Here is a 72,089-nt window from a genome sequence, read left to right on the forward strand (position 1 = left end):
TTTAGGTGGGGTTGGAGTAAGAGGGAAAGCAATAAAGTCTAAATTAGGGTTACTGTGCATGCGTGTGAATGCGTGGAGTGTGGCAAATAAGGATGGTGAGGTGTAGGTGCAGATAGCCACATGGAAATATGATGTTGTGGCTCAAAGAAGAATAGGACTGGGTGCTAAATATTCCTGGATACAAGGTGTTCAAGAAATATAGGAAAGGGAAGAAAGGGGGAGGGGTGGCAGTTTTGATTAAGGAGAACATTGAAGTGCTGGAGAGAGAGGATGTCCCAGAGGGGTGAAGGACAAAATCAATTTAGCGAGAGCTGAGGAACAAAACATGTGCAATTACATTGCTCAGTGTAGTCTATAGGCCATCAACTAGCAGGAAAGATGTAGAGGGACAAATTTGCAAAGAAATTACAGAGAGATGCAGGAATGATCTTCTTCTTCTTCTTTAGCCTCCTTGTCTCGAGAGACAATGGGTAAGCGCCTAGAGGTGGTCAGTGGTTTGTGAAGCAGCGCCTGGAGTGGCTATAAAGGCCAATTCTAGAGTGACAGACTCTTCCACAGGCGCTGAAGATAAAATTGGTTGTCGGGGCTGTTACACAGTTGGCTCTCTCCTTGCGCTTCTGTCAACAGCTAAGTCTCTTCGATTCGCCACTCTTTAGCCCCGCCTTTATGGCTGTTCGCCAGCTCTGGCGATCACTGGCAGCTGACTCCCATGACTTGTGATCAATGTCACAGGACTTCATGTCGCGTTTGCAGAAGCCTTTAAAGCGGAGACATGGACGGCCAGTGGGTCTGGTGCCAGTGACAAGTTCGGTGTACAATGTGTCCTTGGGGATCCTGCCATCTTCCATGCGGCTCACATGGCCAAGCCATCTCAAGCACCGCTGGCTCAGTAGGGTGTATAGTTGGAACCTGTCATAGCCGCTAAGTGCATTGCACTGTTGAACTATAAGAAAGCCTCCAGCGAGTTAACATCCGTAGCACTTAAAGTAGCCAGAAGCGCTGCACAAAGAACAGCCAGGCACTGTGCAAATGACTACTGGCAACACCTATGTAGTTGTATTCAGCTGGCCTCCGACACCGGAAACATCAGAGGAAGGTATGATGGCATTAAGAGAGCTTTTGCGCCAACCATCAAGAAGATCGCGTTCCCCCCTCAAGTCTAAATCAGGGGATACGATCACTGACCAACGCAAGCAAATGGACCGCTGGGTGGAGCACTACCTAGAACTGTACTCCAGGGAAAATGATGTCACTGAGACCGCCCTCAATGCAGCCTCTGACAGTCTCTGCCAGTCATGGATGAGCTGGACGAACAGCCAACAAAATCGGAACTCAGTGATGCCATTGCTTCTCTAGCCAGTGGAAAAGCCCCTGGGAAGGACTGCATTACGCCTGAAATAATCAAGAGTGCCAAGCCTGCTATACTCTCAGCACTCCATGAATTGCTTTGCCTGTGCTGGGATGAGGGAGCAGTACCACAGGACATGCGCGATGCCAATATCATCACCCTCTATAAGAACAAGGGTGACTGCAACAACTACCGTGGAATCTCCCTGCTCTGCATAGTGGGGAAAGTCTTCGCTCGAGTCGTTTTAAACAGGCTCCAGAAGCTGGCTGAGCGTGTCTATCCTGAGGCACAGTGTGGCTTTCGAGCAGAGAGATCCACCATTGACATGCTGTTCTCCCTTCGTCAGCTACAGGAGAAATGCCGTGAACAACAGATGCCCCTCTACGTTGCTTTCATAGTTCTCACCAAAGCCTTTGACCTCGTCAGCAGACGTAGTCTCTTCAGACTACTAGCAAAGATCGGATGGCCCCCAAAGCTACTAAGTATCATCACCTCATTCCATGACAATATGAAAGGCACAATTCAGCATAGCGGTGCCTCATCAGACCCCTTTCCTATCCTGAGTGGCGTGAAACAGAGCTGTGTTCTCGCACCTACACTGTTTGGGATTTTTTTCTCCCTGCAGGAATTATAGAGTGGTTATAATGGGGGATTTTAAATATCTGAATATAGACTGGGATAGTAATAGTGTAAAGGGCAGAGAGGGGCAAAAGTCCCTTGAGTGTGTTCAGGAAAATTTTCTACAGCAGTATGTTTCCAGTCCAGCAAGAAAGGAGGCACTGCTATCCTGGTTCTTAGGAATGAGGTGGGCCAAGTGGATCAAGTATCAAGTGGAGGAACAATTAGGGGACAGCAATCATTGTATAAATTTTAGGTTGGCTGTGGTAAACGGCAAGGAACAATCCAGAGTAAGAATAATTAACCGGGGGAAAGCCAACTTCAATAGGGTAAGAACAGATCTGGCCCAGATAAATTGGAATCAAAGGTTGGCAGGCAAAACGGTAACTGAACAATGGGCTGCCTTTAAAGAAGAGATAGTTTGGGGACAGTCAAGGTATATTCCCATGAAGGGGAAAGGTAGGGCAAACAAATCCAGAGCTCCCTGGATGACGAAAGAGATGCAGAGGCACAGTGGCGCGGTGGTTAGCACCGCAGCCTCACAGCTCCAGCGACCCGGGTTCAATTCTGGGTCCTGCCTGTGTGGAGTTTGCAAGTTCTCCCTGTGTCTGCGTGGGTTTTCTCCGGGTGCTCCGGTTTCCTCCCACAAGCCAAAAGACTTGCAGGTTGGTAGGTAAATTGGCCATTATAAAGTGCCCCTAGTATAGGTAGGTGGTAGGGAAATATAAAGACAGGTGGGGATATAGTAGGAATATGGGATTAGTGTAGGATTAGTATATATGGGTGGTTGATGGTCGGCACAGACTCGGTGGGCCGAAGGGCCTGTTTCGGTGCTGTATCTCTAAACTAAACTAAACTAAACATTAAGATGAAGAAGAAAAAGTGTGCTGATGACAGATGTCAGGTGGATATAAAAATGAGAACCAGGCTGAATATAGAAGGTTCAGAGGGGCAGTGAAAAGCAAATAAGAGAAGCAAAGAGAGAGTATGAAAAGAGACTGGCAGCTAACATAAAGGGGAATCCAAAAGTCTTCTATAGGCATATTAATAGTAAAAGGATGGTAAAAGGAGGAGTGAGGTTGATTAGGGACCAAAAAGGGGATTTATGTATGGAGGCAGGGGGCATGGCTGAGGTATTAAAGGAATACTTTGCTTCTGTCTTTACCAAGAAAGAGGATACTGTGCAGGTCATGGTGAAAGAGGAGGTAGTTGAGACACTTGAAGGGTTTAAGATTGATAAGGAGGATGTATTGGATAGGCTGTCTGTACTTAAAGTTGATAAGGCACCAGGACTGGATGAGATGCATCCAAGGATACTGAAGGAAGTGAGAGTGGAAATTGCGGAGGCACTGGCCATAATTTTCCAGTCTTAACTGCCTGGCTTAAATTTCAAACAAAGCTTGGCAGTTAACTGTCAGTCACCATAAACTGGTACGTTCTCTATGGCAATGCCTCTACCAATCAGAGTTCACTTGCCAACCAATCAGCACTGTTTTCTCATGCAGTATAAATTGTTGTTTTCCCTTACATTGGTCATTCTTGCAGATTATCCTGATGAGTGCAAGACGAAAAGCCTCGACAACATGTCTCTATTTTCATCAATTAAATAAAGGGTACAATTCCAAAGGGGTTCAGGAACAGAGAGACCTGGGGGTGACAAATCGTTGAAAGTGGCAGGGCAGTTTGAGAAAGTAGTTAAAAAGGCATATGAGATCTTTGGCTTTATACATCGAGGCATAAAGTACAAAAGCAAGGAAGTTATGATGAACCTATATAAAACACTGGTTGGGCTTTAACTGGAGTATTGAGTCCAATTCTGGGCTGCGCACTTTAAAAAGGATGTGAAGGCTTTGGAGAGTGTACCAAAAAGATTAACAAGACTGCTTCCAGGGATGAGGGATTTCATTTATGTGGATAGATTGGAGAAGCTGGGCTGTTCTACCTACAGAAGAGAAGGTTGAAAGGAGATTTGATAGAGGTGTTCGAAATCATGCGGGGTCTAAACAGAGTAGATAGGAAAAAACTGTTCCCATTGGTGGAAAGGTCAAGAATCAGAGGTCGCCGATGTAAGTTGATTGGCCAAAGAAACAACGGCGACATGAGGAAAAGCTTTTTTTGTTGCAGAAAGTGGTTAGGAAATGCACTGCCTGAGATTATGGTGGAGGCAGATTCAATTGTGCCTTTCAAAAGGGAATTGGATAAGCACCTGAAGGGAAAAAGGATTGCATGGTTACGGGGAAAGGACGGGGAAGTGGGACTAGCTAAGTTGCTCTTGCAGAGAGCTGGCATGGACATGATGGGCCAAATGGCCGCCTTCTGGCTGTAAACATTCTATGATTCTATTGCTGTGCGTCCCTCCAGTGAAAAGTGACAGGAAGTTTGAGGACAGCACAAATGTGATGGAGGTCTGATTTAATTGGGTCAGCTATGGCTCAGTGGTAGCACTCTTGCCTCTGAGCCAAAAGATTATGTTTCATGTCCCACAGCACAAAATGTAGGCTAACACTTCAGTGCAGTACTAAGGGAGTGCAGTGCTCCGTGAGAAGTGGGGTCTTTCAGATGAGCTATAAAATGGAGGTCGCGTCTGCCCTCCACCTGCTCAGGTGGACATAAAGGATCACTGGATTACACAGACGAGCAGGGGAATTCCTCTGGTGTCCTGGACAAAATCCCTCAACCAACATCATTAAAACAGATTATCTGGTCATTATCTCATTGCTGTTTGTGGAACCTTGCTGTATGCAATTTGGCTTCTGCACGTCCGACATTACAAATGTGACTAAACTTCAAAAGTGCTTCATTAGCTGTAAAACGCTCTGGATGTCCTGTTGTGGTGATAAACACTATCTTTCTTTCTCTGCTTGTTATTCTCTGCTTTGGATCACAAGGCAGAAAAAAACATCAGCCCTCATATGTTTCCTGCAGGGAAGGCACAAAATGAGGCTGGGAGGAGACAAGCAACCCCATTTCTCTGAACCGTAATTGTTTATTTTACCAAAGCAATTTATAAGATGCAAAGAGGGCAAAACTAATTTTCATTTTTATCATATCCTGCAAATGATTGCAGATGGGGTGTAATGGAATAGTAAATTGAGTAGAAGTCAGTTCTACTTGATTTCTGTCTATACGAGACGCAGTTTGATTTTCCAGTCGGTCTTGCAATGAGCAGTGTTAAGCCATGGCATGTTAAAGGGCTGCAGATGCAATGAAACAAGAGGCTTAGATTTACCACCACACCTTGAGCAGTAATCTGCTTGTGATTTGAAAAAAAAAACTTGTATTTATATGGGACCTTTAACTTTGTCAGGGCATTTGAAAGCACTTTTTAAATACATTTGTTTTTGGAATTTGGGCAATGCTGCACATATTGCCCATCCCTAGTTACACTCTGTAAGGAGTGGTAGGCTTTCTCCTTGAACTACTGCAGTTAACCTGTTTTGGTCATTTAATTGAGGGTTAAGTGTAGGCCAGGACATCAGGAGAACTTCTCAATGCTTCTTTCACTCATGCAATGAGATCCTTATGTCCACCTGAATATGCAGATAGGGGACTTGAGACAAAGATTAATCTTTAACTATTTTATTTATAAGATCACTGCCCCCTGTATGGGCATTGTTACATCAAGTTCCCTCTGGCTTGACATTCTAACCCAAGTAGTGGTAAGCCCTCTGTATTCCTCATCCACCATCAATGCACAACCATGCATACTGCTCCAAAAAGGGCACTGACACAGCAAATAAATGCCACACCGATATCCCTTGCAACTATGTCCGATTTATTGTGCTTCTTATGTTGCCTACTTTTTCTTTCCTTGGTGCTTCCCCTTGATGTTATTAGATAGATATTAACATTTTCCTTGAAGGTACCACTCATTTTTGGATAATAAATAGGTAGTCTGCTGAGTAAAATGGGGCAGAGAGATCTGAAACTCCACACCAAAAAATGACCACCAAGGTTCCACTTGTGACCCTGCAATAACCTTAAACCACCTGTCAAAGCCCCCCTGACATATGCAGATAAAGTTGGGGTACATTGTTCTATTCCAGAAAGCCAGTTGGTAAAGGATGGAACTGTAGACAATCTTTACACACTTTTTTCTTTTTTTAGAGGTACAGATCACAACCACACATTTCCTAACCCAGCCACCACAGTTTTGGTCTGTGTCTATTAATAGGGCTCAAGTAAATCTCCAGTTAATGCCCACCACTGAAAACAATTAAATACAATTAATATACAATTGACAGGTTTGGCTTACTGTGTTCAAGATTTCCCTGACCTACTGCTTATTTATAACTCCTTGTTACGAGCAGGAGAGAAAGAGGTCTAGGGTTTCCTTTCAGCCTTCACCTGGTCTTACTGTAACGGTTTAATTTTAAACACACCGTGTTTTTAGTTCCTCCTTGGTGAATCCTTGTTCACTGCTTTCCAATTATAAGGCAAAGAAACCAGCATAAACAGGCTTTCTTAAGTTCAAAGAAGAAAAGCTGAAATTTATTAAACTTAAACTCTAATTCAGTCAATGCCTATGGATACATGCCGCGCCCCATGCTAGCATGCATATGCGATACACACATGCAAATAGAGACAGAAAAGAGCAGAAGAAAAATAAAGTGTAAAAGTTTGAGGCAGTATCTGAAGAGTTGTTGTTACGGTTCTTCGAGCTCACTGTAGACCCCTTGATTGTAGGTAGATCTTGCTTTTCGTTGGGGCCCAGTATTCTTCTTAAACTTTGTTCGTTGTGGGAGACTTTTCTCTCTTGGGGTTCATGTGTCTTCAGTGGAGTCAGAGGCTTGTGAGAAAGAGATCGGAGCAGACAGGAGAGAGATCCTCTGAGCCCAGCAGCAAACACTCAGTTCAAACCGTTCAATTCAGAAACCCCCAGGTTGCCAAGCAGGTTAGTCATGTGACTAACTGGTCTGACCACGTCTTGTGTCTGTGTATTGTATCATCTTAGCAGGGAATGGAATACGCTTCCCTGCCTTCAATGTCTGTTAATATGTAAATATTTTTTCTTGCCAAGGTCTGGCAGTCCTTGTAAAGGCCTTCTTTTCTTCCCAGCAACAATTTGAAATTGAATGTCCATGTTGCAAAATTAATATGCCTCATTCTTGGCAGGTGGGGGCCTGCATGGCACTCCTACATATCATTGCAACTATAAAGGTGGCAACACGAGTCCTGAACTGTGTCTCCGAGCCGTGAAAGAATTGGAAACGTCACAGGTCACACATGATAATAATCCTGCAAGGGTCCTTTTTGCTAGAAATGACTTAAAAGCTTCAAAATCTCTGTATTTAAAGGTTATTTGCTGAATTTTCCTGAAGATCTAAAGATTTAGGGCAAGTATAGATTTAACTCTGGGGATTCCATTTACCTTAGTCTTTAAGAAGGAGGATTATGAGGACATGGGATGGAACAGTAGGGAAGTCATAGTGGTGTCGATTCATACACATAGGTAACACAACTCATATGTATCCATGTCACAGTATGCATACACCAATGACGTGCTATTCAGAATTTCTTACAGGCAATATTTGAGAGGATCTAAGAGGGCTATGGGTTTCCCTGGATACAGTAACTGAGATATGCCGGCTGTTGAAATCTGACCTGCAGTTGCTTTCATCTAGGGCACAGCCTTGCCACTTGCTGTAAAGATGACAACACCACTAATTTTTTATGCATCTTGTTGATTCTAAGTGGTCTCTGATGACATAAACCAACTGCCCATCAATGTATTACATAAGTGATGTGTGCCCTGTTCAAGGATGCCTCTGAGTTCATTAACATGCAGATAGGCCCAGGAAAAAAACGATGGACCGGTCAACTTCTTTGAAGTTAAAAACTGCTGGAACTACTCAGCGGGTCAGACAGCATCTGTGGAGAGAGAAGCAGAGTTAACATTTCTGGTCTGTGACCTTTCATCAGAACTGGCCAGTTGATGAAAGGTCACAGGCCTGAAATGCTAACTCTGCTTCTCTTTCCACAGATGCTGCCTGACCTGCTGAGTATTTCCAGCACTTTCTGTTTTATTTCAGATTTCCAGCATCTGCAGTATTTTGCTTTTAACTTCTTTGACATGTCTGGATTCCCCCAACTGCAGGGTGCTATTGATTGTGTTCATGTGGCAATGAAGATCCCACCTGAAAGCACCACCAATTTCATGAACAGCAAGAAATGCCATTAATTGAATGTGCAGATAGTGAGTGAAGCAAGCTACTTCATTCTGCATACTACTCTAAATGACAATGGGAGGGCATAGCATAGTGGAGCAGCTACATTCCCTCCAGTAATGCCCCAGCCTGCCTCCTGAGAGGAACACATCACTGAACGATTTATTGACTTCTGATTGTGATGGGGCAGAGGCACTGCAAACTCAATGCCACAAAGAACCAGAGGAAGCTGCAGATAAATTTTCTTTTATTCATTCGCGGGATGAATTCATTCATAGTTTCTCTTATTGGTGATAGTCATTATCTGGCACTTGTGTGGCATGAACGTTACTTGCCATTTACCAGCCAGAGTCTGTATGTTGTCCAGTTCTTGCTGTATGCGGGAATGGACTGCTTCACTATCTGAGGTTAAGTTAAAGTATTCAAGAGGTGTACTGCCTGTTATAGGCAGTATCCTAAAATTGGGTCCCGTGAATTTAGCACTGGGATAAACGCCTGTGCAGATTGATTAAATTGGTATGCTCTGTGGCCATTTTACACTCAAGAAACAGACACGGCACATGCAAATTTCTGCTTCATTACCACTTTCCATCAATGGATGGGGTGCCAATCAAATGGGCTGCTTTGTCCTGGATGGTGTCTGAGTGTTGTTGGAGCTGCACTCATCCAGGCAAGTGGAGAGTATTCCATCACACTCCTGACTTGTGCCTTCTAGATGGTGGGCAGGGTTTGGGGAGTCAGGAGGTGAGTTACTTGCCGCAGAATTCCCAGTCTCTGAACATGCACCTCTTCACAAGGTGTGAATGAAGACTGGGGAAAACTGTCCGGATACTGCTCCCCCTCCCTTATGTGTCAGAGTAACTCTAACTCATATTCCAGCTCAATGTCTCTGAATTGGAGAGATTCGATACAGAGGCATCTACTGCAGATGAGTTCATCCCGGGCAATACCGTGTCACAAATGATCACATTTTGCATACTGTAGATCTGAGGGTCCTTTAAATGAGCAAAGTTGATGTCATCATAAATCTGGTGCACTGAATATCTGCAATACAAAATGTCTAGTAATTTGTCTAATTCAATAATTTACTTGTTTTCTATGCATAGATACGCCATTTTTTTTGGATGAAAATAAATCTGAAGAATTTTTGTTATTGACATCTGGCAAGTTACTGTATGCTGTATCATGGGGAGTGGGTAAGGATGGCATTGCCCTTGCACCACCTGCACCAAAACCAAAAACCTATAAAGAAAGGTAAATGATTGTGACTGCTCTGTTTTTAATTTACAAGGACAACAATTCACCAGATTTGTAAGCATTACTGTTTCTATATCACTGGATCTGTTTTCAATTCTTTTTCCCGTTTTTGTAAATCTCTCCTTGTCTCTAACTCTACTCCTCCAGATGTTTTTCATGCAGTTTCTGTCTTTCATTCTTTATCTCTTGCTTGGTTTTTATGTTTGCTGCTCTGTCCGTTCCTCACATACTTCTCGCTCTTTATCTCTCTTCACTTAGCTCTGGTAAATGAAGTGTAACAACTAATTAATGTGTGATGTAGAGAACAGTTAGGAAATAGTGACCAAACATAGTTAGGCTCAATGCGAAAATAGAATAGTCAAAGTTAAGGGTTCTGAAATGGAAATGTAAAATTCAGTGGATAAAAGGGATCTATTGTAAATTAACTGAACTGGGTAGTTTACATTTAGGATAATGAATCAACAGTTGGGAATCTTTAGTTATGAAATGGATAGAGTACAAATTAGATTTATTTCTATAAGCCAAAAAGTGGGTGCATCAAAGGAGAGAGTTCCATGGATAAAATGTTTAAAATTAAACTGGAACTTAAAAGGCAAGTATTTAAAACTAATCTATCAATACTGTAGTAAATCATAAGGAATAGAGAAAGTATAGTGGTGAGGTGAAAAGGCAGATTAGAAGGGCTAAAATGAACATGAAAGCAAGCTAATAAATACCAAATGGAATTGGTACTATCAGATTATGTTTTTTGTAATAATATAGAAAGAGGCTGCATTCCTTGTCTATGTGCCAGGAATAAGGATTCTGGATGCAGGAGTCAAACACTTGCAGGTCGACTAAGGGCTAAATGAACATACATACTCACCAAGATTACAAGCAACTGTTACAGCCAGTTGAGTTCAACCTTCTGGATTTCTTTCTTCTACTTCATTTTCTAACCTCATGTTACAATTTCACCATGTGTATATATTTCTAATTACATTTTTTCACAAGATCTTGATACATTTTACACCACGCTATATGCAGGCATCTCAGTGCGACTTAACACTGAGTGCAACTTGAACAGAGTGCTGGGAGTTCGACGATTTGAGGGAGTTGGGGAAGGAGGTGCTTCTTTGCTTTTTCTAACTTTTTTCACCATGTAGGATTTGGTTCTTACTCTACTATATGGGAAGAAGCTAGTTTGGTGAGTATCTGGAAAGTGGTTAAGGTCTATTTTATTCCTAAGGCTTAAAATAGTACAGGAACTGGTGGTAAGCTTAATAAAATACATAAAAAAGGAAAATAAATAATTCAGTAAAATAATTAAATAGTTAATGAAAACACACTAAGGATAGCAGGACAGGTGATGTCATGTCTGCTGCATGTGGGAGCTCCTGTATGCCAGTATGATCCAGGGCAAACACGTCTGCAGTAAGCGTTTGCGGCTCGAAGAGCTTTGGCTAAGAGTCATTGAGCTGGAGGCCGAGCTGCAGACACTGCGACACATCAGGGAGGGGGTTGTTACCTGGACACTTTGTACCAGGAGGTGGCCACACCCCTTAGGATAGGGTCTTCTGATTTGGTCAGTGGTCAAGGACAGGAGAGTGTGGCTGCAGCTGAGACAGGTAAGGGGACCCAGAGGGCAGGAGTCTCAGCCTTTGCGATTGTCCGACAGGTTTGAGGTTCTTTCAGCCTGTTTGGATGACAGTGGAGGCTGCAGAGTGGACGAGCTAACTGATCATGGCACCGCGGTACAGCAAGCCATTCAAGTGGGATGGGCAAAAAGGAATGTAGGGGACAGTATAGTGAGGGTGATTGACACTGTTTTCTGCAGCAAAGAGCGAGAGTTCAGAAGGCTGTGTTGCCTGCCCGGTGCCAGGGTTTGGGACATCTGCTCAGGGCTGGAAAGGAACTTACAGTGGGAGGGGGAGGATCCAGTTATCGTAGTCTATGTAGGTACTAATGACATAGGCAGGACTAGGAAGGAGGTTCTGCATAGTCAGTATGAGGAGCTCGGCACCAAATTAAGAAGCAGAACCTCAAAGGTAATAATCTCTGGATTAGGGGATAGGTCAATAGAGATGCAGTGTCAGATTTTTAAGGGGATATTTCAGAATACACAGAATGGATACATTCCGACGAGAAAGAAAAATTCCAAGGGGAGGACCCAGTATCCATGGTTAAATAAAAATTTAAAGATAGTATCAAACTTAAAGAAAAAGCCTATAATCTCTGGATTATTATTTGGGCCACATGCAAATTGGCATCGGGCAAATAAGATTAGAGAAATGAATGTATGGCTCAAAGACTGGTTTGGTAGAAATGGGTTCCGGTTCATGGGGCACTAGCACCATGGGGAAAATGGGGGCTGTACCGTTTGGACGGTCTACACCTGAACCATGCTGGGGCTGGCGTTCTAGCGAGCCGCATAACTAGGGAAGTAGAGAGGGTTTTAAACTTCTTCTTTTTCTTTAGCCTCCTTGTCTCGCGAGACAATGGATAAGCGCCTGGAGGTGTTCAGTGGATTGTGAAGCAGCGCCTGGAGTGGCTATAAAGGCCAATTCTAGAGTGACAGACTCTACCACAGGTTCTGCAGATAAAATTGGTTGTTGGGGCTGTTACATAGTTGGCTCTCCCCTTGCGCTTCTGTCTTTTTTCCTGCCAACTGCTAAGTCTCTTCGCCACACTTTAGCCCCGCCTTTATGACTGCCCACCAGCTCTGGCGATCGCTGACTCAGTAGGTTGTGTATGCTGGGGATGTTGGCCGCCTCGAGGACTTCTCTGTTGGAGATACGGTCCTGCCACCTGATGCCAAGGATTCTCCGGAGGCAGCGAAGATGGAATGAATTGAGACGTCGCTCTTGGCTGACATATGTTGTCCAGGCCTCACTGCTGTAGAGCAAGGTACTGAGGATACAGGCTTGATACACTCGTACTTTTGTGTTCCTTGTCAGTGCGCCATTTTCCCACACACTCTTGGCCAGTCTGGACATAGTAGTGGAAGCCTTTCCCATGCGCTTGTTGATTTCTGCATCGAGAGACAGGTTACTGGTGATAGTTGAGGCTACGTGCATTCAGATACAGAGCCTTTAGTTTTGTTATTTTATTATTTTTGTAATGTCCAGCCTTGACTGCTGATTTACTCTTAGATTTGTAGTCTCTATCTCTTCCTGCCACAGTCTGTTTATCATTTCCCATATTAATACCTTTCTCTCTTGCCTTTGATTTACCACATCTTCCCAAATTTGATCCCTTTTCCCACTATTTAGTTTAAAACCATTGGATTTAAAACCAGGATTGCGGCTGCCTGCAACGAATTTGGCCTAACCATCAGCCTCAAGAATACGAACATCGTGGGACAGAGGCAAGAGAGAAAGGTATTAATATGGGAAATGATAAACAGACTGTGGCAGGAAGAGATAGAGAGTACAAATCTAAGAGTAAATCAGCAGTCAAGGCTGGACATTACAAAAATAATAAAATAACTCTTGAACCACTTCCAGAGCGTGGTCGCCGATATTGATGGATGGAGCATTTCTGACGTCCTGTCCCACGATGTTCGTATTCTTGAGGCTGATGGTTAGGCCAAATTCGTTGCAGGCAGCCGCAATCCTGGTTTTAAATCCAATGGTTTTAAACTAAATAGTGGGAAAAGGGATCAAATTTGGGAAGATGTGGTAAATCAAAGGCAAGAGAGAAAGGTATTAATATGGGAAATGATAAACAGACTGTGGCAGGAAGAGATAGAGACTACAAATCTAAGAGTAAATCAGCAGTCAAGGCTGGACATTACAAAAATAATAAAATAACAAAACTAAAGGCTCTGTATCTGAATGCACGTAGCATTTGAAACAAAACAGATAAACTGATAGCACAAATAGAAACAAATAAGTACGATCTGATAGCCATTACAGAGACATAGCTGCAGGATAACATACATTGCCAGGCAAAGGAAGCTAGGCAAAGGTGGAAGGGTGGTTCTGTTGATTAATGATGGTATTAGCATATTAGAGAGGGATGACCTAAGTTCAGGAAACCAGGATGTAGAAATAGTTTGGGTAGAAATGAGAAATGATAAAGGCAAGAAGTCACTCATGGAAGTGGTGTACAGGCCCCCTAACAATAACCACAAGGTAGGACAGAGTATAAAGGAAGAAATAATGGGAGCTTGTCAGAAAGGTATGGCGATAATCATGGGGGATTTTAATCTATATATAGACTGTAAAAATCAAATGGGCAAAGGTAGCCTAGATGAGGAGTTCATAGAATGTTTTCGGGATAGCTTCTTTGAACAACACGTTCTGGAGCCAACCAGAGAGCAGGCTGCACTAGACTTGGTATTGTGCAATGAGATAGGATTAATTGATGAAGGCGCCCCTAGGTAGCTGCGATAATAATATGATTGAATTTTACGTTCAGTTCGAGGGAGAGAAGAAAGGGTCCAAGACTCGTATTTTAAACTTAAATAATGAGGGCATGAAAGCAGAGCTAGCTGAAGTGAACTGGCAAATTAGGTTTAGGGATAGGTCAATAGAGATGCAGTTGCAGATTTTTAAGGGGATATTTCAGAATATACAGAATGGATACATTCTGACGAGAAAGAAAAATTCCAAGGGGAGGACCCAGTATCCATGGTTAAATAAAAATTTAAAGATAGTATCAAACTTAAAGAAAAGGCCTGTAATTGTGCAAAGATGGGCAGCAGTTCGGACAATTGGACAGAATATAAACAACAGCAAAGAATGATTAAAAGATTGATAAGGAGGGAAAAATTAGAGTATGAGAGAAGGCTAGCTAGAAATATAAGAACAGATAATAGTTTCTACAGATATTTTTTAAAAAAGTTAACAAAGTGAGTGTTGGTCCTCTAGAAAGTGAGTCTGGGGAATTAATAAGGGAAAAAAAAGAGATGGCAGATGAATTAAACAGATATTTTGCATTGGTCTTCACTATAGAGGATACAAGTAACATCCCAGCAATAGCTCTAAATCAGGAAATGGAAAGGAGGGATGAACTCAAGAAAATTATAATTGCTAGGGAAGTGGTACTGAGCAAATTGTTGGAGCTGCAGGCTGACAAGTCCCCGGGTTCTGATGCACTTCATCTGGGGTCTTAAAAGACGTGGCTAGTGAGATAGTTGATGCATTAGTTAAAATTTTCCAAAATTCCCTAGATTTAGGGGAAGTTCCACGAATTTGGAAAAGAGTGAATGTAACTCCTTTATTCAGAAAGGGAGGGAGACAAAAAGCAGGAAACTAAAGGCCAGTTAGCTCTCGATCTGTCTTAGGGAAAATGTTAGAAGCTGTTATTAAAGACGTTATAGCAGGGCACTTAGAGAAATTCGAGGTAATCAGGCAGAGTCAACATGGTTTTGTGAAAGGGAAATCATGTTTAACCAATTTATTGGAGTTCTTTGAAGAAGTAGCATGTGCTGTGGATAAAGGGGAACCGATGGATGTACTGTACTTAGATTTCCAGAAGGCATTTGATAAGGTGCCACATCAAAGGTTATTGCTAAAAATAAAAGCTCATGGTGTAGGGGGTAACGTATCAACATGGATAGAAGATTGGCTAGCTAACAGGAAACAGAGAGTAGACATTAATGGGTAATTTTCTGGTTGGCAAGATGTAACAAGTGGTGTGCCGCAGGGATCTGTGCTGGGGCCTCAACATTTTACAATTTATATAAATAACTTGGATGAAGGGACCGAAGGTATGGTTGCTAAATTTGCTGATGACACAAAGATATGTAGGAAAGTAAGTTGTGAAGAGGACATAAGGAGGCTACAAAGGGATATAGATAGGTTAAGTGAGTGGACAAAGATCTGGCAAATGGAGTATAATGTGGGAAAATGTGAAATTGTCCATTTTGGTAGGAAGAATAAAGAAGAACCATATTATCTAAATGGTGACAGATTGCAGAGCTCTGAGATGCAGAGGGATCTGAGTGTCCTAGTGCATGAATTGCAAAAGTTTAGTGTGCAGGTTCAGCAAGTAATTAGGAAAGCTAATACAATGTTATTATTTATTGCGAAGGTAATTGAAAACAAAAGTGGGGAGGTTATGCTTCAGTTATACAGGGCATTGGTGAGACCACATCTAGAGTACTGTGTACAGTATTGCTCTCCTTATTTAATGAAGGATGTAAATGCGTTGGAAGCAGTTCAGAAAAGGTTTACTAGACTAATACCTGGAATGGGCGGATTGTCTTATGAGAAAAGATTGGACAGGCTCGGCTTGTATCTGCTGGAGTTTAGAAGAGTAAGAGGTGACTTGATTGAAACATATAAGATCCTGAGGGGTCTTGACAGGGTGGATGTGGAAAGGATGTTTCCCTTTGTGGGATAATCTAGAACTAGGGGTCACTATTTAAAAATATGGGGTCGCCCATTTAAGATAGAGATGAGGAGAATTTTTTTCTCTCAGAGGATCGTGGGTCTTTGGAGCTGTCTAGCTTTTGAATATTTTTAAGGCGGAGGCAGATAAGATTCCTGATAAGCAAGGGGGTGATAGGTTATTGGGGTAGGCGGGAATGTGGATCAGCCATGATCTTAATGAATGGCGGAGCGGGCTCGAGGGACTGAGTGGCCTACTCCTGCTCCTAATTCATATGTTCGTGTGTAGTTCTCACAAGTCTTTATCAAGAGGTTCCAGGCTCTCTAAACATCTGTCACCCAATGCACTCTATCTGACATTTCATTGTTCCCGAAGCTGACTGGTGTCAGGCACCGAATATATTATATTGGTTAGTTACAGATAAGTTAATCTCTAAGGCCTGCATTTTAAGAGACCGCCATAGAAATAGGCGGCAGACGTAAAAAAATGCGCCCCACCCGCATAGGCAGCGCGTCACGGAGCCGCTGCGATTTCAAATGCGGTAGCTCATTTGCATGGCCGCAGCGCCGTCCCCTGTGGAGGGGGCGGGCAAGCCGTTGTCGACAACGGTGTCCAGCACCAATGTGTAGGCACCGGCGACATTTTTATAGGTCTTAGAGCCCTTAATGGAGATTTAAAAATTAAAGGGCCAGGTCAGTTGAATTACCAAAAAGCAGAAATAAATTACCTTTAAATTCATTTTTCCACCCCCCCCACAATGGCATTTCGAAACATTCCAGCCCTTTTATCCCCTGGAATTAAGTTTACTAAGAATTTGAACTTCCGCCCCAAAGTCCAGCACCTTTGCCCTTCACCCCTTCCCATCACTACCCCCCCCCAACCAATTCGCAGTGATGTTACTCCGCATTCCCCCCTCCTGCACCGAGAAAAAGTCCTCTTCCCCCTCCCCACAGGTGTTGCAAAATGTTTCCCTGAACGGGGATTAGGAGGTGCGGCATTGTCGGCTGCCCAAATGAAGACCGGTGCGGCGATTAAGGAGGCAACGGGACCCTCATTAAGTCAGGTATGTTAATTAGTTTACATATTGAAATGGGGGTCCGTCGCCAAGCGGTGGGGAGGCCACCACAAGGTCTCGCCGCCGCCTCCAAGATCGGCATGGGGCCTACTACCATTGGGGCCGGTGGCGGGCCTCCGCCGCACCGATCTTCATTACACCTCTGTCATGGTTCCCGACGATGGAGGGGCTTTAAAATCGAGCCCTAAATGTAAACAACATGTAACTTGACCTAAAAAACAGGTTACTTCTGACCTCACTAAAGTTTGCAGACTTTAATTCCAAGCTTTTAATTTTTAGACCTTGATATAAAATGGATCCTTTTACTTACAGTAGATTCCATTACTAGCTTTTGGCCTCAATCTTTAACAGTACAAGCATATTAAATGTAGAATAATCATTAAAAATGGAATAGAATGGCTCAAATGCAGGGTAGAATCTGCTTGTGTACAATGAAGGTATATAAATATCAAATATTCTTCAATTCTTACAAAGGATGGCAGAAGTGCAAATGTTACGTGTACTGGAATTAGTTTTGAAAAACATTAGCAAAACCCAAATCATGACATGCACTGTAGGGTGTTGAAGGAAGTCAAAGAGGTAGCAGAGGCATTGATCACAATTTTTCAGTCTTCCTTAATACAAATATTATGCTGGGGGCGTAGGCGGTAGCAAGGTCACAATTCTGTTAAAGAGGAAGAGAAGGTTAAATTGGGTAACTATAGATTGTAGACCAACATCCGTTGTGAGAAAACTCTGGGGGCTAAAGTTCTGACAACAGTGCTATTATGAAGACCCCACCTGCCAAGAATGAGGCATATTATTTTTTTCATATGAACATTAATTTTAAACTGTTGCTGGACTGACCAGATGACTTGTTTAAAGAGATAACAGTAGTGGATGGGATTCTAAGAGCCAGTTGCCTGGAGAGACAATGGAACTGCTCCCTGATCCAATGAAGCCAAATGGATTTTGATCACCAGACATTGAATGTGTAACAAGCCAGCATTCCATCCATGCATCCCACCCCCCCCCCCCCCCCACACTGAGGGTGTCTGCTAAGATGGAGAATCCACAAAAAATGGAGGAGAGTTTGTTGGAAAAAGCTTAGTCACATGACTAATCTGCTGGCCAACTTGGAGGTTTGAATTGTGCTCACAGGACAGTTTGAAGACAAGAGAGAAGGAAGGTCTCTCTCCTTGGCGCTCTCTCTCTCTCTCTCACACACGAATTTCCAGATCCACTGAAGCCACTTAAACCTCCAGAGAGAAGACTCCTGCATCAAAACAAGTTTGAAAGCATGCACTGGGCGCCAACAAAATGGCAAGATTTAACTGCAATCAAAGACTCTACATCGAACTCAAAAGATAGTAAATGAACTCCAGCTATTGCTTCAGACTTTTCCCCTTTATTCTTTCTCTTTTTCTGTCTCTATCTGCGTGTGTGTTTATCACATATGCATGCTAGCGTGGTTGTGTCATGTATTTGTCGTAGTTTTAACCAAATTAGAGTTTTAAGTTTAATAACCTTACACCCTTCTTGTTTAAATGTAAGAAAACCTGTCTGGTTGATTTCTGTGCCACTACAATTGGAGAGCAGTGAACAAGGATTCACTGAGGGGGAGCTAAAAACACGGTGTTTTAAAAATTAAACCCTGTTACGGTCATACCAGGTAAATGCGGAGAGGGAACCCCTAGACCTCGTTCGCACCTGGTCGTAACAAATGCTCTCACAGCAGAGGTTTGATGGAGTGGGCCTAAATTCATCAACTGAGAAACAATGAGTCTGTCCCACATTATGAGCATCATTAGCATGTTGAGGGTGATTTTACCGTGCCATGAATGGTATATCAATGGCACCCGACCCAACAGAGTCCAGGAGCAGGATTTTTAGGTCCAGCTGGGGCAGGACAGAGGGTGGCGGGCCAGTTTCCCATCACTGTTCCCGTGCCAGCGAGTTTCATCGGGTTGGGGAAAGGCCAGGCCTGAGAACGTACCCGATTCGCAAATAAGCCCAATTAAACTAGTTAACAAGCTCATTGAGAGCTTGTAGAGGGCCAGTTTTAGATTTTGCTGGGCGCAGAGGCTGCGTGCTGCGTCAGAGGCAGACCAGGTGCATGGAGGTAGCAACACAATAGGGAACCAGTCATGGCCGCCTCTAGAAATTTATGGGCTGCATGAAAGAATGGCTGAAACAGACACTCAGCCATTGGCATATAGGTGCCATCGGATCTGCACAGATTGCGGGAAGAGTGGTCACTAAAGCCTCCTTCGCTCCAGGGAAAACAGACCCAGCCTATCCAATCTCTCTTTATAACTCAAGTGGTCACTAAGGAAAATCAGGGAATGGACATTGGTCCCCGTCCCCCTCCTGGGGGCCGGGGGTGGAGGGGTGAAGCAATCACAGGCCCCAATTTTCATGGGCATGGCCTGTTAACTGGCTGGAGGGCGAATTGGGTGCCAATAAGCAGCCGCAGGGGCAGAAATGAAGGCAGGACTGAGCGAATGTGGGCCCAATTTAAACACACCACATTTCACTTATTGATTTACAGCAGCAGTCATGGGAGCAGAAAAGTTGGAACACGGGGCAGGGCTCCCCCTCACTTCACAGATGCAGACCTGGAGGGCCTCATTGACACAGTGAGAGAGAGAAGGGAGGCCCTTTTTCTGGAGGATGGCAGGAGAAGACTACCCTCCCAACTCAAGCAGGCATAGATAGAGGTGGTTGAGAATGTAAGCAGACAGAATGTGGTCGGGAGGAACTAGGTGCAGTGCAGGAAAAGGTTCAATGAACTTCTTCCCTCTTGCAAGGTGAGTGCAATGCCAGACCTTCAGCAGATCTCCAAACCTCCAGCAGATACTCCAGCTGAGGAGCCTGAGGGCACATGTTGCTCCTGAACATGGGAGGAATGTTCACACCACTTCGTCTCAGCTGAGGACGCTCAGTAAGTGCCTTACAGGAGTAGAGTAGCAGAACTCTTCATCACCCAAAAGAGTTATTGGGCCATCCATGCAAGATAATCAATTCCCTCTTAGGTTGATTAATTTTGTTTTTACAAGCATTATGGGGCATTTACTAGGTCTTACTCTGAAGAAGTACCCACTTCTGGGAGAAATTTGGGCCCAAATTAGATCCATAAATTGAGACTGAATCAATGCTAATTTGGAGACAAGTATGGATTTAATAAAGGTAATTCATGTTTTTGAAGAAGTGACTGCATAGACAAGAGGGATACAGTTGGTGTTGTGTATATGGATTGTCAGTAGGTATTATAGAGTCATAGAGTCGTACAGCACAGAAACAGGCCCTTCGGTCCACCATGCCGACCATAATGCCTATCTATATTAATCCCACCTGCCTGCATTAATTCCATATCCCTCTATGCCTTGCTCATTCAAGTACCTGTCCAGATGCCTCTTAAATGTTGCTATTGTTCCTGCCTTCACCACCTCTTCTGGCAGCTCATTCTAGATACCCACTATTCTTTGTGTGAAAAATTTACCCCTTTGATCCCCTTTAAACCTCCTCCCTCTCACCTTAAATCTATGCCCTCTAGTTTTAGTCACCCCTACCATGGGAAACAGACTCTGGCTATCTACCCTATCTATGCCTCTCATAATTTTATATACCTCTATCATGTCCCCTCTCGGCTTTCTTCGCTCCAGGGAAAACAGACCCAGCCTATCCAATCTCTCTTTATAACTCAAGCCCTCCAAACCAGGCAACATCCTTGTGAATCTTTTCTGCACCCTCTCTAGCTTAATCACATCTTTCCTGTAGTGCAGCGACCAGAACTGCACACAGTACTCCAAGTGTGGCCTGACCAACATTATGTACAACTGTATGTCCTAACTCTTGTACTCAGTGTCTCAGCCGATGAAGGCAAGCATGCCATACGCCTTCTTCACCACCCTGTCTACCTGTGTTGCCACTTACAAGAAACTATGTACTTGCACCCCAAGGTCTCTCTGCTCAATAACACTCCCAGGGCCCTGCCATTCACTGTATATGGCCTGCCCTGGTTTAACTTCCCAAAATGCATCACTTCACACTTGTCTGCATTAAATTCCATTTGCCAATCCCTTGCCCGCTTTCCCAGTTGATCTATATCCTGTTATAACCTTAGACAACCTTTTTCACTATCCACTATACCACCAATTTTGGTGTCATCTACAAACTTACTAATCATGCCCTCTACATTCTCATCCAAATCATTAATATATATGACAAACAACAGAGGGCCCAGCATCGATCCCTGCGGCACACCACTGGTCACCGGCCTCCAATCTGAAAAACAACCCTCCACTACCACCCTCTGCCTCCTATCACCAAGCCAATTTTGTATCCAATTGGCTAGCTCACTCTGGATCCCATGTGTTCGAACCTTCCGGACCAGCCTACCACACGGGACCTTGTCAAAGGCCTTGCTAAAGTCCATTTAAACAACGTCCACCACCCTGCCCTCATCAATCCTCTTGGTCACCTCCTCAAAAAACTCCTCAAATTTGTGAGACATGATTTCCCACACACAAAGCCATGCTGACTATCCCTAATCAGACCTTGCCTTTCCAAATGCATAATATTGATGCATAATATATGGACAGTATTTCACTGAAGATGTGTGAAAAAAATTAATACATCTGATTTCCCCCATCCCAGTCTCTAACCCCGCTCTATCTTCATCCCTACTCAACCCTCTGACGCTGTTCTAGCTTCATTCTCACCTTCAATTTCTCACCTTGCTCTACCTTCTCCCTTGTGTCTACTGAAATCCTCGGGGACTAAATTGAATAGCCCCCAAAATTGGGCAAGGGGATTGCAATGTGTGATTTCCCCACAACACACAAACTTTGTGATGCCTGCTCATTTGAATGAATGTGGCTGCATGCCTCAGCATGGGGCCCAAGTTCTTGTAAGGCTACCACCAACTAAAGCTTGTCTGCACTGCATAAAGCCAGCCTGCATCTCTGTAGCAGGGGCTGAAACTGCTTGGAGAAGATTTGAAGACCTGGAGGTTAAAACAGAAATGGCACAACAGGCCAGAGAACATGCCCCCAGGTTTTCAGATGCAGCACTGGAGTCCTTGGTGGAGCAGGCTGACATTTTTAGGCCACCAACTAGTAGCAAAGATTTAGAGGAACAAATTTGCAAGGAAATTGCAGACAGGTGCAAGAATTATAGAGTAGTTATAATGGGGGTTTTTAATTAGTCTAACATAGACTGGGATAGTAATAGTGTAAAGGTCAGAGAAGGGCAAGAGTTTCTCGAGCATGATCAGGAGAATTTTCTACATCATTCTGTTTCCGGTTCAATGAAGAAGGAGGCATTGCTGGATCTGGTTCTGGGGAATGAGGTGGGTCAAGTGGATCAAGTGTCAGTCAGGAAACATTTAGGGGACAGTGATCATAGTATCATAAGGTTTAGGTTGGCTATGGAAAAGGACAAGGAGCAATCCAGAGTAAAATAATTAATTGGAGGAAGGCCAACTTAAACGGGGTAATAACAGATCTGGCCCAAATAAATTGGAACGAAAGATTAGCAGGCAAAACTGTAATGGAACAATGGGCTGCCTTTAAAGAGGAAATAATCTGAGTACAGTCAAGGTACATTCCCACAATGGGGAAAGGTAGGGCAAACAAACCCAGAGGTGCATGGATGATGAAAGAGATGGAGAGTAAGATGAAGCAGAAGAGAGTACATATGATAGATGTCAGGTGGACAATACAATTGAGAACCAGGCTGAATATCGAAGGTTCAGAGGGGAAGTGAAAAAACAAATAAGAGAAGCAAAGAGAAAGTATGAGAAGAGACTGGCAGCTAACATAAAAGGGAATCCAAAATTCTTCTACAGGCAAATTAATAGTAAAAGGGTGGTAAAAAGAGAGGTAGGGCCAATTAGGAACCTAAAAGGGATTAACACATGGAGGCAGGGGACATGGCTGAGGTACTAAATGAGCACTTTGCATATGTCTTTAACAAGGAAGATGATGCTGCCAAAGTCATAGGAAAGAGGAGACTGATTGGGCTAAAACTGGATAAAGAGGAAGTATTAGATGGGCTGGCTGTACTTAAAATTAAGTCACCAGGACCAAATAAAAGGCCTCCAAGGATACTGAGGGAGGAAAGAATGGAAAATGCTGAGGCACTGGCCATAATCTTCCAATCCTCCTTAGATACAGGAGTGGTGTCACAGGACTGGAGAATTGCAAATGTTCAAATTGTTCAAAAAAGTGTGATAAGGATAAGTCCAGCAACTACAGACCAGGCAGTTTAACCTGGGTAGTGGGAAAGCTTTTAGAAACAATAATTTGGGACAATATTAACAGTCACTTGGATAAAAGTTTATTAATTAAGGAAAGTCAGCATGGATTTGTTAAGGGCAAATTGTGTTTAACTAACTTTCTTGAGTTTTTTGATGAGGTAACAAAGAGGGTAATGCAGTTGATGTGTACATGGATTTCCAAAAGACATTTGATGAAGTGCCACATAACAGACTTATCAGCAAAGTTAGAGCTCATGGATACAAAATTGGCTGAGTGACGGGAAAGAGAGAACACTGCTGAGCGGTTGTCTTTTGAACTGGAGGAAGGTATATAGTGGGGTTCCTCAGGAAACGGTGTGAGAACCCTTGCTTTTCTTGATCTTTATTAATGAGCTAGATTTGGTTGAGCTGGGCACAATTTCAAAATTTGAAAATGATACAAAACTTGGAAATATTGTGAACTGTGAGGGGGTAGTGGTAAACTTCAAAAAGACACAGACAGGCTGGTGAAATTGGTGGAGAGGCGGCAGATGAAATTTAATGCAGAGATGTGTGAAGTGATTCATTTTGGTAAGAAGAATGCGGATAGATAATATAAAATAAAGAGTGCAATTCTAAAGTGGGTGCAGGAGCAGAGGGACCTGGGGATGTATATGCACAAATCATTGAAGGTGACAAGCCAGTTTGAGAAAGTGGTTAATAAAGATTATGGGATCCTGGGCTTTATAAATAGGGGTGTAGAGTACAAAAGCAAGGAAGTTTTGATAAACCTGCATTAAACATTGGTTCGGCCTCAACTGGAGTATTGTGTCCAGTTCTGAGCACCACACTATAGAAAGAATGTGAAGGCTTGGAGAGGATGCAGGAAAGATTTGCAAGAATGGTTCCAGGAATGAGGAACTTCAGTTAGGTGGATAGATTGGAGAAGCTGGGGCTGTTCTCCTTGGAGACGAGAAGATTAAGAGAGACTTTATAGAGGTGTTCAAATCATGAAAGGTCTGGACAGAGTAGCTAGGGAGAAACTGTTCCCATTGCTTGAAGGTATTGAGAACCAGAGGACACAGATATAAGGTGATTGGGAAAAGAAGCATCAGTGACATGAGGAAAAACTTTTTTGTGCAGCAAATAGTTTGGATCTGAAATGCACTGCCTGAGAGTGTGGTGGGGGCAGATTCAATTGAGGCTTTCAAAAGAGAATTGGATAATTATCTGAAAAAAATTATAGCAGTACGGGGAAACGGTGGGGAGTGGGACTAGGTGAGTAGCTCTTGCAGAGAGCAGGCATCGACATGGCAGACCGCATGGCCTCCTTCTGTGATTCTATGAGGAGAAAGATTATTTTCGATCAGGGAACCACAAGACTCTCCAGACAATTGCCGGAAAGGCAGACTGGCACTGAGGATTTGGATGCAGTGTCCCAAGAAGTTTAACGACCTAACATAAGGTGTTAATGTCAGTGAATGCATCCTTACATGCCATATCCTACCAACTGCACCACGAGGCTCACACACAGCTCCATTTACCACACTGTCTTCACTCGCCTGCCAACAGTCAATGTCAACCATAACACAAACCTAATCTTTATATGCTCCATCTCGCCTTCACATACTTAGCACTCCCAAGGCCACACTCTCACATCACACAGTTTGCACATACTGCTAGCTATTCAACTGTGGCATGCACCACTAAAACACATGGGGTCACATTCACTGGCTTTTGTGGGACAGAGTGACCCATAATAGATAGCAGCAGTTGAAAACCGACAGGGGGCAGGCACTGCTGCATATGATGCCCCCTTGGAGGAGATGGGGCTAAGAATAATTGGAGCAACTGTCACTGAGACCTTGGCAATCGGCATCGCTGAAGTAATTGAAGATGACGATATGTTTCGACCTGATCCACTTCTCAAATCCCACTTCACCATCATCCTGCAATCTGCTATGATGTACAAGTTTCAGATGGTATAACCGAGAGCTAAGTCAGGAATTTGGTGCAAGTGGGATCGCTCTGATAAGTATTTCTGAAGCTGTAATTTAGATTAACTGTTGTTTGAATCTGACTTAGAACTTTAAGAAGGCAAAAGAAACTGCAAGATAGTTAAGATACCTAGTTAATAGAAACTGCCTGGAGGTGGTAGTTAACTGTCAATCAACTGAAAGTAGTTGGCTGAATAAGTGTTAATTATTGTAGCAGGAAGCTGACTTAGCAGTTGTAACTTGGGTGTGTGTCATGAGCTCTCTATATAAGTAGACAGTATTTGCTAAGACACAGAAAGCTTTGTGAACCGTGGGCTAACTTGAATTTGGTGCAAGTGGGAATTTGGTGCAGAGAGGGAAGGAGGTGCTGCTTTTTATTTGTTTTACCTCCAATAGCTGGTGAGTGTTCTTCTGTTGCCAATCTAGGAAACTGTAACTTGCTATTACTTTAGTTAACTAGTTACTAATTTAGTGAAGTAAACAAATAAATAAATAAGACTAGACAGACATGGCAGGGACTGCGGTGTGCTGTGACTGCAACAAGTGGGAATCCCAGACAACCATACCTGTGGTAAATGTCTGCAGTTGTAACAGCTTTGGCTCAGAGCTGCTGAGCTGCAGACATTGCAGGGCATCAGGGTGGAAGAGAGTTACCTGGACACTTTGCACATTGTTCTGGGAGGCAGTCTTAGGTTAAGCAGAACTGTAGAGCTGGTCACTGGTCAGGGACAGGAGGGTGTAACTGAGTCAGGCAGGTATGGAGATCCAGCATGTAATAATGAAGGAGCCTCAGACCTTATTTTTCACCAATAGGTACGAAATATTTGCTACCTGTGTGGACGAGAAGGAGGACTGTGGAGTGGATGAGCTAACTGGCCATGGCACCATGGTGCAGACTGCCATTCAAATGGGGGGAATGAAAAGGAATGTGGTAGTGATAGGGTACAGTATAATCAGGGGGATAGATACTGCTCTGCAGCCTTGACTAGGAGTTTCGAAGGTTGTTTTGCCTGCCTGCTGCCAGGGTTAGGGACATCTCCTCATGGCTGGAGTTGAATTTGGAGTGCAAAGGAGAGAATCCAGTTGTTGTGGTCCATGTAGGAACCAATGATGTAGGTAGAAGAACTAGAAATAATGTTCTGCTGAGAGAGTTTGAGGAGTTAGGTCTAAATTAAAATGCAGAACCTCAAAGGTAATAATATCTAGATTGTTACTTGAGCCACGTGCCAATTGGCATAGGGTCAAGCAGATTAGAAAATAAAACACATGGCTCAAAGTGTAGGAGGAAGTGTGGCACCAGGACTCGGGAAAGGAGCAGCTAATCCATTGAGATGGGCCCCACTTAAACAAGGCTGGGATCAGTGTCCTGGCGACTGATGTAACTAGAGCTGTGGATAGTGCTTTAAACTAAGAGGCGGGGAGTGTTCAGGTGAAGGCATATTTAGGAATCAAAAGAGAAATGTTGAAACAATAGAACTGATGCAGCAATTTGGGTAAAGACAAGCAGAGTGGGCGATGTTGGGACAGAGAGTTTAACAGTAATAGTGCAACTACGAATAAGGTCCACGCAAATATAAAATATTTGTAGTAAAAATATTAAATTAAAGGCTCTTTATCTGAATGTGTGAAGCATTCACAATAGGATCGATGAACTAGTGACACAGATAGATAAGTGCTTTAGATCTAATCACCATTACAGAGACATGGGCTGGATTTTTGTTATGGAACTGATGCAGCGCTGTTTTCAAATGCAAATAAAGTAATTGGCTTGGGAATGAGTCTGGCGCCCCTAGCGTTCTGGAGGCGAAAATAAGTCGTTGGGTGCAATTTTTAAAGGCAAGCAGCAGTCATTAGAGATGCAGCACCAGGGAGTTTGGAGGGCCTGTGCGGGCATGAAGGCCACGGGACCCTCATTAAATCAGATATGTAAATTAGTTTACATATTGAAATGGGGGTCCCGTCATCAAGTGGCGGGGCGGCCACCACGAGGCTTCGCTGCCGCCGTCAATATCAGCATGGGGCCTGCCGCCATCGGGGTCGGTGGTGGGCCTCCACCGCGCCGATCGTCATTGCCCCCTCCCGCCACCGTTCCCAACGGCGGAGGGTCTTTAAAATCCAGCCCATAATGTTGCAAAGAATTGTAGCAAGCCTGAGGATTGGGAGTGTTTTAGAACCCAGCAAAGAGGGACTGAAAAGTTGATAAAAAGGGGAAAAAAATAGAATATGAGGGTAAACTAGATAGGCAGATTGTAGGAGCTTTTATCAGTGTATAAAAAGGAGAGTAGCTAAAGTGAATGTTGGTCCCTTAAAGGCAGAGGCAGGACAAATTATCAAGAGGAATGAGGAAATGACCGGGACATTAACAAATATTTTGTGCCTGTCTTCACAGAAGAAGACACAAATTACGTACCAAAAATAGAGGGTAACCAAGGGGCTCATAAGATTGAGAAACTTAAGGTAATTAATATCAGCAGAGAAAAATTATTGGAGAAACTTAAGAGACTAAAATCCAACAAATCCTCAGGACCTGATGGCCTATATCCTAGGGTTCTGCAAAGATAATGAATGCACTGATTATGATTTTTCAAAATTCCCTAGATTCTAGAATGGTCCCAGCGGTTTGGAAATTAACAAATGTAACACCGCTATATAGGAAAGGAGGGAGAGAGAAATCAGGGAACTACACACCAGTTGGCCTGACATCAGTCGTCAGGAAAATGTTGGAATCTATTATTCAGGAAGTCTTAATAATTCATTTAAACAATCATAGTATGATCAGACAAAGTCAACATGGTTTTACGGGAGGGAAATTGTGTTTGACAAATTTATTAGACTTTTTTTGAGGATGTTAACTAGTAGGGTAGATAAAGGGGAACCAGCAAATGTAGTATACTTGGATTTCCAAAAGGTATTTGATAAGATGCCACACAAAAGGTTAATATGTTAAGGTAAGGGTTCGTGGAGTTGGGAGTAATATATATATTTTTATTTCATGATCTGTGAGCATCGCTGGCATGGCTAGCATTTGTTGCCTATCCCTAAATCCTCTTGAGAAGGTGGTGGTGAGCTGCCTTCTTGAACCGCTGCCATTCCTCTGGGGTAGGTACACCCACAGTGCTGTTAGGAAAGGAGTTACAGGATTTTGACCAGCGACAGTGAAGGAACGGCAATATCGTTCCAAGTCAGGATGATGCGTGACTTGAAGGGGAACATACAGGTGGTGGTGTTCCCTTACATCTGCTGCCCTTGTCCTTCTAGGTGGAAGAGATTGCAGGTTTGGAAAGTGCTGTCAAAGGAGTCTTGGGGATTTGCTGCAGTGCATCTTGTGTATGGTACACACTGCTGCCACTATGTGTTGCAGGTGGATGGAGTGAATGTTTAAGGTGGTGGATGTCCTGAATGTTGTCGAGCTTCTTGAGTGTTGTTGGAGCTGCATTCACCGAGGCAAGTGGAGAGTGTTACGAACTCACAGGACACCAGTCTGGTGTGGACTCTGTCTTTAATGAAACTGCCTGTGATGGCTGCCCCCAGTCAGAGTGCTTCATGGTGGAGGTCACATGACTATGGCAAACCAGGAGGCACATTAGTACAGTATTGCATTTGTATCCCAAATATTCCCCTTTTCATACAAAAAAGCAAAAAAAATGTTTGTATGCATCATCATTTAAACTGTGAGTTGCCCAAGTTACCCATTATGCACACAGCTGTTCTCATGCGTTAGCAGTTCGTCATTCTTGTCAGTCTCCGCACGTGCATCGCACACAGTCATTAAATCGTGCCGGTCTCTTAATGGTGCGTGTGTGCGTTGTCATTGGTTGCTCATCTGGTTGATTTCTCTGGCGAATGTTGTTCCCTCATTATTTGTTGCTGCAGGAACTGTTATTGTTCCATTTCTGTTGTTGGGGTGCTGTGGACCTCTGGGGCTGATGGTTATTCTGTGGTCTGTACATTTGGTGAGTTCTCACATGCCAGATTGGCTGCCTACATCGATGGAACAGCTATTCCAGTTGTGCGTATGTGTCTGTGGTTGCGATGGTATATCTGGTCATTCACTTCCACTGCATACGATCGAGGTGACAACTGCACTATGCAGGTTCCAGATTGCCATTTGGGCTGTCTCTTGTTGAGAGCATTGAAAGTTTGTACCCTTACTGGCACTCCAATGCTCAATTCTGGCAATGGTTTGGCAGTTTTGTCGAAGTTAAATTTGACTTTCTGCTGTTCCACTTTGATTTTTTCACTCACGCCTATTATTACTTCTGGCTTCAGTAGCTTTTTTGCTATTGCAAGAGTAGTTTGGGTGAGGCGTGACATTAGCCTTTGTATCGGATTACTTTCCATGCCTTCGATAGGTATGTTTCTTCACTCGAGGATTGCCTTGTATATATCTGCCAGATTTACTCGATTTCTTTATGATTCCTTTGGCGATTTTTCACTGACGCCTCAGCCTTTCTATTGGACTGGGGATAGTATGGAGATGATCTATGATGTTGAATTTCCCAATCCCTTATGAAGCGGCTGAATTCTTCACTCATGAACTGAGGGCCATTGTTAGTCATCACAATGTCTGGAATGCCGTAACAACCAAAGTGTGCTTTCAGGCATTCTATAATGTCACCGGTAGTCATTGAGGTCAGCTGGTCTACCTCCCAGTAGTCGGAATAGTAGTCTACGGTGAAAAGATAATCAGTTCCTGTGAGTGAAGAGGTCTACTCCCAGCTTCATCCAAGGTCTATCTGGGATGTCATGCGTCATCAGCGGCTCTTTAGCTTGCTTAGCTTGGTACTCGTTGCACACAATGCACTGGCTGATGTGGTCCTTGATTTCATTGCTCATGTTTGACCAGTAGAGCACTTCTCTTGCCTTCCTCAGACTCGACTCAATTCCTTGGTGGTTTGCATGAATGCGCTTTAGCATCTCTCCTCTCCTCTCTTTAGGGATAATGACTCTTATTTCCTTTGTACAAGATGCCACCTTGGGCTGTCAATACATCTCTGTAAGCCCAATACACTCTTGTGACCACAGCATCCTTGATGCTGTTGGGCCATCCTTTCATCATCACTTCTTGCAACACTTGTAGAGTTGCACCCTTTTGGGTAGTTCGCTTGATTTGAGCAAGGCACCTGTCTGTCAGTTCAATGTCTCTGCTGGATTGATAACTTCCAGAGCATGTTGAGCTGCAGCTTCATGTTGGATTTGGAAGATTTCACACTCTGTCATAGCATCCTCTACTTTCTTTATAAGGAGTGCAGCTCTTGACAGCATATCAACAATGTACATCTGTTTCCCTTGCTTGTATGTCACATCAGATGATATCTCTGTAACCGGAGTAACATCCTTTGCAGACAGACAGAACAAGAGAGAGAAAGGAGCACGGCAGGAGTGGAGGTTTAAAAAGTGCGGCAAAAGCCCAGAGTCAGAGACTGGAGACAGAGCAAGAGAGAGAGAGGAGCACGTCGAGAGCAGCAGGAGGGGAGCAGGGAGAAATCACAAAGTGACATCAGAGTGAAGTCACAATCAACAGTGAGAGCAGGGAAACAGAGAGCTGCCCGGGTGAATATACAGGTAAGCTTTTAATTTAATTTAATTTAAATCAAACATAGCATCAAACCTTACAGGCAAGCAGGTAGGTGATTGGTTTGGGAAGAAGCTACCTGGTGAATATCTGGCAAGTGATTTAAGGTCCATTCTAATCCCAACGTTTAAAATAGTAAAGGAACTCGTGGTAAGCTTAATAGAATATATATAAAAACAGGAAAATAAAATAAATAATTGAATAAAATAATTTAGCAGTTAATTAAAACACATGAAGGATGGCAGGACAGGTGATGTGTCATGGCTGCAGCATGTGGGAGCTCTTGGAGGCCAGTGTGATCCAGGGCAAACACGTCTGCAGTAAGTGTTTGCGGCTTGAAGAGCTTCGGCTCAGAATTATTGATATGGAGTCCGAGCTGCAAACACTGCGACACATCAGGGAGGGGGAAAGTTACCTGGACATTTTGTACCAGGAGGCGGTCACACCCCTTAGGATAGGGTCTTCTGATTTGGTCAGTGGTCAGGGACAGGAGAGTCTGGCTTCAGCTGAGGCAGGCAAGGGACCCAGAGGGCAGGAGTGCAGGAGCCTCAGCCTTTGCAATTGTCCAACAGGTTTAAGGTTCTTTCAGCTTGCTTGGATGAGTGGGGGCTGCAGGGTGGATGAGCAACCTGACTACAGCACCATGGTACAGCAAGCCATTCGAGTGGAGGGAGAAAAAAGGAATGTAGTGGTAATAAGGGACAGTATAGTTAAGGGGACTGTGCAGCAAAGCGCGAGAGTCCAGACGGCTGTGCTGCCTGCCTGGTGCCAGGGTTCGGGACATTTCCTCAGGGCTGGAGAGGAACCTACAGTGGGAGGGGGAGGATCCCGTCGTCGTGGTCTATCTAGATACCAACGACATAAGCAGAACAAGGAAAGAGGTTCCTAGTCAGTATGAGGAACAAGGCACAAAATTAAGAAGCAGAACCTCAAAGGGTAATAATCTCGGGATTATTACCTGAGCCACATGCAAATTAGCATAGGGCAAATAAGATTAGAGAAATTAATGCGTGGCTCAAAGACTGGTGTGATAGAAGTGGGTTCCGGTTTGTGGGGCACTGGCACCAGTACTGGGGAAAGTGGTGGCTGTACCGTTGGGACAGTCTACACCTGAACTGTGCTGCGGCCAGTGTTCTAGCGAGCCGTATAACTAGGGAAGTAGAGAGGGTTTTAAAATGAATAGTGGGGCAAGGGATCAAATTTGGGAAGATATGGCAAATTAAGGAGTAGAGACAAGGCAAGAGAGGAAGGTATTAATATGGGAAATGATAAACAGACTGTGACAGGAAGGGACAGAGCGTACAAACCTATAAATCAACAGATAAGGCTAGAGGTTACAAAAATAATAAAAAGACAAAACTAAAGTCTGTGTATCTGAATGCACGTAGCATTTGAAACAAAACAGATGAACTGAGAGCACAAATAGAAATAAAGAAGTACGATCTGAGAGCCATTACAGATATGGCTGCAGGACTACATAGATTGGGACCTGAATATTGAAGGGTATATGGCATTTAGGAAGGACAGGAGCTAGGAAAAGGTGGAGGGGTAGCTCTGTTAATTAATGATAGTATTAGCGCATAGAGAGGGATCACCTAAGTTCAGGAGACCAGGATGTAGAAGCAGTTTGGGTAGAAATGAGAAATCATAAAGGTAAGAAGTCACTTATGGGAGTGGTGTACAGGTCACCCCATATTAACCACATTGCAGGACGGGGTATAAAGGAAGAAATAATGGCAGCTTGTCGGAAATGTACAGCGATAATTATGGGGGATTTTAACCTACATATAGACTGGAAAAATCAGATGGGCAGAGGTAGTCTAGATGAGAAGTATATAGAATGCTTTCAGATAATTTCTTGGAATAATTCGTTCTGGAGCCAACCAGAGAGCAGGCTATACTAGACCTGGTATTGTGCAATGAGATAGGATTAATTAATGACCTCATAGTTCAGGCCTCCCTAGGTAGCAGCGATCATAATATGTCTGAATTTTACATTCAGCCAGAGGGAGAGAAGAGTGGGTCCGAGACTAGTATTTTATACTTAAATGAGGGCATGAAAGCAGAACTAGCTAAAGTGAACTGGCAAATCAGGTTAAAGGATAGGTTAATAGAGATGCAGTGGCAAACATTTAAGGGAATATTTCAGAATACACAGAATAGATACATTTCAGCGAGAAGGAAAAATTCCAGCGGTGGGACCTGCCATCCACGGTTAACTAAAAAGGTTAAAGATTGTATCAAACTTAAAGAAAGAGCCGATATTTGCGCAAAGATGGGAGGCACGTCAGAAGATTGGACAGAAACAGCAAAGAATGACTAAAAGATTGATAAGGAAGGTAAAATTAGAGTACAAGAGAAAGCTAGCTAGAAATATAAAGACAGATAGTAAGAGTTTCTATAGATATTTTTTTTAAAAAGTTAACAAAGTGAGCATTGGTCCTATAGAAAGTGAGTCTGAGGAATTAATAATGGATAGTAAGGAGATGGCAGATCAATTAACAGATATTTTGCATCGGTCTTCGCTATTGAGTGTACAAGTAACATCCAGTATTAGCTGTAAGTCAGGATGGAAGGGAGGGAGGAGCTCAAGAAAATTACAATCACCAGGCAAGTGGTACTGAACAAATTTTTGGTGCTGCAGGCTGACAAGTCCCCGGGTCCTGATGGACTTCATCCTAGGGTGTTAAAAGAAGTGGCTAGTGAGATAGTTGATGCGTTATATTTTAATTTTCCAAAATTCCCTCGATACGGGGAAGGTTCCATTTGATTAGAAAATAGCGAATGTTACTCTTTTATTCGAAAACGGAGGGAGACAGAAAGCAGGAAACTGCGGCCAGTTAGCTTAACATCTGTCTTAGGGAAAATGTTAGAAACTATTATTAAAGACGGTATAGCAGGGCATTTAGAAAAATTCAAGGTAATCAGGCAGAGTCAATGTGGTTTTGTGAAAGGGAAATCATGTTTAACCAATATAAGGTGATAAGGTGCCACATCAAAGAAAATAAAAGCTCATGGTGTAGGAGGTAACATATTGGCATGGATAGAAGATTAGCTTGCTAATAGGAAACAAGAGAGTAGGCATCAATGGGTCATTTTCTGGTTGGCAAGATGTGATGTGCCACAGGGATCTGTGCTGGGACCTCAACTTTTTACAATTTATTTAAATGACTTAGATGAAGGGACTGAAGGTATGGTTGCTAAATGTGCTGATGACACAAAAATAGGTAGGAACGTAACTTGTGAAGAGGACATAAGGGGGCTACAAAGGGATATAGATAGGTTCCGTGAGTGGACAAAGACCTGGCAAATGGAGTATAATGTGGGAAAGTGGGAAATTGTCCACTTTGGCAAGAAAAATAAAAAAGCATATTATCTAAATGGTGAGAGATTGCAGAGCTCTGAGATGCAGAGGGATCTGGGTGTCCGAGTACATGAATCGCAAATGGTTCGTATGCAGGTCCAGCACATGATTAGGAAAGCTAATAGAATGTTATCATTTATTGCAAGGGGAATTCAGTACAAAAATAGGGAGGTTATGCTTCCGCTATACTGGGCATTGGTGAGACCACATCTGGAGTACTGAGTACATAACTGGTCACCGTATTTAAGGAAGGATGTAAATGGATTGGAGGCAGTACAGAGAAGGTTTACTAGACTAATATCTGGAATGGGCGGGTTGTCTTACGAGGAAAGATTGGACAGGCTAGGCTTGTATCTGCTGGAATTTAGAAGAGTAAGAGGCGACTTGATTGAAACATATAAGATCCTGAGAGGTCTTGACAGGGTGGATGTGGATAGGATGTTTCCCCTTGTGGGAGAATCTAGAACTAGGGGGTTACTATTTAAAAATAAAGGGTCGCCTATTTAAGACCGAGATGAGGAGAAATTTTTTCTCTCAGAGGGTCGTGAGTCTTTGGAATTCTCTTCCTCAAAAGGGGGTGGAAGCAGTCTTTGAATATTTGTAAGGTAGAGGTAGACAGATTCTTGATAAGTAAGGAGGTGAAAGGTTATTTGGGGTAGGTGGAAATGTAGAGTAAGCAGTTCTGCCATGAACTTATTGAATGGCGGAGCAGGCTCGAAGGGCTGAGTGGCCTACTCCTGTTCCTTGTTCGTATGTATAGTAGCAGCTTGAGGAAAATGCTTTGAAGTGGCTTGTGGTTGGACCTGACTGTCACTTTGTCTCTTCCAAGTAGGTATTGATGAAAATTTTACAAGCAAAGACAATGGGCAGGCACTCTGTCGATCTGAGCATAGTGTCGTTCCATTTGCGTTAACGCCCTGGATGCACATGCAACTGGTTGTTCTTGCTGCATTAGGGTTGCTCCAAGTTAAAGGTCTGCAAAGGAAACCCAACCGAGCCCGAATGCTGGACCCGGAAGTATGACTCGACCCAACTCGAACCCGACGCACATAGTCGGGTTCCGTCAGGGTTGGGTCGGTTAGCAGGCCTTTACCCATGTACTGATATATAGGCCTGCTACCTGACCCGACCCCGACGGGACCCGACGATATGTGTCGGGTTCGGGTCGGGTTGGGTCGCACTTCCGGGTTCGGCATTTGGGCTCGGCAGGTTTCTTTTGCAGACCTTTACTTCACATATAAGGCTTTCCAACATGGCATTGCAGTCCTTTACTCCAAGTCCTGTCTCGCTGGCATCACACTGCAAGGTAACTTCATCTTTTACATCATAGAGTTTCAGCACTGGCGTTGCAGTCACTAGTTGCTTGATTTTAGTGAACGCAACGCTGCTTCCTGTTCTGTGTCCCAATACCACTGCACATCCTTGGCAGTGAGTTGGCATTATGGTTCACACTCCGAGCAAGAATTTTGCTAAATAGTTGACGAATTCAACAAATTGCTGCACTGCTTTTACATCTGTTGGTTGCCTCATCGCTGCTATTGTTCTCAGCTTTTCGCGATCTGGACGAAGATCTTTTGCTGTCAGTACGTGACCTATGTACTTGACTTCGGGCATCTTTAATTGCAATTTTTTCTTGTTCAGCTTCAGGTTCATCTGGTGAGTTCTGTCCAGCAGTCGCACTAGATTTTGATCATGGTCAGCAATGGCTTCTTCTATTCAGTCTCTGCATCCATAAACTAGCATAGAGTCATAGAGTTATGCAGCACAGAAACAGGCCCTTCAGCCCACCGTGTCTGTGCTGGCCATCAAGCCTATCTATTCTAATCCCATTTTCCAGCATTTGGCCCGTAACCCCGTACGCTATAGCGTTTCAAGTGCTCATCCAAATATTTCTAAAATGCTGTGAGGGTTCCTGCCTCTACCACCCCTTCAGGCAGTTTGTTCCAGATTCCAACCACCCTCTGGGTGAAATTTTTTTTCCTCAAATCCCCTCTAAATCTCCTACCCCTTAACTTAAATCTATGCCCCCTGATTATTGACAGCTCCCCTAAGGGAAAAAGTTTCTTCCTATCTACCCTATCTATGTCCCTCATAATTTTGTATACCTCAATCAGGTCCTCCCTCAGCCTTCTCTGTTCTAAGGAAAACAACCCTAGCCTATCCAGTCTCTCTTCATAGCTGAAATGCTCCAGCCCAGGCAACATCCTGGTGAATGTCCTCTGCACCCACTCCAGTGCAATCACATCCTTCCTATAATGTGGCGACTAGAACTGTACACAGTACTCCAGCTGTAGCCTAACTAGCATTTTATACAGCTCCATCATAACCTCCCTGTTCTTATATTCTGTGCCTCTGCTAATAAAGGCAAGAATACCACATGCCTTCCTAACCACCTTATCTACCTGTGCTGCTGCCTTCAGTGATCTATGGACAAGTACCCCAAGCTCCCTCTGACCCTCTGTACTTCCTATGGTCCTACCATCCATTGTATATTCCCTTGCCTTGTTAGTCCTCCCAAAATGCATCACCTCACATTTCTCAGGATTAAATTCCATTTGCCACTGCTCTGCCCAATTTTACCAGCCCCTCTATATCGTCGTGTAATCTAAGGCTTTCCTCCTCACTATTTACGACACCACCAATTTTACTGTCATCTGTGAACTTACTGATCATACCCCCTATATTCACGTCTAAATCATTAATGTACACTACAAACAGCAAGGGTCCCATCACCAATCCCTGCGGTACACCATTGATCACAGGCTTCCAAATCCAAATACAACCTTCGACCATCACCCTCTGCTTCCTGCCACTAAGCCAATTTTGGATCCAATTTGCCAAATTGCCCTGGATCCCATGAGCTCTTACCTTCTTGACCAATCTTCCATGTGGGACCTGATCAAAAGCCTTACTGAAGTCCATATAGACTACATCAACTCCTTTACCCTCATCTCCATACCTAGTCACCTCCTCAAAAAATTCAATCAAATTTGTTAGATATGATCTCCCCCTGACAAAGCCCTGCTGACTATCCTTGATTAATCCCTGCCTCTCCAAGTGGAGATTAATCCTGTCCCTCAGAATTTTTTCCAATAGTTTCCCGACCACTGATGTTAGACTCATCCAGATCATCCACTATAGCTTCCACTCCGGGAAGATCAGTAACTATCTCATGCTGTCTGTGTTGATACTACTCTGGAGCCGTGTAAATGCCAACTGGCATGCGCAAACATCTGTATCTCCTGAACAGCGTCCAGAATGTGGTTAGAAAGCTGCTGTTTTCATCTAGCTTCACTTGCCAGTAAGCATCCTTCACAGCTAGGGTAGTGAAGATTTTTGCCTTTGCAAGATATGGCAAAATTCCTTCGATGGTTGGCATTGGGTAATGTGATCTCTTCAGAGCTTTATTTAGATCCTTTGGGTCAATGCATACTCTCAGCTTTCCAGGTTGTTTCACTGCTACTATGCTGCTAATCTGTTCTGTAGGGGTTGTCACTTTCTTGATTTACTCCCTTCGTTTCCAGCTCTTCTATCTTGTCTTTCAGGCTGGCCTTGAGGGCAGCTGGAACATTTCTTGGCAGAGGCTGATTTGGTCTGACCTACTCATCTACTTTGAGATGATATTCTCCAGGAAGACATCCTAAACCTGTAAATACATCGTTGCACTCCTCAAGGATCTGTTCCGCGGTCAGTGGTTTAGTGTGCCGCGAGATGTTGCAAACCTCTTTTTGCATGTTGAAGGTTACCAGTCCAAGCTTTCGACTTGCTTCAGCTGAGATGAGTGGCTTTTGCTTGCCGTCTATGATCTCGAACTCCAGATCTTCGTTCTTGCCATTGCATTGGGCTCTCAGAGTAACCTGACCTCTTGGCACTAGTATGGTGCCATCATAGAGCCTCAGCCTTACTTCTGAGGAATGAGAGGTGATCTCATTGAAACATACAAGATTCTTGTTACCAAGAAGGGGCTGAAGGGTAGACACTGAGAGGTTGTTTCCCCTGGCTGGGGCATCTAGAACACAGGGGTACAGTCTCAGGATAAGGGGCTGATCATTTAGTACTGAGTTGAGGAGAAATTTCTTCACTCAAAGAGTTGTGAATCTTTGGAATTCTCTACCCCAAAGGGTTGTGAATGCTCCATCGGTGAATATATCCAATGCTGAGATAAACAGATTTTTGGTGTCTCAGAGAATAAAGGAATATGGGGAGTAGGTGGGAAAGTAGAATTGAGGCTGAAGATCAGCCATGATCATATTGAATGGTGGAGCAGGCTCGTGAGGCCGTATGGTCTGCTCCTGCTCCTTTTTCTTATGTCCTTATACACCTCTTGCTTCTCCAAACCTTCTTATCCCTGCCCTTGTGCATTTGTGCTTTCAGACATACAAAACTGCTGCCTGACCAACTGGTGATGCCTGAAGCTGAAGGCCTAGAAGAAGAACAAACTGAGGAGGAAAAAACACCATCACTTGATCTGACACTCGCAGTCACCAACTTAGATATTGGCACTGCACATACTTTAGAGCAGGGTTGTCCAACATACGGCCTGCGGACCGGAGTCCAGCCTGCCAAAGGCTTCAATCTGGCCTGCGGATCCTCTGTGACTGACAGCAGGCTGTCCAGGCGGGGTGAAAAATGATTGGTGATTTACAGCGCAGATGCGCTGGGATCGGCAGTCACTGCTGTTTTTGTTTGGTTCGGCGAGTGAGCGATTCAGTGGCTGCTGCAGGGGAGAGGGAGAGAGAGGAAAATAAGGCTGAAGCATTTGCAACAATCTTTAGCCAAAAGTGCCAAGTGGTCGGCCTCTTCCTGAAGTACCCAGCATCACAGATGCCAGTCTTCAGCCCATTCGATTCACTCCACGTGATATCAAGAAACAACTGAAGGCACTGGATACTACAAAGGCTATGGGCCCTGACAATATTCCAGCAATAATACTGAAGACTTGTGCTCCAGAACTTGCCGTGCCCCTAGCCAAGCTGTTCCAGTACAGCCACAAAACTGGCATTTACCCGGCAATGCAGAAAATTGCCCAAGTATGTCCTGTGCACAAAAAGAATGACAAGTCCAACCCGGCCAATTACCGCCCCATCAGCCTACTGATGTTCGCTGATGATTACACAATGTTCAGCACCATTTGCAACTCTTCAGATACTAAAGCACTCTGTGTAGAAATGCAGCAAGACCTGGACAATATCCAGGCTTGGGCTGATAAGTGGCAAGTAACATTCACGCCACACAAGTACCAGGCAATGACCATCTCCAACAAGAGAGAATCTAACCATCTCACCTTGACATCGAATGGCATTACGATTATGAATCCCCCACCATCAACATCCTGGGGGTTACCATTGACCAGAAACTGAACTGGAGTAGCCATATAAATACTGTGGCTACAAGAGCAGGTCAGAGGCAAGCAATCCTGTGGTGTAACTGACTTCCTGACTTTCCACAGCCTGTCCACCATCTACAAGGCACAAGTCAGGAGTATGATGGAATACTCTCCACTGGGTGCAGCTCCAACAACACTCAAGAAGCACGATACCATCCAGGACAAAGCAGCCCGCTTGACTGGCACCCCATCCACCACCTTCAACATTTACTCCCTCCACCACCGATGCACAGTGGCAGCATCTACAAGATGCACTACAGCAACGCACCAAGGCTCCTTAGACAGCACCTTCCAAACCCACAACCTCTACCATCTAGAAGGACAAGGGCAGCAGATGCATGGTAACGCCACCACCTGCAAGTTCCCCTCCAAGCCACTTCGAACAATATCGCCATTCCTTCACTGTCGCTTGGTCAAAATCCTGGAACTCCCTAACAGCACTGTGGGCGTACCTAGTCCACATGGACTATAGCATTCAAGAAGGCAGCTCACCACCACCTTCTCAAGGGCAAGTAGGGATGTGCAATAAATGCTGGCCTGGTCAGCAACGCCCACATCCCATGAATGAATTAAAAAAAGACCTAGGGGAGAGCTGGAAGCGGGGCAGCACACAGCCAGAGGTGCGGGGGTGGAGCAGCGGTGAGGGAGCACCTAGAGAGAGTGTCAGGCTTTCTATACAATCGCAAAGAGTTAAAATTCCTACCTAATAATTGAGGGGTAAAGAGGCGGAGAGGATCGGTGCCTGTTAGAGACCTGCCAGACCTTCATTTCCAGTGGTTTCATTGGGCATTTAAATGGCAAAAATGACTGCCACCAGGGTCATGAATGATTTTAGGGAGGTCGATTAAGTGGTGCATCCTGACCCCCCCCCCCCCCCCCCCCCCGTTTCCCCCCTCTCTTGCCTCCAACACCACCACATACAGCCCATCTCCCGCCACCCCAACTACACAACCAGGTCCTGCGCTAAAGAAATTCTGCGATTTTCAAGGCCCCTGTCTCAAGTAATTTTGGCAGGTGAGCTGTGAACACTAGACAGGAGTGCCGGTGCAGCTTGGTGCACTGCAGCTTCAGGAATGTTGTCTGTCCGAGACACCAGCAGAGACTTCGGGCGGCGGGGGGATGGGGTTGGTGGCCGACCGCTGCTCACAATGTATTTATGGAGCCAGGAGGAGAATTCCCGCTTCTTCCAGCTCCATGAAAAAATCACCAACGAGGGAGGTGGAAAGACATCGTCAAATAATTAGATGGAGCCTCTCGTCCCATCCATGGATCCTCATAAATGCTGGTGACAACTTCATGCCAGCAGCTCGCCCCACCGTGTGCCTGTCAGAAAACTGTGCCTATCTCTATCAGCCCTGGAAGCCGGGGGGTGGGGGGAGAGAGAGGAAGGGGAGAGAGATCGAGACAGAGGAGGGGCAGAGGGGGGAGAGAGGGAGGTGGGGGAAAGAGGGGGGGGGGGGGGAGAGGGGGAGAGAGAGAGAGAGAGAGAGAGAGATAAACTTAGACTCAGAAGGAAGATAAAGAAATCAAGATCACTCCTGACTGATTGTGTGGGCAGAGATTGACTACTAATGCAAGCAAAAAACAATGCCAGGTATCTCACTAAATCAATGTTCAACATAGTGTGCCAAAAACCACACCTACCAAAAATGGAACATATTAATTTTGTCCTCTGAAACATTTTGAACTGTTGCTGAAATTGAAATAACTTGTTTTAAGAGACCACAGCAGTGCCTGAAAACATGGCTGCATATTTGCATTCTAAAAGACAGTTGAATAAGAGACAATGGAACTGCTCCCTGAGTCACTTAACCAGATGGATTTTGATCCAGACATTGAATGTATAAAAGGCTAGCATTCCACACCGCCCTCCCCCCCCCACACCTCACCAACTGAGCGTGTGTGCCAAGCTTGGGGGAAAATCCACAAAACTTGCCAGGCAGGTTGTTCCAAATAAGGAGCTAGTCACCTGCTGGCCAAGTTGGAGTTTTTTGAATTGTGCCACACAGAAAGAGAACAGACTGCAACGGAACTTGAAGATGAGAACACCTATCTCTCTCTAATGCAAAGTTCCAGCGACCACGGAAGTAACTCCAGTTCAAGAGAGAAGAATCCTGCAGCCTTCTGGTACCAGCTGAATAAGTGAAAGTGTGCACTGGGCCCCAACGAGAGCTGCAAGGCTTAACTGCAATCAAAGACTTTATATTGAATCCCAAAACAAGTAACTGAATTCGATATTACTTCAAACCTCTCCTATTTAATTCTTTCTCCTCCTCTGTCTCTATTTGCATGTGTGTTTATTGCATATGCATGCTAGCATGGTTGCATTGCATATTGTTAGTAGTTTTAACTGAGTTCGAGTTTTTAGGTCAATAAACTTACACCTTTCTTGTTTAAATCTAAGAAAACTGCCATTACAAATAGAGGGAAGGGAAAAGGATTCATTGAGGGGAAGCTAAAAACACGATGTTTTAGAAATTAAACCCTGTTACGGCCAAACCAGGAATAAACTGAGAGGGGAGCCCTAGGTCCCGTCCTCACCTGGTCGTAACAATAGTGATGAGAAAAAAGTCAATAAATTAGTCTTCTCATTTAAAGTTTTTTTCACAAAAATGCACATTTGTTGTTTGGAGTAGTAGCAAGATACATTTTTAATGCCTTTATCTTTCCTAAATTTTCTCACCATCCCCCCATCTTGGACAAAAATTGTAATGTGGCCCCCCACGCAAAAGGTTGGACAACCCTGCTTTAGAGGGTAGCATAGAGACGGGATCTACACCTTGTGAATTAACGAGCACAGGTGACCTGCAGCCGGGACAGTGAAAAAGGCTAGCATGGGTGTCAGTTCCCTGGAGATCAAGGTCGCTCACATGTTCTGCTGCAGAAGATTCTGATGAGGACTTCAATGAGGCGGCACATAGAGAAAGCCTGATGGGCATGCATACAGAAATTCTCGGTGCATTGGCAGGCCTGCCACAGAGCCTGTTATCACTGTCAAGGAACATGGAGGAGTTCGACCCTAACCTGCCATAGGGCTTAGTGCAGAGCTTGGAGACCACCCTTTCCAGCATGAAAGTAGAGGTCAACTTCAAGACAACGATGCAGCATCTGATGGTCAATGTCTCAGCTTCCATCTAAGCACAAGCAGAAGCCACCCAGCATCTGAGTGTTGCAGTGCAAACTCAGACCAAGGTCATGAAATCTCTGCTTGTTGCCATGCAAGCTCAGCTTGGTGCCATGCAGACTCAGATTGTTGCCATCATCGCAACAGATACCAGTGCACAAAGGGGTTTGCAGGGTCTCACAACAGCCCAGCAATCTGTGCTCCAGGCAATTACTAGGATTGCTGAGGTGCTGCCCAGAGGAAGTGGCAGTCCCTCTGTAAAGTGTGAACCTGCTGTCATCTCTCAGGATGATAGCATTCGTGCTTCCAGCATTGCCAGCCAACCACTGCCTTTGCTTCTGCCTGTCAGACAGCCTGTCCAGATTGCTGCAGCCCATGCCAAGGCCACTGCCTGTTTGAAATCAGGCCTTCAAGTCCTAGGGCTGCTCAAGGATGTCCTGCAATGCCATCTCTCGTCTCCCTCACTGAATGTCAGCAGCCATGCTGCAGCCATTAAGGTAACACTGTGTACGGGCACCAGCCCAGACAAAAGCACACAGAAGACAGGCACTAAGTGAATGCACAAGGGTGATTAGTTGAGAATTGTATGGAGTATTGGATATGTTGTTGGATAAAGTTTGTATGGAATGATTGTTTCATGGTGGCTTTTATTTCAGGATTGTGGTGAACGGGACATTGTGATGGTTTGTCACAGAGGGATGGTAAGATGGGAAACTGTTGAACAATGGAGATATGGGGTTTCATCCAGGGGAACCTGAGTCTGATGATGCACTCATGGCAGCCTGGCCAGAACGTGGATGTGCTAGCTGCCTCCTCCCTTTCTCCCCCTTCTCCTCTTCCTCCTCCACCTGAGGAACTTGCCAAACATATGGTGGGAGGGCTGTGTCTTCATGATGGCCAGGTTGTGCTGGATACAACAGATCCCAATGAATCAGGACACTCGCTCTGGCAAGCACTGGAGGACTCCTTCCAAACAGTATAGGCAACGGAACCATTGCTTCAACACCATGGTAGTCTCCTCAATGATGTTCCTCATGGCAGCATGGCGCTCATTATATGAGTGCTGGCCATGTGTGGTGGGGTTCTGGAGAGGTGTCATCAGCCAGGTGTAGAGCAGAAGCACCAATTCTGGTTTGGCGAGAAAACCAAGTAATATGGGACCTATTCGAGTATAAATGCAAAGCCTTCACAGTCTAGAAATTTTGCCACACCTCCAGGATATAGCAGCAATCCTACAGGCTCCTGAAGGCAGTGGTGCAGCATAAAACCTGGGACATAAAAAATAAATAGTGTGCAGAAAGAGCATGAAAGATCCAGAAATTTGCGGACACCAACAACATGCACGGTTTCTTCGGCGCTGTCAAGGCGATTTATGGCCCAAGCACGAGCCCACCCTGCTGAGAGCCAAGCATGGAGGAGAACTCATCAAGGACAGGGAAGCAGTCATTGGTCGCTAGAGGGAACATTTTGAAGAACTCCTCAACTGAAACTCTGTCTTGGATTTGAATGCCTTCCCTCAGCACTCTGTCTGGCTCAGTCTTGGCGCTACCCAGTCCAGACTGAGTTCGAAAAAGCCATCCAACAGCTGAAGAATAACACGGCCTCTGGAGCAGATGGAATCCCTGCTGAATTCCTGAAGCATGGCGGAGATACACTCCTGGCATGACTGCACAACCTCATACCCCTCATCTGGGATGAAGTGTGCTTGCCGGGGGATTTGAGGGATGCTGTGATTGTGATTGTATTCAAGAAGGGAGATGAGCCTAATTGTGGCAACTACAGAGGAATCTCCCAGCTGTCTGCCACAGGGAAGATCATTGCAAGGATCCTTCTCAATCACCTCCTCCCAGTGGCTGAAGAGTTTCTTCTGGAGTCACAGTGTGGCTTTCACCCATTGAGAGGCACCACAGACATGATCTTCACTGTGTGGCAAATCCAAGAGCAGGGAACAATGCCAATGGATGTACTTGCCTTTTTTTCGACCTCACATAAAACTTTGACTATGTCAAAGGTGAAGGCTTGTGGAGCATGCTGCTCAAATTCGGCTGCCCTCAGGCGTTTGTCACTATCCTCCGTCTGCTCCACGATGACATGCAAGCTGTGATCCTCACCTTTGGAACGACCACAGACCCTATTTCAGTCAAGACTGGAGTCGAGCAAGGTGTGTCATTGCACTAACCCTCTTCTCCATTTTCCTTGCTGCAATGCTACACCACACCTCCAGCAAACTACCCACAGACGTGGAGATAATCAATAATCTACAGGACAGACAGGAAACTGTTCAATCTACACCAACTTCAATCCAAAACCCAAAATCATTCCAACCTCAGCCATTGAACTTCAGTATGCAGATGACTCTTGGGTGTGCACTCTCTCTGAAACTGAGATCCAGATCATTGTTGACTCCTTCTCTGAAACATATGAGAAAATGGGTCTTTCACTAAACACTCAGAAAATGAAGGTCCTCTTCCAACCAGCTCCCACAGCACAACACCTTCCCCCCCATCAATAACGATCAGTGGCGAGATCCTGGAAAATGTGGACCATTATCCATATCTTGGGAACCTCCTCTGAGTGAAAGCAGACATAGGTTCATCATCGCCTCCAATGTGCCAGCTCAGCCTTCGGCTGACTGAGAAAGAGAGTATTTGGGGATCAAGATCTCAAACCTGAGACTAAGATCATGATTTACTAGACAGCAGTGATCCCTGCTCTCCTATATGCTTTGGAGACTTGGACAATCTACAGCAGACACTGCAAAGCATTGGAGAGGTACCACCAGGGGTGCCTCCGCAAGATCCTCCAAATCTGGTGGCAAGGAAGGCGGTCCAACAGCAATGTCCTCTTCCAAGCCATCCTGCCCAACATCGGGGCACTAATCACCCAAAGCCAGCTCCACTGGGTGGGACATGTTGTTCGTGTGCCTGACACCAGACTCCCAAAGCAGCTGTTCTACTCAGAACTTGGTCGCAGCAGCAGACTCCCAAGAGGAGAACGGAAATGCTTTAGAGATGTCCTCAAAGCATCCCTGAAGAGATCAAACATCCCCTTTGACTCGTGGGAGTCCCTGGTTCATGACTCTCCTAGGTGGAGAAAGCTCATTCGGGAAGGCATCGTACAACTCGAGGGACTTTCGCAGGTGTGGTCACACACCAACTGCACATGGAGGGAGTGGTACCCTTTGTGGTTTCGGTGTATCTCACCATTGAGATGTGGCACCCGCAAAGCCATGTGTGTGTATGTAGTTGATGGCACCCTGCACCGGGGGAAGCCCGAACATACGAATTAGGAACAGGAGTAGGCTATTCGGCTCCTCAAGCCTGCCCCACCATTTGATAAGATCATGGCTGATCTGATTATGGTCTTAACTTTACTTTCCTGTCTACCCCCTATACTCTTTGACTCCCTTGTCAATCAAGAATCTATCCTAACAAAGTTATGTGCCCACTTCTCCTGCTTCTCTCTGTTTAGAGAGAAAACAATGAAGTCCCCTCCCCTGCCATACAGTGCCTCTATGACCTTCCAGATGCAGCAATAGACAGTGAACTGCGAGATGTGTGTTATGTCACCTGTTCCAGCCTGGCGAAAAAATTCAGGACCAGTCACCTTGATGGCCACTGGCAGCATCACCCTAGCCCAGCTTTGAGGCTGCAGATCTGGTACCAAGAGGTGGCACAGATTAATGTCCGCTTCATTAGTGACGTGCAGCCGCCAAACACACTGCTTCTGGTTTAGGTGAATGTAGGAAATATGCTCCCCGCAGACCCTACGTGGGTGAAGGTTCCTGCTGAGAGTGCTCCTTTTCCTCCCTCTACAAGCAGCTTGACTTCTTTGTTGCCTTGATCCATCTCCCTCAGATGCTGCAGCCCAAAAGGGACTGCAACTGTAGCCCTCAGGACTGGAAGAAAGTGGTGTACTCAGGCTTTTCAGAAGCTAACAATGCTTTCCCAATGACCAGCACTACTCTCTGCAGACTTGATACCAACTTTACTGAACTCCTCCAACAACCTGATACTTCCACAAACGCAACAAGAGCCAGTAGATAATAAAAAGCAACTAACCTGCAAATTGAATGATAATCACTTGAAATAGCACTAGTGGCGGTTTGCTCATGTTGCTGAACACTTATTCAGTTGTGTATTTTCAAAAGAGGGCATTATAGAGCGGCGAGGTCAAAAACGGCAGGTTGGGTGTCAAATTATGGTTAGATGCTGACTGACATCACGATCTGCCTACTCTGCATACTTCTGTCACACACATCTAACAACTGTACCATCGCCCTCAACAACATGGTGTTAGGCGCCTAAACTGGCACCCATAGCGCTGAAACCACCGGCACTACAGAGCTGAGTTTTGCAGCATAAGTATTTTAAAATGCCTTTGTCACCAATGTAAATCAGTATGCTAGATAACTGCTACCAGTTGTTACAAATCTATGATCTAGATACTTTTTGAGGTTAAGGGCTGGATTTTGTTTTCAGCTGCCCGATATTGAGTTTCGTGGTGGGGGTGGGGGGCCGGAGACTCGGAGCAGCAGCGGCCACCACAGAGCCCAACGCCGGGATTGCCGGACCCGATCTTCCCGACAAGGCTCCGTGGTGGCACCTCTACCATTCTGCAACGGGACCATTCTTTAAATATTTATATTACCTCTGTGTAAATTTAAATTTAATTTTCTGCGATCTTACCTTCAGTTCCCAATCTTGAGTCGTGGAGAAACTGGCAGCAACGAGGCGGGGAAGGGATCAACTCTGCATGATTTGTATGGGGGAGGGGGAAGGGGTTAACTCTGCATTCTTTGTATGCGCAAGGGGATGAAGGGGTCAACTCTGATTTATATGGGGAAGGGGGAAAGTTAACTGAATGATTTGTATGGGGGGAAGGGGTCAACTCTGCATGGTTTGTATGGGGAAGGGGGAAAGGAGTTAACTGAATGATTTGTATGGGGAAATGGGGGCAAGGGGTTAACTCTGCATGATTTGTATGGGGAAGGGGGAAAGGAGTTAACTGAATGATTTGTATGGGGAAATGGGGGAAGGGGTTAACTCTGCATGATTTGTATGGGGAAGGGGGAAAGGAGTTAACTCTGAATGATTTATATGGTGGGGGAGAGGTGGAAGGGCCTTCTCTGCATTATGGTGAACTGTTTGCAGGGCTTGCAGCCCTGCCCCGCCAATGATTTGGGGGGGGGGCAACCACTGTGAATATGCTAAGTGGTTGCCTGATGCGTAATCAGGGCGGAGCAATGGGGTGAGTCCCATGCAGGGCAGCTGCCATTTTCTGCACCCCCCGCCGCTCCCGGCAGTGGGACAACAAAATTCAGTCCTGAGTGTCTGTTGGTTTCTCCCTTATGATCATGCATTTGCATAACCTGGGGTCATAACAATAGAACTTCTTTGTTATATTAACATATTATATACAAGATTTATTACTGTGATATTTGTGGTGTTGCAGTGACATGGGGAAGTTTTCCTCTGTCTAGCAGATTCATAGACAAGGGCCCCAAAATTCTGCAAGCTGTGATCCTGGGAGTTAAAATCTCCACTGGCAATTCACAACTGAATCTGGTGTATCTGGGTTATGGATTGTTTTAATGGTTCTTCCATTTCACTCTTGTTGGTGTAGCACAGGTAGTATGCTAGAAGATGCTGGAACTTCAGTTCCAAGTTCTTCATGGCAATTTCAATCCAGTTAGCACACAGAGGAAACTTTCACTCATGGTAACAACCTGACCTGTCAGCAGCATAAAGTATGCCATGAAAATAAAGGTGACAAAATAGTTTTCTATTTTCCTTTTAATGTCAGCATGGATGCTATAGCATCAATTGGGATGTCTTGGTTGAATGACTTGCAGAAACTTGCCGAATGGGCAAAAAAAGCCAGAGTAGATCCCAATGATCCACAGAATTCAGATTTAATGCAAGTAATTAAGGTTAGTGTAAAAATTCTATATGTTTGTTGCTTGACAAAACAGCATGATTCCCTTACTTTTATAATATTACCCATTATATATTTCTTTTCATTTTAAAGTAAAGGATAGGTGTCTAAACCTTCCAATATGTGATAACTAAATAATAATATTTACCATGATTCTATGGTTACCTATATATTTCTATAAAACTTCAAGATTAAGTTCAAAGGTGTCATTTATAATTTTGTTTCTTTCAACAGTACACAACTGAGGAGGGCCAGTATGCTCCTGAATACTTTAGATTAGAGCAAATGCAAGAAGAGTTTAATTTTGTAACAGATAAAAAATTGGAACTGTCCAAACGTTTTCGTCTACTGATGCTTAGAAATTCTGGAGTTCCTGAATATTGTTGCTTTAAGCAAGTGCCTCCATACGAAAGGGAGATAGCTGAAAATATTTTTCAGGTTATTAGCTATGTTTTTAAAAAAAAATAGAAGTGATATATTGATGGAAAAATGTAAGGATATTGTGGTGGTGATAATTGTACAGGCTGAATTTGTGGTGGAGATATTAAATAAAGATATTGCATTGGTTTTACAAATTATGGTGCAAGTAGGAATACAAGAGTAGAATGGGGAGCAATTGTTCGAGATAACTCTTCTAAAAATAAATTAGTCACTGGACTCTGGTATGCACCCATGGCCATTGAAAAAAATCAGAAAGGAGATACCAGTGGTTTTGGCCTTAATTTTTCAAACTTCCTTAAGTATGTGCAGTGGGACAGGACAGTAGTAAAGGGTCAAGTAAACAGTTTCCTGAAAGTGCAAGTACAGGTAGATATGAAGCCATAATAAAGGACTGACAGCATTTTGTGTTTTATAAATAGGGGCATAGAATACGTGAATAAAGAAGTAATAAATTTATATAGAACATCATTCATGTCACAATTAAAGTGCTGTGTGCATGTTTTTGGAGCCCCATTAAGGAAATCCATAGAGCATGTACCATATCTATTCACCAGGATGATGCGAGGAATGGGAACATTGGTTAAGAGGAGACTTGAGATACTATGACTATTTCCACTGGAGTAGAGAAGGCTGAAGAGATTTAATAGAATTTTTTAAATCATGAAGGGTTTTTGATCATATAAATAGGAGAAGACTTTCTTCTGGTTGGGAGTCAGTGACAAGGGGTCATCAATTTAAAATTTAATAAAGTGAGGTTAGAAGAAATTTCTTTATTCGGTGTGTTATTGGAGCATGTAATGCTTTGCCACAGGTGGAGATTGAGGCAGACAATTGCATCCTTTAACAGAAAATTGGATAAATATTTGAAGCAGAGGAAAATACATCACCACGGGGAGCGAGCAGGGCAGTGGAATAAGTGTTTCCATTCTTCTAACAAAGAATCAGTGCAAAGGCAATGGGTGCTAAATGGGTGGAAACCTGGCATAACCAATCTCTGCATATATTTCTAATCAGTTACATCTATTTTACACTCATTTATCAGAGGAAACACTGGGATGTTATTTATGGTATATTGAGTTATTTATGGTATATTTACAGAATTTTATGTTATTTTCCAATATAATTTTGTTAAATATATATGACCCCTTGTTGAACAGATTTTGCATTGTCTTTTATAGAAAATTGAAGTTTCACTGAACAATGTGGTGTTTTTCATGTTTTTGTAGGAATTTGAAAGCCAAAAGGATGACATTTTTACAATTATGGGTGAAGATACACTGACAGAACAGAGAATGATGGCACTTAAACATCTAGAAAAGGTAGCAAAGTGCAGACAAAAAGATAACATTTCCTCCCTGATCATTATAGTCTAACAAAAGAAGAAAAACAATGTCCCAAAAATCTGTGGACTACAACACTGGCAATTCTGCTGGTGGATGCCAATATCAATACAGCCTTATCTGCGGTGCTTGCAGGAACGTCTGGCAACTTCCTGTTGTTTGTGGGAGAGTGGGAGCCATCCTTTCCCCTCCCCTTGAGATCCCATTGAGCTCTCCCATTACTGCCTATGTTCGGAGGTCAATCCAAATTTTTTTTTTAAAATTACCATCCTTTTCTTCAGGAGTCCGGGCTGTTTACCTCACCTAAGCCCTGCATCAGTAGGACTCACATGCTAATTTAGAGGGCTGTACGCTTCATCTCTCTTGGTGTCCTGGCTTTCAATAATATACTAGGTTAAGGAAACAGTAACGCTCCGTGTAGGGAATCCCTGTGCCAACTCCACTTAACAGCTAGATTTTGTGGAGGCAGCGGTGCTCCCAGTACCGGGCTGAAGAGACGGGGGGATCCCCATCTCGGCCTTTTTGAGCTACTCACCCACCCACCACCCCTGGAGCGATCCTCCATCCTTTAGGCACTTGGGTGCTCGGCGGCGAGATCTTCATCCCTTTAAAATCACAGATATCGCCTCCAAGAGCTGCCGGACAATCAGAGGGTGGTGGCCACTGCTGGTACTGCAGAGGCCTTGGACCCAGGCTCAGCGCTGGAATACCTCAGGTAAGTGAGGTGGGGTTACCAGGGCCAGTACGCAAGTCCCCGGCGAGGGAGATGGAGGGTGGGCGTGAAGTCTGGGGGAGAGGGGCCCATGGATGTGTAGATTTTGCCAGTGGGGATCCTCCATGGGCCACAGATTGCCAATAGAAGAAGGATTCCCCCAAGCCTGTAGGCGTGGCAGAGGGCCCCCCCCCCGCCGCTGCTGGTTAGATCCCAGCCGGGGTGGGGGGTGGTGGAAGAGGCCCTTAAGTGGCTGTTAATAGGCCACGTAAGGACCTCAATTAGTCTCTGGATGGGAAGGCTGTTGTCGGTCTTTCTTGTCCCTGGCAAAATCACTTGGCAACAGGATCACAATTTAAATATTTAAATAAATTAAAATGCCTACATTAATTACTCTCCCACACCTCCTGAAGTCCTGCCGCGATCTTCACGCCGGTGGCTGGCACTGCCCCGCCTTTGGATCCTCATCCGGGGAAATGAGGCGCAACGCTGGTGGGGAGGGGGGAGGAGGTAAGTTCCTCAGTACGAGGGTGGTGTGGGGGGCTGGTGGTGGAAGGATGGGGTCAAGTTAACGTCATGGGTGTAGGGGATGGTGGGAAGGGTTATAGTTTAAAGTTTGTGCAGTTAATGCAGGGGGAGGTCAGATGGTAAAGGTAAGTGTTTTGGGGGGAAAGGGCAAATAATTAATTTAATTGTTATTGGTGGGGTGGGAGAGGGTCAAAAGAGAGGTTTTGTTTTAATGTCATTTAACTTTAAATATATAAATTTGCCAGTAGAGTTAACAGCCCTTTAAAAATGGCGTTAGCCCCTGCGCACAGCCCGCCCCCTCTGTGTGATCAGGGCAGCGGACCACCCTGGATATTTAAATGAACTACCACCCTTGGAATCGCAGCGGCTCTTTGGCGTGTGGCCCTTTTATCGGCAGGCTTAGAGAATTCAGCCCTATGTGTATATGTAATTTTAAAAATAGTTGACAACATTTCAGTTTTCAATGCACCTAAACCTTTGTATTTTTCCAAGATTCACAGTCTCTAGAAAATATTATAGCACATTATATTCATGCTGCCTGCTGTTTTAAATGATTGCTGCATGTAGCTAGCACTACCTGAGCTGTGCATAGGCTGCACATGTCTGCAGGGGGCACGATATCATGAGTGGCCAGTGCTACTTAAATGCAGCTTGCAGCTCTTTAAGGGGAGGTGTATGTGACTGCAAGAAGTGGTGGGAGCCCTTTGAAAACTGAATCACTGCTGTGAAAGCTTGAAGACTCACTGAACATGTAAGAGCATACACCAACATTTCCTGAAAATACACTGGAGGTCTTCCTGCAATTCTTGAAGAGAAGGAGAGACATTCTGGGCTGAATTTTTAATCAGCTCTCGAGGCAGGGCCAGAGGCCGGTGGGCCCAGAAGTTTCCGCCACTGGCCGGCATGTCAGTTTGCTGGCATGGTCCTGCCTCCAGGCCATTTTCCAGGAGGCCAGGTTGGGTGGTTGAATGGCTACCTGCCTGCAAGCAGAGAATAGCCACTTGAGCTAATTAAGGGGCGTAGTAAGACACCACTCCCATGCTGAATGGAATCTTCCAGTTGGCAGTCAGGTCCCCTGTATATGTAATTTTAAAAATAGTCTGAATGCATAATAGTAATGAGTTAAGGAGAAAATGTTGGCAATGCATGTACTGTATTCAATTTACTAGGATGTTATCTTCTAGTTTTGAATGTGTGAGTGAATAGTTTGAAGATATAAAGGCTAAAACCTTAAGTTAATCTTGAAACTAAGATCAATGGAGATATTTAGTTTGCTTTTTACATCTAAGGAAATATTTTTAAAATAACAGTTTTTATAAATAATTATATATAATATGTTATCTGGAAGGTGACAGCTTCTGTGATGAAAAGACTTTTGAGAGTCAGGCACCATTATACATTACCGGAAATTGTTGTTGAATGTGAAGATATTCGTACCATAAGGTGAGCTATTTACTGTATATATTGAATCGTGAAACAACAAGAATTAAATAATTTTAGCTTAATTTATTTAAATTATTGGCCTAAAAATTGGTTCATGCCAATCTGGTGATGCAAAATACGGGCAGGGAATGATTGCTGTACCAGAGTTGGTAATTGCAAGCCCCTTCTGATATTGGGCCTTGGGCATCATTTATATGACACTGGCAAACTGCAGACATCTGATGGGCATTCCCAGCCAGCTCGCTGGTGAAAGTGATTTGAATTTCAGTTCACTGCATCGCTTACAGCAATCCTCGGGTAGACCCTGGGAAAGGGGCAAAATGATTGGGAGGGAGAGATTCAACCACGAGATGGGACAAGCGATCTGATAGGAGGGATGTGACCAGGCGAGGAAGGGAAGTAATTGGGGGGCAGCAAATAGTGCCTAACAGCAGCCCTGGGTTTAATGTGGAGCCAGGAGGAGCACTCCTGCATCTCTCATTTAAGCAAATATTTGAGAAAAAATATACATTTTTTGATGATAGCCTGCAGTGGTCCCTTTTAGAAGCACTGGTTAGTCCACATGTGGACCATGTTTTCCTGGAAGTAGTTCGCCCAGCTCCAGCTGCATTCAGGGCAGTCCAATTTTACAACAGGCACCTCAAACAGGCATTAGGCCTGTATTTGTATATGCAGAGGATCCTGGATGTCTCATTTTCTGCCTTCCCTCAAAAATGATCATATATGCCCCACCTGCCATATTGGATACTTGGGTGCCAATTTTGCACTTAAAAACAGCCATGGTGCCATTGAATTTCTAGGCCAGTGTTCTATATTTTATCATCTACTCACTTATAGCTATCAGGCAAAACACTTAAGGATTTAATTTCCTCTAAACATTAAAGATTGCACACTCGTTAATGGTACATTCTTACATGGTCAATTTGTGAGTTTGCATTAACGAAATGGGCATAAGCACAAACTGTCTATTAAAGGGTTTTTTTTCCTTGTAAAGTTCGTGTCAAGAGATAATCGAAATAATTTTGCAGATTTCTTTAGCTACAGTTTAATTTACACAATGTACTAATTTCCTTTATTTAATGCAAGCTTTAAAACAGGAGAATGAGCCAAATGAGTTTGGGGTGTGAGTAAGGCTAAAAATCCATGGCCCTTCCAGTGCACTCCTGTGTAATGAGGCCCTGGCCCTATGTACATGATTCCATAGTACCTTTTAAGGGTTGTTGCCTCCATCCACCCCTTGGTTCAGCATTTACTTTTAATTATATAATGTGATGACAAAATTTCTGGGCTAAATCTATGGTGCTGAACATATGGTTTGGAGGACACATCGCTCTTATTTGCATTTTGTTTCAGTATGCTTGTTACATTACATACCGAATGACCACGGGCCCAGGGAGTGGAAATGAGGACTACTGCAGGAGGTTGGGATGCAACAGACCATATCCCTGAACAATTTCCATCTCATTCTCACCCCAAATCTGTCAAATATTTGTGGCGTAACAGGCCGTTATATCTCAGTTCACTAAAAATGGGTTCCACTGTAATAACTTATTTATATTGTATAATAAAAGCTAAGGGCAAAAATAAAATGGTACTATATATTCTTTTTACTTGTTAGAATTGAATGCTATCAACACAAAATGTCTAAACTTATTACTGTATATTGTTTCTTGTGTCAAAGCCAAATAAGCCTTGCCTTGTTTAACATGATTGCACCTCGAAAAACATTGAAACCTCTGCGTAAGGAGAGAAAAAAAATACCTGCCCAGACTTTGTCTGATGGAGACATCAAGCTGCTTATTAACGTAATAGGAGCATACAACATTCCAATGAGAAAATGTATTACTAGGTAAGAAGTATCACACCACAGCTTGGGAAGTTAAATTTGATTAATTAAATAAATTGTAGTAAAAAGCTAACATTCGTCATGGTGACCATGAAACTACTGGATTGTCATAAAAACCAATCTAGTTCACTAATGCCCTTTATATAAGGAAATCTGCATCCTTACCCTGTCTGACTCCAGATCCACAATAATGTGGTTGACATTTAACAGCCCTCTGAGGTGGTCTGGCAAGCTACCCAGTTATATCAAACGGCTACGATAAAGTCTAAGAAGATTAAAACCAAACAGACCATCCAGCATTGACCTACACACCGGACACAACAAATGCTTTTATTGTTGTTGAGTCAAAATCCAGGAACTCCCTACCGAATAGCATTGTAAGTGTACCTACACATCACACAGACTGCAGCAGTTCAAGAAGTCAGCTTGTCAGCACCTTCTCGAGGGTAGTTAGGGATGGGCAATAAATGCTGGTCTTTCCGGGGGCTCCCACATTCCATGAATGAATTAAAAAAAAGTTATATAAAAATGTCTCTAGGTTTATAGTCAGTCATTCTTCATGCTAAGTCTTGTACTGGTGCACTGTGTTGCTCCAGTAATATTGGGCTAAATTTTACCAGCTCGTCGCTGATCTTGGCAGAGCTGCCGTGATATTTAGCGCGGCGGCTCATTAACATACCCGCAACGCGCCGCCTTCCCCCCCAAAATGACGTGGAGGGGGCGGGATTGATGCTGCCATGATCAGCGTCGGTTCACATGAAGAGCAGGTGCTGGGGCCCTATTTAAAGGGCAGCCACTCCTGCATTAGTTTAAAAAGCTGAGAAAACCTTGCAGCCAGAAGCGAGAGGAGTTAGACTGTGTTATATCCTATGCATTTAAAGGAGCAGACAAAAATCTGAAGATGGCAGAGTGGCGCTCCAGGGTGTCCCCACAATTCAGCAATGCCTCCCTCCTCATTCTTCTCCAGGCTGTGATGGTAAGAAGAGGCCCTCCCGCCTGACCAAGGCAGCCTGGCTAGAGATGGCAGAGGAGGTCAGTAGCTGTGGCACCATCCGGCTTGACTGGGTACAATGCCGCAAGAGGATGAATGATCTGCCTCGCACTGCAACAGTAAGTAGCACTTTGTATCATGGCTGCACTGAACCTGTGTGTCCCCACGCAGAGTGGCACATGTGTGCCACTGCCATGCCAAAGACAGGGAGGTTGGGCAGGGAGGACTGACGTGACGTGAATGGATGAATGTATGAAAGAACTCACCCTTGTCTGCTGCTCAGAGCATGGCACCTACATGAATGGCTCACTCAGTAGTGCAGACCAAGCCTTCCCCACCTTTGGTCCCAGCACCCCTCTTGTGATATGTGTCATGTTGTTGCTTTGCCATGCTTAATATCTGCCTCCGCCGCTGCAGGCAAAAATGGCCTACAATGCTTAGGAGGCGAATCGGACTGGTGGAGGGTGCCGGATCTCCGAATGCTGACACAAGCTGAGGAGAATGCCCTGGAACTGACAGTGATACATGTGGACTGTTCAGTCAGTGATGTTGAGTTCAGGATCCTGGGTGAACATACAGCCATTTGACATACACAATGATCACTGTGAAAATCTTATTGTTTGAGACAATGCTGTCATAATTGTTACATGCGCACCATAAAGACTGACAGTGTGCTCTTCTCATTGCATCTTGCAGGTCAACGCTCTGGATCAACCCTGGTGGCCAAGGACTCCTCCCGCACCTCTGAGGAAGAGACATCCTCAGAGAACGCAGCGTCCCATGACACTCCTGCACCTTCCACCAGTGCAGATACATTCACTTCGGTGGGATTGCGGTCGACCTTAGAGTCTGGGTCATAAGCTGGTGAGATCATTGCACACGCGCCCGAGCAGCTGACTGAGGCTGAGAAAGCCGAGGCCCCTGACAGTCGGAGGGCTGTGGGTGGCCAGGCCCATGCTGAGCCCCAGGCTACTGATGACCTTCTGTTATTGACAGCACAGGGCATGCTGGAGCTGCAGCAGCAGTCATGGCAACATCTGGTGGAGATGTCACAGGCCATACGCAGCCTTGAGTGGACGATGGGGGAGTCCATCCAGGCCATGACAGCTTCCATGCCCCAGGCATTTGAGCACATGGTGTCATACATGGAGATGGTGGTGGCCCTCCCGGCGAGCGACATTCCATTAATCCACACTGACCTGCAATCCCTCGCTGAGGCGATCAGATCCACAAATCAGTAGCAAGGTAAGAGAGGGACCAGGGGCATGGAGACTGTCCCTTCCCCTGGTCCTTCCCGGAAGAGCAGAAAGGTTCAACGAGCCCTGAGATGGAGAAAGCGAGCCTGCGCGCCATATCGGGTTGCCCCTCAAGGTGATTCCAATGTGGACGCCAGCCCTTCTGTCAGCGAGTCAAGGTCTAGCAGTCACGACATCTGAGGAGAGCCAGCCGGGGCCCTCCATTCAGGCTGCTAGCACAGAGGTGGTACCAGGAAGGAGCATCTGCAAGCATTCAAATAAAACAGCGTGACAAAAATGGGTCTGCACAGGTGACACTACACTGTAAAAAGTTAAATCACTAAATGTGCTTCACTAACATGTTTGTCATTTTTACTGTGTGAATGACATGTGCCAGCATGTACCGATCATGTCTCCTCCCATTGCATCATTGGCCTTTTAGAACTGCCAATGTATGGAATAACATCATTGCCATGCCAGCATTACTCATCTGCGTCTCCACGGATGCAGTAACATGGACAGTAGCAGTCTGCTGCTGCCAGTAGTGGTGGAGACAAAGATGTTGCAGCTGCAGACTGCTGCACAACAAGTGAATGAGGGTGCTGTGTTGCTTGCAGAGCACATGGTGGTTTTGACAGCATGGAAAACCGTTGATCAATAAGGCGTTGCCGTGCAACCCTTGCTCGCTGCTCACCCTGCATGCGGCACCTGGATGCTCTTTGTCCTCCCATGCGCCTTTCTTGCTGTAAGTCCTCTGCATCCTCATCATCCGAGGATGAGTCCTGCTCACATCTCTCCTCATCCTGCAAGGCCTCCCCCCTATTGAGTGTGTTGTTGTGCAGAGCACAGCAAACAGCAACTATACAAGCTACCCTTTCCAGTTTGTACTGTAAGGCACCACCCGATCTATCCAGGCAGTGGAAGTGCATTTTCAGCATGCCAATTGCCTGCTCAGTGGTGGCTCTTGTAGTGTCATTGCTGGCGTTGTATCTCCCCTCTGCATCACTGGTGGGGTTTCTCACTGGCATCAGGAGCCATGTCTGCAAGGGATAGCCCTCCCTTGATTCCTGCAGAGTTCTGCCCCCAGTAATACCATCCTCCCTCCCACCTCCCTACACCTTTGCTGAGTTGTGCCCCCAGTAATACCCTCTCCCCCCACCTCCATACACGTATACAGATTGTGTCCCCAGTAATACCATTCCCCCTGCCACCTCTCTTGATGCCTGCAGAGTTGTGCCCTCTTCTCGCCACATTAACCTTCATAGACTCTGAGCACTGCAACTTCGTCCCACTGACTTTTGTCAGTCGGGAATGGGAAGGCAGTTGAGACATGGCCATTCAGCTAAATATTAGAAAGTGTTTCCAACGTGGCAGCAGAATGCATAATGAGGCAAGGTAAGTAGCGCTTTACATACCCAGATTCGGCTCCCCTCGCTGAGCGGCAGGGAGCTGTCACGAGGCCTCACCACCGCCAGCAATATGGGGCGGGGCCTTCCCGGCATTAGGGAACATGGCAGGCCTCTCCCACAGTTAATTTCTGGGCCCCCCGCCATGACCCCTGACGTCAGGGGGCCGGTAAAATTCAGCCCATCATTGCAACCAATGTGCTTATCACTAAATTGGAATTTGCAATTATCTCCCTTCCTTTTCTGAAAGATGCAATTCCTACCACAACAAAGTGGTCATTCCACGGATGCACCTTGATAGTGAATGTTGGCAGACCAGTTGATTATGATGGGCATACTACTTGAGTGTTGTGCAATCAGGAGTGAGAACTCTTGAGTTTTCCCTTTCCAAGCTGAGGCATTGGCCTAGATTTCATGCCCATCTCCATTGATTTTTTTTGACAGATCTGGGATGAGTATGGTAAAAAAAAATGTTTCCACAACTCTTGCTGCGCTCACAGAGGAATTGTTAAATCCTGTACAGAGTAGATTCAACCCATTAGTTTCCCAAGGAAGAGTTCTGCAGAATTTCTCCCCCTAAATTAGAAAAACTTCCCAAATCATACATTGCATTTAATTAGGACATTAAATGTCGAAAAGTATTCCAAGATTCCTCATTGAAGTGGAATCAGACAAAAATTGACTCTGAACCTAAGCAGCAGATATTTGGAGAGGTGACAAAAAGTATGACCAAAGAGGGTTTTAAAGAGAGTCTTAAAGGAAGAGAGGGAGGTGGGAAATTGGCTGCTTTAAAGAGCTAATTTTATTTATATTTGAGAAGTAATTTTCATTTGGCAAATACGAGCCCTAGGAGCACTAGTAAACAATCTATTTCCCACAACCAAGGAGTATTCAGCAAGCCTAGGAGCAGCCAAGGTTGGAGGCAGATAACATAAATGCTATATGAGCTTTGAGATTAAGAGCTATAAATCAACAAAGAATACTAAAAGGCCCTGGAGTGGCTGAGACGGGGTTAGGTGATGCCAGCGAGAATGGGACAGCAAAGGCAATCCGCATTGGGAAAGGACAGAAAGTTTCTGCTTCTCCTCCACTGGCCGAAATTTTCTACTGCTATCCTGTAATGCTGCTCCAATGTAGATCTGTTCTTGTCCCACAATCTCAGCTGCTATTGACTTCCTTCTCCACTAGTTCTACCTGTTTGAAGTCAGTGGGGCTAATAGCACCCCAGCAAACAACCGTTAATAACCATGCATAATTCAAATAAATAATATCAATGAAACAAGTCAGCAGCAGTTAGCACAAATTTGCATTTTTAATTTGCAAATGATTTAAAAATGCAAATTGGTGACAGGATCATGAATACATTCATATCAACTTTTGACATTTTTATGCTTTAAACATGGAAGGACCTCTGCCAACAAGTAACTTTGTCATCAGCTTTCAAGTCTGGACAGCATCTGATTAGTAAAGTCATCCATTTCATAGGAAACAATAATTTCAAAGACAGACGATGCTGGGAAAGAAGTTGGTGGGTGAAATGTCTATTCCGAGAATGAAAGAGGTGACTAATTCACAAGCAGCGAATTTCTGAAGTTTCCTTTGTAAAGCTTTGGTTAATATTTTTAGGAACACCTTAAACAAAGGAGCTATACCTGAGGATTATTGATAGAGAAAATTATGGTGCCGGTGCTGCGGAAGCCCCGAAGGCATAAAATGATGTGGACCATGCTGTAGGCCACCTCCGGCATGTCCTGCATTGTTATGAACGCTGGACCTTGTAGCGTGATTATGTCTTAAAAATTGTGTTTTTCGAAAGTTCAAGTTGGAGTCTGGAAGGTTAGGTGACCTCACCTCCATTCTGAAAACAGTTACTAGGGGACACAGATCAAAGACTGTCTTCTGAAAAACTGAGACTACAGCACCTGCAAATCAATGGATTTCGCCCTCCCAGACATTTGGGTCATAAAATAAGGAGTCATTAAAACCATCAAACCAGAGAAAAATTATGGCATAGAAGGAGGCCATTCAGCCCATCATGTCTGCACTGGTCGATAAAACTGCCGCCCAATCTAATCTCACCTTCCAGCACCAGGTCCATAGCCTTGAAGGTTACAGCACTTCAGGTGCATGTATTCAAATAGATAATATTGGGAAATTGCAAATGAACCAGGCAATTGTTAATGCCTGGGGACAATGGAAAGGCCCGAGTGGCTTTGTGAACCCAGAGTTCTGGTCTCTGCATTTTGAAGATTTTGAAAACGTTAGGGAAGTAGAGAAATAAGAAAGTTTAGTAAGAAAAATTAGAGCAAATGGGATTGGGGGTAATATACAGGCATGGATTGAGAATTGGTTAATGGACAGAAAACAGAAAGTAGGAATAAACAGTTCGTTCTCAGGTTAGCAGTCGATGACTGGTGGGGTATCGCACATTACCCCAGCTATTCACAATCTATATCAATGATTTGGATGTGAGGACCAAATGTGATATTTCCAAGTTTGGTGATGACACAAAACTAGGTGTGAATGTGAGTTGTGAGGAGGATATAAAGAGGCTTCAAGGGAATTTAGACAGTCTAAATGAGTGGGCAAGAATATGGTAGATGGAATATAATGTCTAAATATATGAAACTATCCACTTTGGTAGGAAAAACAGAAATGCAGAGTATTTCTTAAACAGTGAGAGATTGGGAAATGTTGATGTCCAAAATGACCTGTGTGGCCTTGTTCATACATCACTGAAAGCTAACATGCAGGTGCAACAAGCAATTAGGCCTTTGTTGCAAGAGGATTTGAGTACAGGAGTAAAGAAGTCTTTCTGGAATTGTATAGAGCCTTGGTGAGATGGCACCTGGAGAATTGTGTAGAGTTTTTCTCTCCTTACCCAAGGAATGATATACTTGCCATAGAAGGAGTACAATAAAGGTTCACCAGACTGATCCCTGGGATGGCGGGATTGTCCTATTGTTGCAACTGTTTCCATTTTTTGTTAAATTTTGAGAATTTGCATTTTAAAACTGAAAAGGATTCCAATGATGTTGGAACTTGGGGTGTTTTTGAGGAGAGATTGAGGAGACAGGGCTTATATTCTCTTGAGTTTAGAAAAATGAGAGGTGATCTCATTGAAGCATACAAAATTCTTACATGGCTCGACAGGGTACATGCAGTAATGATGTTTCCCCTGGCTAGGTGGTGGGGTCTAGAACCAGAGGACACAGTCTCAGAACAAGAGGTAGGCCATTTAGGACTGAGATGAGGAGGAATTTCTTCACTCAGAGGGTGAATCTTTGGAACTCTCTACCCCAGACGGCTGTGGAGGCTCAATCATTGAGTATATTGAAGACAGAGATTGCTAGATTTTTAAATATTAAAGATATCAAGGGATATAGAGACAGTGCAGGAAAATAGCGTTGAGGTTGAAGATTAACCATGATCTGGTTGAACGGTGAAGCAGGCTTGAGGGGCAAAATGGCTTGCTCTCGCTCTTATTTCCTATGTTCCTAGTGGAGGAATTTTAAAATAGCATCCCTTCAGGAACAAGGTTTTACCTAGAACAACACAAAGTTGGTAAAATAAGGAATGTCGCAGAACTGGCAGATGACTAAGAATTGACCCACAAAAACAATAGTTACAAATCCCAGTTTGGGAATTTTCAATGGCGTTGGAAAGATATAAGAGTAGATAATGAGAAGAGGTTCGGATTTCATGAGAGAAAGGATACAGGCAACCCTCAATGTGATAAAAAAGATAGTGAGACTAGGGTTGAGTCAAAACGGGCAGAATGCTGGAAATTGAGGGGAAAAACCATAGGTCTCATGGATTTATTGAAAACCTGTCCTGAAAAGGATGGCCCAATTGACGCCACTGTTGACAAACCCGTGGCTTCAGCGATGTTGGATAGTGCACATTTGTGTGCCAAGTCAAGTCCCTAAAGGATATAGAAGTTTTGTGCTCAGGGGCACAGTATCCCTATATTTGTCAGATGAAGCACGTAAGCCGATTGTGCTGCATAGGGCTACAGGAACCACTTAGTCATTGATGGCAGCAAAGGATGTAGATCTTCCTCCAATAGTGCTATGAATGCACAAGTCATGGTGTGAGGCATTGAGTGGGCGGGGGGGGGTGGGGGGTGGTGGGGGTGGTGTCATTTAACTGTTCCATTGCATAAGGTTAATCTGCAATGTTACTGGTCCGGTAACAGTGGGAATTGTCCTGGATTTGCATATTGAAGGGGTGGATTTGTTGCTAGGGAATGATTTAGTTTTGGATAAGATATTGGCGTCTCCAGTAGTTTATGAAAAGCCAGTTAAGGTTGCTGAAACTGAAATTTTGCAGGAGGATTTTCTTGGGATATTTCCAGATTGTGTAGTGACAAGATCCCAAGTTCATAAGATTAAACAACATAAGGAGGATTCAGTTGTTGTGGAGAACAATTCGGGTATTTAGTTGGTTGAGACATTTTTCGAGGATTTTGAAGGGATGTTGGTAGAAAAGGCTCCAAGACTAGCAATGGTGAATTGTTTAGTAGATTGTCTTTGATTGAGGCCCAACAGGCAGACCTGACTTAAGAAGGTTCTGAGGCAGAAGCTGAGTGCTATTGTCTTAAGAATGAGATTTTGAGAATTGCCCATAGGATTCCAATGGCAGGTCATGTGGGTATTTGAAGGACTCATGCCAGAAAAAGACAGCATTTTTATTGGCCAGGCTTGCATTTTTATTGTGGTTGAATTTTGCAGAACCATACTTGTCAGGTAGTTGGGAAGCCACAGCCTTCAATTAAGCCAGCCCCATTGATACCAATGCCTGTTTTTGATGAATCATTTAGTAGGGTTCTTGTGGATTGTGTCGGACCTTTACTCACAACTAGGTCAGGCCACAAGTTTCTCCTAACCATCATGTATTTGTCTATTAGGTTTACTGAGGCAATATCTTTGAAAAAAATCACAGTGAAAGTTGTAATTGAGGGGTTAATTCAGTTTTTACTGAATTTCTTTTGGCAATTCATGTTTAGTCAGACCAGGGGTCAAATTTCGTGTCAGGGGTATTTCAAGAGGTCATTAGTGTGACAACCGCGGCGGGAACGATGCACTGTCAATTCATTCCCTCACTCCACAGGTTGCAGTGTATTATTAAAGTTTTCCCACCTAACTGGAAAACAGCCAACTTAAACCCTCTAGTAACCCCCAGAATAAAAGAGAGCAAACCTGGTATCTTTAGACAACAACAAATTAGCTATTTATTAAAAACTAAATCTTAAACACTATTAAGATAAACCGATGTCTAAAGACCTTATAACATCTTATTTTAACCTAACTCCTCCATTCATACACATACACTCAAAAATCAATGGTTAACCGTTTTTTAAAAATGTTTTTAAAAGTTAGCTGTTTCTTAAGAATAAATAAATGGGTTGTTAGACTATGTGGGTTTATGTTCCTGACAGGTGAGGTATCCTAGTGCAAAAATAATCAAATGCCACTCGAATTCTCCACGTGGATTCGACAAAACAGACTTTTAGTAGATAGTGTTGCGACAAGGTGAGCAATGTCTAGGGGTCTTTTTGCTGTCTTTACCTGGCCTTATTGTAACAGGGTTTTATCTTTTAAACACTGTGTTTTGAGCTCCCCTTTGTGTGAATCCTTGTTCACAGTTTCCAATTGTAAGGCAAAGAGCTGAGCACAAACAGGTTTTCTTTGGTTTAAAGCAGAAAGATTAAATTTATTAAAACCTTAAACTTAAACTCTAATACGGTTCATGCCTACGGATATATGACGCGCTCACGCTAGCATGCACACGCGATATAAACGTGCAGATAGGAATAGAAAGGAGCAGAAGAAGAGATAAGTAGAACAGTTTGAGGCAATATCTTGTTACCATTTCTCGAGCTTAGTGTAGTCCTTGATTGACGTTATAGTCTTGCGTTTTGTTGGGGCACAGTAATCTTAAAACTTTGTTCACGTGGCAAACCTTTCTTTGAGTTTCACGTGTTTTCACAAGATTCAGTTCCATGGGAAGAGATGAAGGCAGGCAGACAGACAGACAGGCAGGAGAGGAGATGTTCTTGCTTCAGTTCCAGGAGCACAAAACATTCTCCATTCAAATCCCTATGTTTGGCAGTTCAAATTCAAAAAGGTCCCAGGGTGCTCAGCAGGTTAGTCATGTGACTAGCTCCTTATATGGAACAGTCTCTTCAACATCCTTGGTTGGAGGTTCAAATTTCTCTGTCACAGCCAGTCAGCCATGTGACCAAAACTGGTACGTCCACTTCTGTGTATTAGAGGAACAGGGATTGGCTCCCTTTGTTTCCACATTGTCTGGTACTATGCAAATGTCCTTCCAGTCAGAGATTGCAATTTTTAAAGTTTTAATGTTCATGTGGCAAAATAATGTGTGCCTCAGTCTTGGCAGGTGGGTTTACCTGACAATAGGCATTCAAAGCACTTCGGCTGCAGCAGGCATCAAACAGTTCTTTCAACGATGAGCACAGCAATAGATCGACTTGAATTTTAAAACTGACAGTCTCTCAGTTGAAACTTTACTGCGAATTCCAGCAAACACAATCAATCATGAGAGATTCAATCTTGAAGCAAAGACTTCTTAGATTGGAAGTAAAGAAAAGGAATTTTGCTACCTCCAGCAATACAAATGGTCTCTTCAAAGGGTTTTTCCTCCTTTGGCAATTAACACAGCCTGTAGCTCATTGTAGAATTTTTGCTGAGAGAAATTGACAGCACTTTCCTTCAGTAAGCATGCTTTGCTGGTGTCTCTCAAAACTGATTTTAGCTGTTTTTTACACACAGTTAAATTGAAACATTATACCACGTGACCTCTTCACTCTCCTGCTGTTGCCTAGGTAACAAATGCAGCTGACACACTGTGCATCTTCGTTTTTTTAAAGGCACAATATGTACACTTTAGCATATATTGAACCTCCTCTTTGACCTGAGCCAGTTTATCAGGATTGAGTTGATAAGGGTTCTGTCTTAAAGGCACACTGTTTTAATCCAAAGAGAAAATAAATATAGTTCCGTGATATTAGTAATTTGGGAGTGAGACAGCTCAAATCATCTGCTTATCACCCGCAGTCACAAGGTGCTTTGGAAAGGTATCGCCAAACACTAAAAATTATGATAAAAGCTTATTGTGAGTATCCTTATGATTGGGATAAGGGGATATAATTTTTATTGTTTGCCACCAGGGACACACCAAGTGAGTCCACTGGTTTCAGTCCATTTGAATTAGTTTATGGGCATGAGGTTATGGGTCCCCTTAAACTAATTAAGGACAGATTTTTTTTTGGAGATACAGCACTGAAACAGGCCCTTCGGCCCACCAAGTCTATGCCGACCATTAACCACCCATTTATACTAATCCTGCACTAATCCCATATTCCTACCACATCCTCACCTGTCCCTATATTCCCCTACCACCTACCTATACTAGGGGCAATTTATAATGGCCAATTTACCTATCAACCTTTTAACACAGGAAGTGGAAACTACCCTCTTAGATTATGTGTCAGTATTCCGAGAGGGATTCACAAAATTTTGTGAGGTGGCCAGAAAACATCTCAATATTTCTTAGCAAGTGATGAAAACCCAAGCGGATAGACTTTGTCTCTCATAGGACCCACGCCGCCTCTTACTACCTACTTACTATCTACCCGCTTACTATTTACATGCTGGTAGAAGATTTTTGTGTTACCTTTTATGTTCACTGCTTATATTCTCTCTTTGCCAGTCTTATTTTCCTCTTCACTTCCCCTCTCAACTTATTGTATTTGGCCTGGTTCTCACTTGAAGAATTCACCTGATGTTCATCATACACCCTCTTTTTTTTTCTTTCACCATATTCTCCATCTCCATCGTCATCCCAGGCTTTGGTTCCCCTACCTTTCACCCTTTTTTGAATGTACCTAACCTGTACCTGAAACAGCTTCTCTTTAAAGATCACCTATTGCTCCATTACAATTTTCCCTGTCAATTTTTTGGTTCTATTTTACCCTGGCTAGATCCCCTCTTCTCCCATTGAAGTTAGCCCTTATCCAAGTTAGAAGTTCTACTTTAGATTGTTCCTTGCTCTTCTCCATTACTAAGCTAAACCTTATGATATAATGATCACTGTTGCCCAAGTGTTCCTCCACAGACACTTGGTCCACTTGACTCATTTCATTCCCCAGCACCAGATCCAGCAATGCCTTCTTCCTACTCGAACTGAGAACATACTGGTCAAGGAAGTTCTCCTGAACACAGAAATTCATCCCCCTCCTTACCCCTTACTCTAACATAATCCCAATCTATATTTGGATAATTAAAGTCCCCCAATATCACTGCTATCTAGTTCTTGCACATCTCTCTGATTTCCCCTCATAGCAGCAAGCATGGATCTCATTACCTCCATCTGAGCTTCCATTGCAGCACCGAGAAAGTGGATGGTTTCCACCTGTGCTTGTGTGGAAACTGACAGAGCAACCATCAGATGCTGCATCATGGCTGGGTCCGCAAGTGCTACCATGGAGTTGGCCACCACTTCCATGCTGGAAACGATAGGCTTCAAGCTCTGTGTGGTGCCTTGTACCACGTTGGAGCTGGACCCCTCCATGCTGCTTGACAGTGACAGAAGGCTGTCTAGCAGGCCTGCCAATGCACCAAGCACCTTGGTGTGCATGTTCATCAGCATTCTACTGTAGGCCGCCCCTTCGAAGTTCTCATCTGAGTCCCTTGTAGCAAAATTCGTGCGCTGCCTCACCCTTCAGTGAGCTGTCATACGACCTATCCTTAACTGCACACCTGGCTGCAATCTACCCATGCCCGATGACTCACCAGGTGCAGATCCCAACTCTAAACGAGTCTCTAAAGTTTGTGCTGGTGGCTGTGAGTGTCAGATCACGTCACCATGTTTCTTCATTAGTGGTGTGGTGTTGCTCTCTCTCTCTTCCTCCTATCGCTGCTGTGGCTGGGCAGGTGGCAGTTCTTGGATATCAGGAAGCATAAAATCAGAAAGGGATGGTTGTCAGGAGGGAATGGTGGAATGTAGAGCAAGAGTCCATTGTCAAACCATCTGTAGCTTGTGCATCATGCCAGATAGCAGCATGAACGTGAGATAGGAGTTGAGCAGGGACATAAAGCAGTGATATATCGCCATCCCAAATGCTCCTGGTGACATTGAATGCTGCAGGCTTTGTCACAGTTTGCTCCATGGCATGCGGCACCATCTCTTACATTGGGCTCAGGGTATGAAGGCATGCCTGTCCCCCACCAGTTCGGCTTTGCTCCCCTCTATTGTGGGCAGCCGTCTCCTGCAAGAGAGAGGGCCGGATGCCAGTGATTGTTTTTCACTGTCTTTGGTTGATATACCTGCCATACCTGAATAGTTGGAGGCATGTGGAGGCAGCGAAAGGTGGGTGGGAGGCTGGCATCATTGGAAGGTGTGTTTGGGTAAGGTGGAGTACCTGAATTTTAGGCATGAGTCCTGAGTACTAAGGACTGCTGATGGGTGACTGATGGGGTGTGGTGCAATGAGCAGCATGAAAGATTGATGGGTATGGTGGATAGGAGATGTTCTGTAAAGATGCATTCACTGACCTTGACTACCGACCTGAGGTCATTAACTTTCTTTCAGCACTGCTACTGGCTCTTTGGGGATACACTCTGGGAATTGACTTCCCTGGTCATCTGCTCACATTCCCTTTGGAGGCATTCCTTGAGTGCTTGCTGGCCCTCCCATGGAAACATGGCATCTCGCCTCCTGTTCACCTCCATGACTAAGACCCTCTCCCTGCCCTGGTTCTCCGTTTCCCTTCTCTCCAATTGCAGCACTGACTGTCTCCTTACATTCAGTGCAGCTTCCCTTTAAGAGGGACAGACTGTCTTTAAGAGCTGGAGGCTAACTGAAACACATGCTAGCTTTGCATGCTGTTAGGCCTCTTGTGAATGTGCAACCAATAATGCAGGTTGCACTGGGCTACACGCTGAAATCATTCAAATGAGAAGGCAGCACGAAATTTGCATGAAACAAGAAATAATTGACCTTTTCTGCTCTACATTGGCAATCCTACTCCAAAAGGAAACAAGGCTGGTTGCTTTGGGAAATTACATCTCTTACACTGGAGCAATAGGATTGTTCTTATGAGGTTGAAAATAGATAACTTTCTGAGGAGAGCAGAGCAGAGGGAATTTTTTTACTCTGCATTTAGTCATGGCAAATCTAACCCTTGAGTGCTTGACGTTGACTCTGGATACCTGAAATGGTAATTTTTTTCTTTTCAGCTGTAACATCCTTCAACTTAGTAAGTTCAAAAATTAATGAAAAAATTAACTTGAGCAGAAATTGTTTGGGCTCCCTTATGGGTGTGCATTCCTCCCTGCCTGATTTTCCTATATTTACTGTGCTCAGGGGATCTAACACGCCCATTACAAAAGCAAGAAAATCTGTCCCATATATTTCTCACAATGTGGCTTATTTGCAACAAAGGGTAAAGATTCATTTATCAACCTGATCCTTGAACTCAACACTACTATTTGTTCTTCACAAATAAATGTGTAATTCATTATTTATTATAGTTGCAAAAGCCTTTGTCACTGAGATAAATATTTATAGAAAATATTATTTACTTTAAAAAGAAGATAATTTGTTTTGAGCAATTGTGATTATCTTGGTTTATGTGTACCCGGAGACATACTTTTAGAGTGTAGATGAAAAAGTGTTGTCATAAGTTATTTTATATGCTGTGTTCTTGAACATGTTTAGTTTTCGACAGGAAGATCACGATATATTGTGGTATAATTTTATTCTTAGGCCACAACCACTGTATGGTCTATTGTCCCCAGTGTCTGGCATGTCCAGCAATGTGCATTACAGGAAGCCTGAAGGTGAAGAGGATCCTTTCAATCAGGTAAAAAAAACACTGCCCTCAAATGTTACGTTTGCTCCCTTTTAAAATTACCTCCAAAAGACAAGAAAGAAAACATTATTAATGAATATTGTTATGACCAGGTGAGAAAGGTGTCTCGGAGTCTTTTACTGTCTTCACCTGGTTTTATTATAACAGGGTTTGACTTTCAATCCTTGTTGACCACTTTCCAATTATAAGGCAAAGAAATGAGCACACCAGGTTTTCTTAGGTTTAAAGAAGAAAAGTGAAATTTATTAAACTTACTTAAACTCTAATTCGGTTAACACCTACGAATATACGACACGTCCACTCTAGCATGCACACACAATGCACCCATGCAAATAGGGACAGAAAAGATCAGAAGAAAAAATCAAATAGAGAGGTTTGAGGTAGTCTCTGAAGGAGGTTTCTTTTTACTGTTTCTGTGTTTGCAGCTCGTCGTAGAGTCTTTGATTGTAGACAGCTCTTACTTTTCGTTGGAGCCCAGTATTCTTCTTCAATCTTGTTCACATAGGAGACTTTCCTCTCTTTGAGTTCCCATGTCTTTAATGGATCTTCCATTCCCTGAGAAAGAGATGGTCCAATACCTAGTCCGGGACTCTGCAGGGGACCGTCTCCTGTCACTGCCCTGTCTCTCTGACCTCCTATGGCCTTTCTTTCACTACTAGGGGGGCTACCACCTTCACCCCCACCTGATCATTACCTAGGCGCAGGTCAACCCCATCCACAGGAAAATTAGGGACAATCTCTACGGTCACCGGTCCCGAAACTAGGTCGCACTCCAGGTGCATCCGGTGTACAGGTACAGGTATACACTGCCCTCCAGTACCATTCACCACCATTTTGGTGTTCACTGCACTCTCTGGGGGAAAGGTCAGGCCTTTTTCCAGTAAAAGGGATCTAGTCGCTTCTGCGTCCCTGAGAATTACTGTGGACTTGCTTGGCCCACTTGAAGGATATGGGGTTGTCCTGTCAGGACTTCCTGGGCGAATATCACCTTCCCACCCTTTGTCCTTTTTGGATTTGTGGGGGTGATTAGGAAAGGTTCTCCTCTGGGAAACCGACTTATAAATTAAAGCAAACTCATCAGCCAGAATGGCCGCTTGCTGGGCTCTCTGGACCCACTGCTCCTCTACATGGGTCTTTATTGAGAATGGGAGAGAGTTTTTAAATTCCTCTAACAGGATTACTTCTCCGAGAGTCTCATAGCTGAGCTGTATTTTTAAAGCCCTCAGCCACTGGTCTAAAGCTAGCTGCTTACTTCTTTCAAACTCCAGATAAGTTTGCTTGGCTTGCTTTTTGAGGGTTCTAAACTTTTGGCGATATGCTTCGGGTACTAATTCATATGCTCCAAGGATAGCATTTCTGGTCAGTTCATAATTTGATGAACTCTCATCTGGCAACAAGGAATAAACCTCTTGGGCTTTTCCAGTTAGCTTGCTTAGTATTAAAAGAGACCAGGTCTCAGCTGGCCATTTTAGCTGCCTTGCCAGTTTCTCAAAAGACACGAAAAACACTTCCATCTAATCGCCCCTGCGTCCCTGAGAATTACTATGGGCTTGCTTGGCCAACTCGAGGGATATGGGGTTGTCATTGAATTTTGGAATTAATTAAGCGGGTTTTAGCAATCTTGTCTCCATCCCTGAATTCTGCTCCTCCATATTGGCCATGCTTTCACTGGGGTTACTCTGACACCCCCTTGTTAACTCAAGCTGCTTCAGCTCTCTCTCTTCGGATTCTTTCTGGAATATTTTCTCTCTCTCTCTCTCTAGTTCCTTCTCCTGTCTTTCTTTCTCTCTATCCTCTCATTCCTTCTCCTGTTTTTCGTTTTCTTCACATTCCTTTTGGAAGGCTCTCTCTTTCAGAAGGCTCTCTTTTTCTTCCTCTCCTACCTCTCTCTCTTTCTCTTTCCTTTTCCCTGACTTCTAATTCAAGTTTCTTTTGTTCCAATTATATCTTTGCTAGCAATACCCTGTCTCGGTCTACTTATAACACTGCTTCTGCCTCTTCAGATTCAAGGGAAAAATGGTTTGCCACTAGCCTTAGGAGTTCAGACTTCCTAGCCTTGCCGCGTAGAGTGATCCCACACTGCTCAGCCATTTTTCTCAATTCCTCCATAGACAGTGCTTTGAACTTATCCCAAGTTTACTTCACCCTGGCTTGGAGAGCTACACGCTTCAGTTGCAGACATGTTAGTATCGAATCACACACAACCACAAGAAAACCTGTATTAATCTTGTATTTTTTTTAAAATTGGGAACAATTTGGCTTCCCACTTTCAATTTCTCTCATTTGTATGTGGGTAAAATTCCAGATGCTAGCACCCAAATTTCTGTTACAAGCAGGTGAGAAAGTTGTCTAGGGGTCTTTTACTGTCTCACCTGGTCTTATTGTAACAGGGTTTAATTTTAAACACACTGTGTTTTGCGCTCCCCCTTGGTGAATCCTTGTTCACCACTTTCCAATTATAAGGCAAATAAATGAGCACCCCAGGTTTTCTTAGGTTTAAAGAAGAAAAGTGAAATTTATTAAACTTATTTAAACTCTAATTTGGTTAACGCCAAGGATATACGACACGCCCATGCTAGCATGCACACGCGATACACACATGCAAATGGGGACAGAAAAGAGCAGAAGAAAAAATAAAGTAGACAGGTTTGAGGCAGGATCTCTGAAAGGGGTTCTTGTTACTGTTTCTGTGTTTCCAGTTCGCCGTAGAGTCTTTGATTGTAGACAGCTCTTACTTTTCGTTGGAGCCCTGTATTCTTCTTAAACCTTGTTCTCGCAGGAGACTTTTCTCTCTTTGAGTTCCAGTGTTGTCAATGGGTCTTCCATTCCATGAGAAAGAGATGGTAGCAGACAGGAGAGAG

This window comes from Heterodontus francisci, chromosome 20, assembly GCF_036365525.1.
Source record: "Heterodontus francisci isolate sHetFra1 chromosome 20, sHetFra1.hap1, whole genome shotgun sequence".
Lineage (NCBI taxonomy): Eukaryota > Metazoa > Chordata > Chondrichthyes > Heterodontiformes > Heterodontidae > Heterodontus > Heterodontus francisci.